Below are 72,089 nucleotides of genomic sequence, written 5' to 3' on the forward strand. Positions count from 1 at the left end.
AAACTGTTAAGGGGGTCAAAGTAATGCTGAGAAGCTCAGTGGTATCCTCTGTAGTCCAAGGCTGATATTAGGACAGGGGGCCTTTACAGGAATGGAGATTATATGATACCCAAGTAATTAAAGGTCAGGTGGTGGTGCAGAAACAACAGGATGTAAACATAATGAATGATAATGCTACAAAATTTATAACATATGATTATTCCCAAGAGTGAACATCTCTTTTGTGAGAGTGACTAAACAGCCAGATAGACAGAATGATTCAGTTAGTTGGCATCAAACATCCATAAAAGACCACCTTCATATTCTATGACACAATGGATATAAAAATGGAATAGTCACTGTGACAGCTGCTCTAACACTCACCTAGGCTGATTTAACTGCTGCTGTTGCTTCTGAATGTCCAACTCTGAACAATGCAAATCAACAATAAGATGAGCTCTCAGTATGGCACCATCTTTCTAACAAAACACACAGCCTTTTGGTAAGGGGTGGATTACCTTGGACCTCTTCCTCCCTGAAGGGGCACTGATTTATCTTGAAGGGAACTGTGTTGTTTTGCCTTTCCTGCTTGCAGGCCTTCATATAGCACTATCATCTAAAGACTTGCAGGTTTACGTCATTGACACAGGATTCTGCATAAAATTATATCAAACTAAGAGATTAACTGTAACAAAAGGATTGCAGCAGTAGGCATGTGACATAAGATACACTTGTCCTATCACATACTACACTACCCAGAAGCACCAGTCAGATAGAGTGACGGGATGGCTTTTACAGGTGTAACTGACACGCCAGCTTGGAAACTGTACCATTCCAGGATGGGCATGATGCTCCAGGACACAGTAAATCGATGAATATAATTTGGTGCTGTGTCCCTTAAAGGAAAAACACATGGTCTAGAAACCAGGGAGTGGAAGTATGCATGACCCCACTTCCCTTCTATGAGCCCAAATTTGCCAATTTGGGCTTTCGATTCCTGCAGCTCTAGGCATTTTGGGCTATAGATCCTATTGCATGAAGACAGAACGCTTCCACCAGGAAACAGCAAGAATGTATAAACTTTGTTACTGCAGCCTCCTGGTTATTTTGGGCCTCTTGAACCATGAGCCCTGTGGGCAAAGGAAGACATTGTTATTCTGGCAGAGTTGATTGATCTTGACTATCAGGAAATGGGAGGGCTGCTGTTTTTCAGTGGAGGTTGGGGAGAATGTATTTGTCAGCTAGGTGATTCACTGGAGCATTTCTTGGTACTCCCTTGCCAATTTTATTCATAAATAGAAAAATGTAGGAGCCACAGTCTGAGAATGGCGTGGTCACCAGAAGCTCATGCCACTTAGAAATGAGGGTCTAGTTTATCCCACCAAGTAATACAAGCTAAGAGTAAAGGGATTGAAGAATGAGTAATAGAGAATGGAAACAATGAGTATTTGTCTGGCCATTAGCCCAGCTGCAGGAGCGGAAGCCTGTCTTACAAGTTTTCCCAAGCAAAGAAACCAGCCAGAATCCTAGAGGAGCTTTTACCATGTGGGTGAACTGAACAAAGTAATTAGATCTGAGCAATACAAGGGGTGGACTGTAGTGAGGGCTATTCATTCAACCCAACCCAAATCTTCCTTTAAAGAAGCAAAGCACTTGTTTTTTAAGCTTCTGGGAGCTTTGCCTGATGAATTTTCAGAGCTGGATTCTTCCATAGGACTTATCCTCCATCAAAGGATGCTGCCCCAAAAGTTTGCTCTCCTTCCTGGGGGGCTGCTTCTCCATTCAGGATGTCTCTGAAGAGACTTCGCAGGTTTAAAGCTGAAACCTCTGCTGCACTTGTCACAGTTCAACTTCTCCTTTTGTCTACCTATTTCTCTTGCTTTGAAGTGCATGCCCAAATAAACCTCCTGCATGCAAATCTGTTTTCTGGGGAACCTCGTCTACAACACGATCTTAATCTAGCATTTATTTTTGTGGGGGGTGTTGTAAGGATCTGGCATTAATTTTATTTCATATAGAAAGTTTAGTGACCCAAAGCCATTTATTGAAAAATCTATCAAAAAGCGCATTGAATTGTAATGTTAATAGTATTATATATAAAATTCTATATATATGCCTTTTGCCTTTCTTTTTTGCCTTGTTTTTTAGTCTATTGATCTATTGTTTACTCCTATATTAATGTCACATTATTTTAATTACTACATATTTGTAATAAATACTGTTATTGATTAGGACAAGTCTCCTTTCTTCTTTTATTTTAGGTTTATCTCAGGTATTCTTAGGTCATTATTATGCCATATGAAATTTGAAATTCTAGTTTCAAGTTTTATAAAAACATTGGGTTTAAACTGTGAACAGAATTTATAGATTGGTACAATAAAAACTGATAGCTTTTAATACTGAGTATTCTCATCACTTAACATGTTACAAATATGTAGAGATATAGTTTCCTTTTATATTTTCCCTTTGGTTCTTCCTGTTTTTCTATTTTTGGATACTCCTACTTCTTTTAATATTATATTTCCATTAGTTAGTGATGCCATTTATTTTTCTTTCTTTCTGGATTCATTTTCTTTTTTGGGAATTCTACCCAAGATCTTCACCTTGGCTGTTTACCTCATGAAGACACACGGTGTACTTACCTTTCAGCCCAATATATTCTGGATATCCTGCTTCTTTCCCAATGGAAGATTGGCCAAATTATGGGGGATAATAAAGTCATGGCAGGCTTGTAGGATGATGGGATATAAAAGGTAACATAAGTTAGATTCACAGATCATGAAATGCCACATCACCCATCACTTTTTAGCAGCTGTATTGAATGTAAAAAGGCTATTACCTTGCATCCATCCTGGTTCCTGAATATTTTGCTGTATTCATGTATAGCAGCCCATTTTTGATTTTTCAAAAAGTATTTACTGAGCACAGAAAAATAGCATAAAACCAAATAGCTGTCACCTGCAGTAAAATAAAAGATTTCTCCAGAGATCCTAGTTTCCATGTAATTTTGGAGAAGCTAATATTGTTCGGAATTGATACGTATGGAGAAAACCATTTTCTACCTTTCTTTTTGATTTGGAAACAAAATCCTCAAAGGAGTGAACATCAGCATGTTAAACAGCTGGGCCAGGATTTGGTGGCAGGTATTGCCAGAAGCAAAACAAGATTTTTTTGTTTTTTCTTTTTTGCTACATTATCACAGAATTAACACATTTGGTGTTTTGAATCTGATTTTTAGTGTCAGATGATGAGGTAAATCTTGAGTCATTACTAAGGTGCTGAATCAGAAAATATCTTATTGCTATCTTCCTTGAGTTAAAGAAGGCTCGGTTTTGAAATATATACATGGCTAGACCACGCACAGTGGTTCACATTTGTAATCCCAGCACTTTACGAGGCCGAGGCTGGTGGATCACTTGAGGTCAGGAGTTTGAGACCAGCCTGGCCAACATGGTGAAATCCCGTCTCTACAAAAAATATAAAAATTAGCCAGGCCTGGTGGCTCACGCCTGTAATCCCAGCTACTTGGGAGGCTGAGGCAGGAGAATTGCTTGAACCCAGGAAGCAGAGGTTGTAGCGAGCCAAGATCTAACCACTGCACTCCAGCCTGGGTGGCAGAACAAGAATCTGTTACAAAAAGAAAGAAAGAAATATGTACATGGCTATGCAAATTCTGTCTTAAACGTTATTTTGAATTCCACTTGTGATTATGATGGAGCAAAAGGATTTGTACTTACATTCCCATCCAAAATCAACTAAAAAATTGGACACTATATGGTACAACTGTTTTCAGACATGTGATAGATGGCAGTTTAAGACTATGATTCCTGAAAGATGGGAAATAAAATCGGTGAGCTCTGCCATTTCTTGTCCCAAATGTATTCTTGGAATAAATTACGGGGCAGTAGCGTAAACAGGGAAACCAGTAGTCTTGCTGAATTGAAGATATGAAGATAGGAATTCAAGAACTTTGAAGTAGCCATAATTTTCAAGGAAGAGTACTCTAAAGGAGGGAGCTAAGCAGAGAAAGAGTTCCAGAAATGTGCACAGGTATCCCTTAAGTATTTGAATCCATACCATTTTACACATGCTATAGGGCATGAGGCTAGGTAAAGAATAACTCCTAAAGAAAGAACATTACTGAGGCACTGTGAGTTAACCTATTCTCAGAGTTTATGCATGGTTGGAAAGTAAATTCTTACTATGCAGGGTAGAGAGGCCTCACTAAGTGTGTAGGGAATTTAGGAAAGACTCCAGATGATCATACCTTAATCATAAGACAAAATTTGCCCTATAGAGAAAAAGCTACTCTAGGCCCATCTGAAAAAAGAGATTAAAAACAATTATCAAAGAAACAAGTAATATTTAAATAATTTAACTGCTTACTACAATAAAGCCCAAAACTCTTCAAGAAAATACAATTGTATCCAAATTTCCTTCTGTGATAAAAAAGATATAATTTCCTTCTGCCTTTAATATTTTGATATTAGATATATTATGATTGTCCTTGGTTGATTGATAAGAGTATTTAAACTACAAACAAATCTTATAAACAAGTATTTCAGTAGTCTTTGAACGTGAGTATATTTTTTAAATCTGAAAAGTGCACAATTATTAAAACATATTTTCCCTAACATATTTTATTTGTAATTAAACTAGAAAGGCTGGACTTCTCTTTCAATTTTTTAGATTTTTTTAATCCTAAATTTGATAAAAAAGCTTTCACAATAGTGTTGAGGTAACTAAAATTTGGAGAGGCTAAGCAAATCTATTCCTATAATGTTCTTTTTATAAAATGAAGAAGCAAATCTTTATGCTAATATTGGCCATTTAGGAAAACCAAAGATACTTTAAGCATTAAAAAAAATCTTAATTGTTTTTCTTAGTTTTTAGTTTTTTAGTTTGGGGTCTGAATTAGATAAAGGCAAAATCAAAGAAGAGTTTCTAAAGGAGTTAAGATATGACGGAGTCCAAGTCACGAAGATCCAAAGGCAAAAAATAGCTATAGGAAATATCTTTTAAAAAGTAATTTATAATGATTATTATGAAAGTTTGTTAAAATTATTTACAATTATGTCAAAAACATAGAGCATTACAAAATATTTGGTAATAAAAAGAACCTCTGCAATCTGGACCCAAAAAGCTTTGCAGGTTTGACAGAAAGAAAACGCTTTAATTTTCTTTAAAATTTAGAATTTTAGTTTAGATCTCAGCATATTAGCCATGTAACAATTTGCAGTAAAAAATTCACAAGCCTTTTTGCCTCATGAATAAACTCATCATATTTACTTACCTTTGCCAAAAATTTCAGCATATTTTGTTCATTTGAAAATTATCATGTGTAGGTATTCTATTCCCAGGAAAATCACGTTAACTTCTCCCTAGACCTAAAGCATTAAAATCCTAAGAGGTATGCTCTCCAATGACAATGAAATAAAATTAGAGATCATCACAGAAGAAAATCTGGAAAATTTACATACATGTGGAATTTAAACAATATGCTCCTAAATAATCACTTGGCCAAAAAAGAAATCATAAGGGAAATTAGAAAATACTTTGAGATAAATTAAAATGAAAACACAAAATACCAAAACTTATTATATGCTGCTATAACAGTGCTTAGGGTGAAATTTATAGCTGCAAATGCCTGTAAGTAAAGAAGAAAGATCTCAAATCAGTAACTCTCTACCTCAAGAATCTAGAAAAAGGAGAGATGACTAACCCCAAAGCAGGCAGAAGGAAGGTCATAATACAGATTAAAGACAAAATAAATGAAATAAAGAATTTATAAAAGAGGATTAAAAATAAATAAATGAAACCAAAAGTTAGTTCTTTGTAAAGATCAGTAAAATTGACAAACCTTTAGATGGACTGACCCCCAAAAGAGAGTGGAATGGGGAAGTCAAATCATTTAAATCAGGAATGAAAGAGAGGACATTGCTACACATCTCACAGAAATAAAAATAATTATGAGGCAATACCATGAAGATGTTTATGCCACCATTTAGATAATCTAGACAAAATGAATAAATTCCTACAAAAACATAAATTACAGGTGACCCAAGAAGAAATATTAATAGAAAATCTGAATAGACTTATAACAAATAAAGAGATTAAATCATCATAAATATCCCCCCACAGAGAAAAGCCCAGATTCAGATGACTTTGGTGAATTTTCCTAAACGCTTAAAGGACAATTAACACAATCCTTCAAAGACACTTCAAAAAAATAGAAGAGCATTTTAATTCCCCATTTTATAGGGCTGCTATAAACGTGTATTACTACATGTTGCACAGATGAAAACAACAGAAATTTGCTTTCTCACAATTCTTGAAGCCAGAAGTCCAAAATCAATGTGTCTACAGTGTGAAACGTAGCCTCAATGGGAGAAGCATTTTGCTTCTTCAGCTCCTGGTGGCTCCAGGCATTCCTTGGCTTTTGGCAACTCTGGTGTCTGCCTCTGTCTTTCCATAGCCTTCTCCCCTCTGCCTCTCTGTGTCAAATCTCCCTTTCCTTATATAAAGATACCAGTCATTGGATTTAGGGCCCACCCTAAACCTAGGGTGTCCTAGGACAATCTCATCTCAGGATCTTTAACTGATATGTGCAAAGCTCCTGTTTCCAAAAAGGGCACATTTACAGGTGCCAGGAGGTAGGACTCAGACACATCTACTGGGGAGCCACTATTCAACTCACTACAAAGAAGGAACATTTCCTGTTATTCTATGAGGCCAGTATTACCCTATATCAAAGCCAGGGAAATAGATCAGAAGAATAGATCATTACAGAACAATACGATATAGATGCAGAAATCCTCAAAAAAAATACCACCAAGTAAAATCTAGCAACATATATAAAAGATTATAGACCATGACCAAGTGGAATTTATCCAATAATTCAAGACTGGTTTAAAAATGCAAAAATCAGTATTTAGTAGGCTATATTAAAAAACACATGATCACCTCAGTATATGCAGAAAAACATTTGACAAAACAAAACATCTTTCTATCATAAAAGCACTCAACAAACTAGAAATAGGAGAGAACTTCCTCAACCTAGTAAAGCATATCTACACAGAGACTCACAGATAATATGATTCTTAACTGTGAAAAACTGAAAACTTTCAAAAGTCAGGAACAAGATGATTATTTGTATTAAACATTGTATTAAACATCACTTGTATTAAACACTGGACTAAAGGTAGTAGGCAGTATAATGGCCAGAAAAAGAAAAAAAAAAGAATCCATATTTAAAAGGAAAAAAAAGTAAAACTATCTTTATTTGCAGATGACATGCTCTTGCATATAAAAAATCCCAAGGAATCCACTAGAAAACTATTAAAACTAATAAATGAGTTAAGCAAGTTTGCAGAATATAAACCCATATATGAAAATCAATTGTATTTCTACATACTAGCAATGAACAATTTAATTTATGATAGCATTCAAAAAGAATACAATATGAAGAATGAATTTAACAAAAGTAGAATATGTCCACACTGAAAATTATAAATCATTTTGAAAACATTCCATTTATACTAAAATAAAAAAACATCCTTTTTCATGGATGAAAAAACTTAATGTTGTTAAGATGGTAATACTCTCTAAATTCACCTCCCAGTTCAATGCAATACCTATTATGCCACGTAACTTTTCTTAACAGAGGTGAACATTTGGTTCAAATGGAACCAACCCAAATGCCCATCAATCAATGAGTGGATAAAGAAACTGTGGTATATATATATGCAATGGAATACTACTTAGCCATGAAAAGGAATGGATTAATAGCATTTGCAGCAACCTGGATGAAATTAGAGACTATTGTTCTAAGAGAAGTGACTCATGAATGGCAAACCAAATGTCATATATTCTCACTCATAAGTGGGAGCTAAGCTATGAGGATGCAGAGGCATAAGAATGACACAATGGACTTTGGAGACTCGGGGGAAAGAATGGAAAGGGGGTGAGGGATAAAAGACTACAAATTAAGTGCAGTGTATACTGCTCAGGTGATGAGTGCACCAAAATCTCACAAATCGCCACTAAAAAACTTACTCATTTAATCAAACACCACCTGTTCCTCAATCACCTATGGAAATACAAAGTGTTTTTAAAAATCATACAGAAATTTAGGGGAACCAGAATAACAACACACACACAAATCCTTGAGAAAGAACAAAGCTTGAGGACTCACACTTCTCACTTCAAAACTTGTTGCACAGCTATAATAGTTAAGACCCCGTGGTACTAGCATAAGGATAGACATACAGATCAACAGAATATAATTTAGACTCCTGGAATAAACCCTTGCATTTATGACCAACTGATTTTTGACAAAGGTGTCATGGCCATTTAATGTGGACAGAACAGACTTTTATCACGTGATGCTGGGGAAAATGGATATCCACAAGCAAGAGAATGAACTTGGACCTCTCTGCCTTACACCAGACACAAAAATTACTCAAAATGCATCAAAGACCTAAATGTAAGTGCTAAAACTACAAAACTCATAGGAGAAAACATAAGTAAACTTTTGTCACTTTGAATTATGCAATGGTTTATTATATGTTACACCAAAAACACAAGAAACCAGAGAAAAAAATTGGGCTTAATTAAAATAAAACACCTTTGTGCTTCAAACAATACAATCAAGAAAGTAAAACAATAACTCACAGAATGGGAGAAAATATTTGTACGTTATTTATCTGAGAAAACTCTAGTACTAGAAAATATAGGGAACTATTATAATTCAGCAATAAAAAAGACAACCCAATTTTAAATGGGCAAAGGATTTGAATAGCCTTTTCTCCAAAGAAGAAATACAAACTCCTAGTAAGCACATGAAAAGATGCCCAGCGTCATTAGGGAAATACAGATTAAAACCATATGGAGATACCATCTCATACTTACAAGGATGGTTAAAATGACAAAGATAACAACAAGTATTAGTGGAGACACAGAGTCATTGGAATCCTTATACATGGCTAGCAGGAATGCAAAATGGTGTAGCCACTGTGGGAAAATGTCTGGCAGTTTTTCAAAAGGTTAAACACAGAGTTACCATATGGCCTAGCAAATCCATTCTTAACTCCATACCCAAAAGAAATGTAAATATTTTGTCCACACAAAAACCATTACACCAATGTTTATAGCAGCATGATTCATAATAGTCAAAAAATGGCAACAACCTAAATGTTCATCAATTAACACATGGATAAACAAAATGTGCTATATCAATACGATGAAATATTATTTGGCGTAAAGAGGAGAAATTAAATATTGACATGTGGTACAACATGAATAAACATTGAAAACGTCATGCTAAGTGAAAAAATCCAGTTACAAAGGCTACATACTGTGTTTGCTTTTTTATACAGAATAAAATACTAAAATACTAATACTGAGAATTAGACAAATCTATAGGTATAGAAAGTAAACTAGTGGTTGCCTAGGGCTGGGAGGAGGGAAATATGGGGAGTGACTGCTCGTAGGTATGGGGTTTCTTTTTAGGGTGATGAGAATATTTTGAAATTAGATTTTGGTGATGATTGCATAATTCTGTGAATAAACACCACTGCACTGTAAAATTTTAAAAGGTGAATTTTGCAATAAGTAAATGGGATCTCAATAAAGTAGTTATTTAAAAAGGCACAGGCTCTGCCCCTAGAGTTTGTGATTCAAGTTTGGGCAACACTGAGGCTAAGGTGATGTGTAAACTGTGGGGATTTTTGTGAGCTATTAATTATGCTATTGTGTCTTCAGAAGATTGATGTCAAAATGCAAATATAGTATCTCAGAAGAGGAAGATAATAAACACCATCCCACAGATATGAATTAAATTATGAGGTTCCTGTCCGTCCTGTGGGCTCTGAGGGACTGAAACCCAATCATGAGCATTTTAGTGGAGAAAGTGGGAGAAATGGCTGACAATGGGGAGGTAGGAAGTGAAGAGACCTAGAAGAGAAATTTAGCAGGAGAAAGGGACTCCAGGAATACATAAGTACCTGAAGCTCACTGTTTGTGGACTAAGCCTGGCTGTCTCTCTCAACTTAAGCATCAGGGGAAATAATGGTAGTTAACATTTATTAAGCACTTATTTTGTAGCAGGAAATGTTCTATGTGCTTTATTGTGTACTAACTTGTCTTCTCCTTAGAAAACCCATGAACCTGATCCAATTATTATTTCAATATTATGAAAGAGGAAACTGAGTCTCAGAGGGATGATCATGTATCAAATCACGTAGCTAATACAGGGATCACTGGCGATGGCAGAGGGTCGAAGGAGAGGCTGCCAGCTGTCTTAACCCTGGCTTCTAGGGGCCATGTCAAGGCTGTGTGGTACTGCAGAGAGGTGAGGAATGCAATGTGGTGGCGGACACAAGCATTAGACATGGATTTGGGCCATCTGGAATTTGAATTCTGACTCTGCTACATATTGACTGGGAGGTTGCGACATGTGACATCTCTAGATTAGAATTTCTTCATCTACACAAGGAAAAAATAGTATCTTTCCTGCCTTCCCCACTGCCTAATGATGAAATTTAAACTCAGATAATATGTCTCAAAAGCATTAGGAACAATTTTTTAAATTTAAATTAAGGTAGTAGAATGCCAACAATAACAAATTTAAACAATAGCAGGGATCCAGCTTTTAGATATAATGATTCCTGAAGGTTCCTGGATTGGTAGAGAGATCTGGCCAAGAAAATCTGACCAATCAATTCTTAGAGTGGAGAAGTGTTAATTGCAGTTAAGAACTGCAGTCTCTCAGGTTCTTCTATAGGCATCTGAGGAGTAGCTAAGCCCCATTTTAAGTAATTGATGATTAAATAAATTATATTCAGAAAATTATTAGATGTTTTATTGAAAAGATTGAGAGAAGACAAGTTAATCTGGAGTACACTCAGCCAATGGAACTCTCATCTCTACCCCACATCAACGGCTGAGCAGATCTTTTAGGAGCCTGGCTGCGGCAGCAGCTGCTGCCTGGGTGAATGGGCTCCGACAAATTCACCCATCTCAATAGCTCAGTACAAATTGGAATGTTGCTCTTGAGTCAGTTGGGGTCCATTTTTTATGTCTGTGTTATATACAGTTAAATGGCAAGAGGAAAGAGGAGAAATGATTTGATTTTGATTTCAACTTTCTCTGATTAGGGGTTGCTGAAGGACTTTTTCTGAATGCACCATTAGGATAGCTGACAGATGTCTTCTTACCATTTGTACAGAAATTTAGAGAACTTAGCAAAGTGTGCTCAATGACTTTCTGGTAGATTTCGTAGCATCTGAATGTGATAATTTAACATTTGTTTAGTTAGGGTATCCTTGTTTTGAAATGGTGGTGAAAGAAGGCGCTGAGGCTCATTTTGAAAGAGAGTTGCTTTGGAATATGGTGACAAGCTGATAAACTAAAGGTCAGAACTGTGACCAGTTGATCATTAATTTGTTCTCTGCTTCTGGGAGGACCAGATCCTGCATATTTACAGCAGACCTTAATGCTGATGATTTGAGCAATGAAAAATGTCTGTGATTTTAGTTCTGCATGCAGAGGCTGTGATGTATAAGGGAAAAAAGTGCTGAGTTGGGAGCCTGGAACCTGGGTTCTTACTACCTTTTAAAGCCCAAATGAGCCCCTATACTCCTCTGCATCTCTGTCTTCCTAGCTGGTAGAATAAAAGCTGAGAGAGAGAATTCTGGGCTTCTTAAGGAATTTTTTTCCCAAAATTTTGTTTGTTTTGTTTTTTGTTTTTTTTTAATTGAGCTTTTTATTTTCTGCCTGGGCTGAATTCATCAATCAACAGGTCAATGTAATTGAAAATAATTTTAAGAAATAATTAAGAGAACACATTATTTCCTCAAGTAATGAAATAACTGTTTTGTTCTAATCACAGTGGATCCTCATATTTGTGAATAATGAGGGCACTTAATAGCATTACTACTTTATATTAATCAAATATATCGTTACCTCAACAAACAAAGATGATGAATGGCCCCTGTCCCTGGAACCTTGCATCCTACACGTAATTTGTCACTCATGCTAGCTTTGTCACTGTTGAGAAGTGAATGTTTCTGTGCTCTTAGTCCTGCTTCTTCTCTTTTGAGGGACTCCTTACTAGGTCCTTCCCAAGGGAGGGATAATTACTGATTAGATTCTACATGTTCTGGACAGAGCTTAGAATATGCCTTGGATCTTGTTTTATTAGTTGGTTGGGTGGTTACTGTGAGTCAATGGTTGGAGCTTTTGTGAGGCCTTCTCTTCTGTTTTCCTAGGAGGGCCTGACCAGGTTGCTTTCTCTCTTTTTATTTCTTCTGAAGATAAAATTGAGCATCTAAGCTTGTTACCACAAAGCGGCCCCAATCTAGATCCCAAGAGAGGGTTCCTGGACCTCATGCAAGAAAGAATTCCAGGTGAGGCTATAGAGTAAAGTGAAAGCAAGTTTATTAGGAAGTAAAGGAATAAAAAATGGCTACTCCATAAGCATAGCAGCAGCCTGAACTGCTCGACTGAATATACTTATAGTTATTTCTTGATTGTATGCTAAACAAACGGTGGATTATTCATGAGTTTTCCAAGAAAGGAGTGGGGGCTTTCTGGAACTGAGGGTCCCTCCCCTTTTAGACTATATAGGGTAACTTCTTGACATTGCCTTGGCATTTGTAAACTGTCATGGTGCTGGTGGGTGTGTCTTTTAGTATGTTAATATATTATAATGAACAGTGAGAACGACTAGAGGTCACTTTCATTGCCATCTTGGTTTTGGTAGGTTTTGGCAGGCTTCTTTACTGCGTCCTGTTTTATCAGCAAGGTCTTTGTGATCTCTATCTTGTGCTGATCTCCTACCTCATCCTTTGAGTAAGAATGCCTAACGTCCTGGGAATGCAGCCTGGTAGGGGTAGGTCTCAGCCTTATTTTACCCAGCCCCTATTCAAGATGGACTTACATCGTTTCAAATACGTCTAACAAACAGATTCATACTCCTTTGGTTTCTGGCTTTTTATCCTTCATAGGCCGAGCCCTTCCAGGCATACTCAAGATTCAATTTCAGAATATAAGAGTCCAACTTAGACTCAAGTACGTGACAGATACTCCAACTTGGCTTTCGCCAAAAGGCTCTACTTTGGTTTGGCAGTATCAAATATTATCTCACTTCTTAATAAATACTTGCTTTCCCATATGACTAGTCCTCCTTTCCTAGAGTCCCCTTGTGAGTTCCCAGGGACGGAGATGTGAGTAATAGCTCAGGACTTGGATATTCTCGCGTCTCTAACATCCTTAGAATAAAATGAAACCTTTTTTTAGAACTCTTAACAGCAAGTGCTGCACACCTTGCTTGACAGACATACTTTTGCCTAAATTAAAATGGAAATCACTTTGACCTGGCACTCTCTTGATTCTCTTCTCTTCCAAACCATGCCTCTTACTGTTTTTGTGACCTTGGCCTTTAATGTCCTCATTTACAAAATAAAGAGGTTGTACTAAATCCTTTCCAAGTCACCTTCAATCCTCAACGTTCTTTGATACATACTGAAAATGTCCCTCTGTGAGTTCAGAGCCTGCTTAGATACAGCATTCATTTTTATTTTTAATCTTTCCTCTAAATTCCCTTTTGAATCCAAACCTCTCTTCCTCCTTCTCTCTCTGCCTCTGTCTCTCTGTCTGTGTCTGTCTGTCTTTCTCAGCACATACACTTAAATATCAGTGAATTAAATACATTTTCTGTGAATGGAAAACTGGAAGAAAAAAACAGGGTAAAACAGGCCTCATCATATTTAGGAGGCCTTTTAAAAAGCAACTTCAAGCCAAATCTCCTGGTGTTAGAGGAAGCACATCAAGCAGCCTCCAATCTGCCTCATTTATAGCCTTTTCACATAACCCAGGGTATCACATTTTTTAAAGAATGAGCCGTGCTGCATTCTGAAAAGAGCTTAATGTTTCTGTGAATAACATAATTAAAAAGAAGATTCACATCAATGGCTTAATCTGGGCCATTGCTTTATGAAGAAGTTCAGAAAGAAGTATTTATTAAGGAGGCCTGTGGGGAGGATAGCTTGATAGTAAAATATAAAAATACAGCTTGTCTTTGGAACCAGAGGTTACACAATTGCAGAGGGCAGCTGCTGAGTCCAGCTGGAGGAAACAGCAGGCCAAATGGACAGAAGAAACATTGCATGGAGAAAAAAAAGAGTGAAATACACAATTCAGTATCTCAGAATGAGTACATTAGCTGCAACCTGCATACCTATATAGATGAAGAGGAGAGTTTGTTAGAGCCGTCAGCATCTGTAAAATAATAGAGCAACCAAGGGAATGGAAATTTAGCACCTGTTCCTATGTAGGTCTCTGGTATAAAGTTTCTTAGCTCTTCTGCAGCTTTCAGCTAGGTAGTACAAATCTCATCTTACAGACAAGGAAATGGAAGCTTGAAGAGGTTATAGAAAGTTACCAATGTTACAAAATACATAAGATTTAACTTTTACGTGTCTGACCTCAAAGACTGATCTCTTGACATTATTCTACTTCCTCTACATTAGAGAGACAGCCTGGGTAGGAAGAGGTACTGCACTTTCTACTAGGCTAAGAGGAGTTAGAGAGCTTGACTATTCCAGGTCTACCTTTGTAATACAACACCTTCATAGAAGCTAAAAATAGAGCTGCCAAATAACAGGATTCTTCTTTCTGCTTAGCCATGGAGCTTTCAGAGATTAGAACTCATTGTATTGTTTGTGCAGATACTCAATACCACCCTCATATCCTTGAGGAAACAGCCTTTGCTCTGACAAATCCTTCTATGGTTTCATTCTATAATCTCCGTTAAGTACCTAGTGCTTGGTGTATTTTTGCTGTATCACCTCAGGTGAGAGAGTTGGGGGAAGGGCAGTGAGAAGTGGTGGAAAGCAAGCCAAACTGTTCACCAACTCTTATCATCATCCCAGAGAAGCATCTGTTTCATGCACACATTGTTTGGTATACATTATTCATGGAATCACCCATGTAAAACAATGAGCTCTGAAACCCGAAATAATCATTTCTATTCACACATCAAATTTGTCTTCCAATTCTAATTATTATTTGGAGAACCTAAGGGAAGTAGAATGTTGGTGTTTCCCTAATTTTTCTTTGTACTACTGGGAGACCGTTCTCTATGGGTCATTCATATTTCTCCACGCCTTATGACAGAGGCACTAACTGCTCTCTTATTCTGAACTACCGTTTGGTGTTTGTATAGCAAAGAGCCTTGGAAAACTTGTGTCTTTCTCCAAAGCAGAGGGCAGGCGTGCTTGCTCTCTAGCAAAAGATATAGTCTCTTTCTAGTGCAAAGAAGAAATATGCATATGCCAATTGTAGAAGATTAAGTTTCCTTTCCTTTACTGCAAACCACTTTGTGTACAGGAATCTATCTAGGCCCATTCATGTCATCCCTGTGGGACATGAGAGTAGGGGAAAAGTGCAAATATGCTGATGTTCATGCTGCTTGCTATACTATGAGTAAGAAAGTCCTTTGTCTCTGACTCAGGAATCTCGTGTCTTCTGCCAGCATCCATGAACTGCTAACGCTCTGTGGCAGGCTAACATGTTAACTTGCAAATAGGGTAAAATTTCAGACAGTTAACAATTATTGATGAGGTGCTATGAGGATGAGATGTTGACAGAGATACATAACTGAAAATAATCTTAACACTCTTCTCCCTTCACTTCAAAAAGGTAGGAGACTGGACAAGAAAATATTGTGATACGATAATTCCTATGACCTTTTAAAAATATGTCTCCCAGGGCCAGGTGCGGTGGCTCACGCCTGTAATCCCAGAACTTTGGGAGGCCGAGGTGGGCAGATCATGAGGTCAGGAGATAGAGACCAGCCTGGCTAACATGGTTAAACCCCGTCTCTACTGAAACTACAAAAAAAAATTAGCCAGATGTGGTGGCAGGTGCCTGTAGTCCCAGCTACTCGGGAGGCTGAGGCAGGAGAATGGTGTGAACCCAGGAGGCGGAGCTTGCAGTGATCCGAGATCCCGCCACTGCGCTCCAGCCAGGGCGACAGAGCAATACTCCATCTCAAAAAAAAAAAAAAAAAAAAAAAAAAAAAAAAAAAGTCTCCCAGAAACAAAAGTTTTAAAGATTTAGATTGCCTTCTGTTATGATTGTTGCATTTGAAATGGGCTCTGTGTAGACTTAAAAAATCAGTTTGGCAATGTAAGTAAATTAAAGAAATTCTCTTGGGCTAAACTCTTACTTACCTAAAGCCAAATTTTATCTATTATATAGTAGGTGTATATTGGTGTTTGTTTAACTGAATTAAACAAAGCACATTTTGCTTAATTCAATACACACATGGTGCCTATGGCCAGTACATAATTAAATATTTACAAAATTTATCACTTTGATTGGGAGGGAAGCAACTAGTTTTTAGATAGAAAAAAAGAGGAAAAAACCAGTGGGCTATGAAAGGCTAGGAAAATATAAGTCTGAGAAAGGGCTTCAAGCACAAATGTGGTTTAACCATAAAATAATGAAGTTTCCCAAAGAACACAAAATTTCTCTGAACCATTCTTATCAATTAACAACAGGAAGAAGGGGGTGATGCTACAAATACACCATATCTACAAATGTGATATACATATGTATTCTTCATAATTGCAGAGTTGGACCTGGAAGTGTTATCTAGGCCTGTGGTTGTGATTGATAAGCTAGTGCCAAGCCAGCTGGCATTGCAAACCTTTAGTTTAGAACTGCAACTCTTCTTTGCACAGCCTTTGTATTCTATTTGTAAATCTGCACCTTTGCTTGGAGTCTGACTGCTTGCACTTAGAGAGCATTTTTGCTAGTTTCATCCCCAGCAGGCAGCTAATACAATCCCAAATGGCCTCACTCTTCATAATCCTTCTAAGGCCTTCTGTATAGGTTAGGACTTATCACAAGAGCTTTACTTGATTTTAGCTGCTGTTTATTATTATTTTCATTGTCATTTATGCTAATGGATTCATTATTCTTCTCATTAATTTTTATGCTCAGGAACTGAGAATATCCCATCTGTCCAGATTGCTTTTTAAAACTTTATATATCACAAGTTATATATATATATATATATATATGTATATATATATATACACACACACACACACACAAACATATATACATATATGTATACACACACATAAAATTTTCATGTCACAAATTATATATATTTGTACAATAAAAATGCCTGGCTACGCATCAAACAGAGCAAGAAGTAAAATCTTGGAAGCCTTCCTCGTGCTTTCTTCCAATAAGTACTCCTCCCTTCTCCCAAAGACAGTCAATATCTTGACTTCTCACACCAGAGATAAATTTTGTCATTTTTTGAACTTGAACTTGACATAAATGAAAGCAGACATTATACATTATTTTGTGTCTGGCCTCTTTGAATCATAATTATACTTATGAGATTTACCTTTGTTATTGCGTATAGTCATTGTTGGGTTACACATGCACACAGATACCCTCCACCATGCGTTATATATTCTACTGTTGATAGACTATTGGCTTGTTTATAATATTTGGCTATTCTGAATAATATTGCTATGAATAATTTTTTTACATGTATTTTGGGGCAAATGTGCATATAACTTTTTGGATCTAACTAAGTGAAGAGCTGGGTACCGTACATATGTGTGCTCACTTTAGTAGATACAAATGAATAGTTTTCTACAGAAGTTAATTGCCAACACCATATGGTAGTAGCACCTCCCGGCTGACACTCAATATTGTCAGTCTTTCAAATTTTCTTATGTCTAGGTAATACCACATTGTGATATTAATTTGCATTTATTTGGTGGTTAATAAGGCCTAGCATCTTTCTATTTATTTGGAGGACATTTGTAAATTCTTCTTTGTGAAGGGCCTGTTTAAAAAATGAATTGTTACTTTCATGTTAATTTTTAAGAGTTTATTATAATTCTGGATTTGAGTCCTTTGACATAGGAAATGGGAATAGCTTTTCCCACTCTAAGTCTTGCCTTTTTATTCTTGGGATGGTGACTTGATGAGCAGAAGTTTCTAGTTTTAATGTGAAACAATCTATTAATTTATTCCTATAGTTAGTACTTGTTAGAGTCTTGTTGTTTCGAGACTTTCCCCATTCCGAGGTCATGAAAGTATTCTTTATGTTATCTTCTGGAAGATTTCTGATTTAACTTTTCACATTTAATCTACATTTCACTTAATTTTTTTATTGAAGTAGAGTCAAGATTAATTTTTTCCCCATATAAAATTCCCCTTGGCAGAATCTCCTTTTTTAGAAACACTATTCTTCCCCCACTTGTCATAAATAAAGTGGCCATATGTGTGTTGATCCATTGGCCTGTTTTCCCATCCCTGTGTCAGTACTATTTAATTAATATAAACATACAGGTTTTAATATTCAGTAACGAAAATACCTCTTTGTTCTTTAAAAAAGTTTTATTATTTTTGTCTGGGAGTGGTGGCTTATGTCTGTAATCCCAACACTTTCAGAGGCTAAGGCAGGCGGATCACTTGAGGTCAGGAGTTTGAGACCAGCCTGACCAACATGGGGAAACCTTGTCTCTACTAAAAATACAAAAATTAGCTGGGCTTGGTGGTGCGTGCCTGTAGTTCCAGCTACTCGGGAGGCTGAGGTGGGAGAATCACTTGAACTCGGGAGTCGGAGGCTGCAGTGAGCCGAGATTTTGCCACTGCACTCCAGCCTGGGCGACAGAGTGAGATTCCATCTCCAAAAAAAAAAAAAAAGTTTATTATTTTTGGCCTGTTGCACTTCTTTATGAATTTTGGGATCAATTTGTTGGTCTCCACAAACAAACAAGCAACAACCCCGAACTGATTTTTATAATATTAAGTTTTCTATATCCATATATGGCATATCCTTCCATTTACTTAGTCCTTCTTTAACTTCTCTCAACAATATTTTTGTACATGAATACAGTGGTCATGTTTATTTAGGAAAAAATTATTGCCAGATATTTGGTGTTTCTTGATGCTAAGTTGTATCATCATTTTATAACTTTGTTTTTCAAAATTTTTGTTATTGTATAGATATATCAGTGAGCTGTTAACACGATAGTGCTCCATAGTGAAACAAAACAAAACTTAGTGGCTTAAAAAATAATTTATTCTCATAGATCTGTGGTTCAGTTGGGGAAGCTCATCGAGGCTTAGCTGGGCAGCTTTGCTTCAAGCTACAGGTACAGCTAAGCCTGGTTGTTGTGACTATGTGACACATGCTTTTTCTGAGTCCTAGGGTAAAGTAATGTATTTTCATTGACATGGCAGACCCAAAAGATGGCAAGCTCAATTGTATCAGTGCATCTCAAACTTTTGGTTGCATCATTTCTCTAGTATTCCATTGACTATGTAAAATGGTCCAGCTCAAAGTCAAGGTGAAGGAAAGGTACTTCATCCATGAAACAGCTATAAATAGTTATGAATGTAGGAGAGGGTGAAGGATGAAGACGAGTAATTCATTTTACTATAATAGTGACACAATATGTCTTTCTATGTTGACCTCATGTCTAGCAACTTTGGTAAATTCATTTTAATAATTATAATAGTTTGTGTGTGGGTGTATTTGGAATTATTGTGTATACAGTTGTGTTATTTACAAATAATGACAGCTTCAATTCTTCTTTCCCAATTCTTATATCTTTCATATTTGTCCTTGCTGTATTATACTGGCTAGGACCTCATACATAATGTTAAAAAAAAGCAGTTATAGTAGGTATCCTTGCTCATTCTCCTTCTTACGGGCAAGTTTACACTATTACAAAATAACTATGATGTTTCACATTGGGTTTTGGTTGATGTTATTTATCAGATTAAGAAAGCCTATTTATTTATACTTTGATAAGATTTTTAAAAACATTATTCATGGTTATTGAATTATGTCAACTGCCTATGCATCGATTGAAGTGACTATGATTTTCTCCCCTTTATTCCTTACAGGGGTCATTATTGACTTGTGAATATTATATCAAAATCCTTTTCCTAAAATAAACACATTTGGTCATATAATACATTGTCTGTCTTATATAACAATCGATTGTCTCCTAATATTTGTTTACTATGTTTGCCTCTAAGTTCATAAGAGATTTTACCATGTTATGCCAAGGTATATGTTTTTCCTTGTGTTTTTCCTGCTTGGTGTTTGTAGATTTTCCTGAATTTGCGGCTTGATATCTTTTATCAGTTTTAAAACATTTTTCGTTATTAGCTCTTAAAATGTTGGTGTCGTGCCATTCTCTCTTTCCTCTCTTTCTGGAACTCCAATTACAAGATAGATCCTTTTTTCCTATGTTCTCTTGGTTCCTTACACTCTTTTCTGAATTTCCCATCCTTATAGCTATCTATTCTTCTGTCTGTCCATTTTTATAATCGCTTATATTCTCATTTATTACTTTTTTCTTTATATCTAATTTGCTATTAGTGCTCTTTATTGAGTTAATTTCAGTTATAATAACTTCATTTTTAGCATTTAATTGGATTTCTTTTAAAGTTACCAGTTCACCTCTGAAACTTCCCATCTTTCATCTAATTTATTGAAGGTATAAATCACAGTTGCTTTGAAGAGTATCTCTCTGATAATCTCTTATGGTATGTTTCTACTTTTTCTTTCACTTCTCTTTTTGTATTTGTCTTTGTTTGGTCAAGTTATCTAGTCTCCTGATAATGCTGATAATTTTTAATGAAATCCTAAAATAATTGTAGAGATAATTTGATGCTCTGGAAGATGTTGTCTTCCTCCAGCAAGAATTTATTTTTCCATCTAGAGGGCAGGTATGTATTGTTTTAATTCATCTAGGAACTGAATTGATTTAAAGCTCTTTATGAGATCTGCCCTATTTTTGCTCCATTACTACTTTTAGAGTATAAATATTCTGGCCTCTCAGCTGAAAACTTTGGTTGTTTACCAGAGACTAGTCTACTGGAATTGCCAAATTTCACAGAAACAAACAAGAGTGAACAAAAGCCCAAACGATACAAAAAGAAAGTTCAATTAATTTTGAACTTTGAATTGCAAATATTTATTAGGACATACTTATCCTGAAAAAGTATTTTTTTTTTTCTGAAATTCAAAGCTAACAGGCATCTGGTATTTTATCTGGCAACTGTATGTCAATTTCCCATCAGTCAATCCCGTAAAACTCTTGAAACTTCTTCCCAGGTTAAGACTCTTGAAACTTCTTCCCAGGTTCTTCTCATCTACCAGTTTCTATTTAGTTTATAGTCATGCTTTGGAAATGGCAAAAACCTCAAGGGGAAATACGGTGCTGAATACTGGGCTCACCCTTTAAGCTTCTTTTCTTTCTTGATCTTGATCCCTTAAGCCTTTACACAATAGCAGCTCTCTGATGACTTCCAGACAAGTTATTTTGTTCTAGAAATCAGCAATTAAAATAGACATCCTATGTTGTCCAGGATTCAAATTTTAGGTCTACTTATTAAAAATACAATTTTTGATTTGTATTAATAATGGTAGTTACAATAAGAGAAGATAATATATTGCACAAAATGTATGCCTGGTGATATTTCAATTATTTTACGTGAATTGACCAATTGTCACAAAAACTCTTTGAGGCAGATACTATTATGTCCATTTTTCAGACCGAGTTTCTTAAGAACCTGTATGGGATGTCTGTTAAAAGCTAAGGAGCACAGGCACAAAATATGTAGAAAACACCTACTGCTCTGAGTTAACATCTAACTTGGTGCCTAGTACAAAATAATCACGCTATAGGTAATAATGATCACTGGACAGTTTGCCACTAAGGTGGCACAAATCACATTGGTTATTTACATTTGATTGGCATTGGTAAAGTCTACCTCATTCAGAATTCCAGTCCTTAAATGTTATTATACTTTTGTTGTTTCCCCAGACGATTTTGGAACTATGCTTTTCAAATCTTGTTTTAGTAGCAGTAGCCCAATACCCGAAGCACACAACAAATTTACAAGAAAAAAACAAACAACCCCATCAAAAAGTGGGCAAAGGATACGAACAGACACTTCTCAAAAGAAGACATTTATGCAGCCAACAGACACATGAAAAAATGCTCATCATCACTGGCCGTCAGAGAAATGCAAATCAAAACCACAGTGAGATACTATCTCACACCAGTTAGAATGGTGATCATTAAAAAGTCAGAAAACAACAGGTGCTGGAGAGGATGTGGAGAAATAGAAACATTTAACACTGTTGGTGGGACTGTAAACTAGTTCAACCATTGTGGAAGACAGTGTGGTGATTCCTCAGGGATCCAGAACTAGAAATACCATTTGACCCAGCTATCCCATTACTGGGGATATACCCAAAGGATTATAAATCATGCTGCTATAAAGACACATGCACATGTATGTTTATTGCGGCACTATTCACAATAGCAAAGACTTGGAACCAACCCAAATGTCCAACAATGATAGACTGGATTAAGAAAATGTGGCACATATACACCATGGAATACTATGCAGCCATAAAAAAGGATGAGTTCATGTCCTTTGTAGGGACATGGATGAAGCTGGAAACCATCATTCTCAGCAAACTATCGCAAGGACCAAAAACCAAACACCACATGTTCTCACTCACAGGTGGGAATTGAACAATGAGAACACATGGATACAGGAAGTGGAACATCACACACCGGGGCCTGTCGTAGGGTGGAGAGAGGAGGGAGGGATAGCATTAGGAGATATACCTAATGTAAATGAGGAGTTAATGGGTGCAGCACACCAGCATGGCACATGTTTATATATGTAACAAACCTGTACGTTGTGCACATGTACCCTAGAACTTAAAAGTACAATAAAAAAAAATAAATTTTAGAATAGGAAATAAAAAGAACAAAATGTAGATACAATCTACTAATTTTTGAGCAATGGCTTAGTAGTTTCCATGGTGACATGAATCTACAAATATAAATTCAAGTGAGGCAACTTTTACTTCATTTATCAGAAGAAAAAGCAAAAGAGAATTTTATTTTAAATTACCTGAATAATTATCTCGGTTATTTCCTTCATGTTGCATACATATCACTGATCGACTTATCTCCTACTATTCATCTTTGTATTTTAAAAAAATCTAAAAATTTGCTGCGTGCATTTTAGAAGACTAAGTTTCTTTAATTTAACACGAGATTATTATTATTTCTTGATGTTAAAAAAGCTTTCTTGATAACTAAATAGTGACTTGATTACGAAACTTGAAGAGAATTAAGCTCCCAGAAGTAAGATATTTTTCTACCAAAATTTTTGAAAGAGGAATATGAGTGCATTCGAGATTTTACATCTGCCCTATGGGAAAATCGATGATAATAGATTGTTTCTATATATTACATGTCAAGACTTGCCTATTGAGGCATATACAATAGGTATGCACTGGAGTATAATTTACAAAGTACGTTTACAACGTATTTCCATAGTGCCCTAACCTATTACAGCTTCTGTCCTCTAATTTTCATGAGGCTTCGTTGTGCATCTTATTTTCTATTTCGTGAAGAAATTGAGTGATTGATTATAGATGATAAGTGAAAAATAAGTCAAATGTGGACAAGGCTGGCCTGATAAGACCGAAATGAAGTATGCTTTTGGTTGTGTAATAATTTCCAGCTGTGTTCTAGTTTAAGAAAATGTCCAACATGACACTCCTAGCTTAACTCAGTCACACATTTCATACAGGTAGTATTTTTCAGATGACACCAACTTAGAAGGGATTGCTAACACCTCAGAAGAAAAGATCAGAATTCAAAGGGACCTCGATAAATTGAAGAAACAGCATGAACCTGGCTAGCCACAGGCCCTACAGGGAAAAAAATCTAAGCTAGTATTCATCTTTCATTTATTTTTTCATTCATTCATAAAATATTAATTGAATGCCTACTGTGTGCCAGCTACAAGCTGAATATTGTTTAACACAAATGCATTTTTAGTTTAGCAATCTACCCCCTCCTTCAATGCATGGCTGGACCCTTTCAGGAAATCAGTTCCTTCCAAAATTGTGTGCTCCTACATTGTGCAAAATCAATAGATTTAAGAGAAAAAATACAAATAGGTCAAAAAATATGACATCATACCATACATAGATATATATACTTCATATATACATATATACACATTTATAGATAGATACACACACATATACACATAGATCTCCTCACTCATTCTTTTTTAAAGAAGAGTCACTTTGGGGGGACAATATAAGTCATATTTAGTGTTTAATTGTGGGTCTCTATAGGGTTATAATAAAAGTAATTCAAAATATTTTAAAAAGTTATCTGCTAGTTGAATAAGATTAGGGTGACACTCAACCCACTCAGTCATTTTTCCCCATCTTCATTGTGCACTTGAAAGCATCTAGGGTCCTGAAGTTACCCATATTTTTTGAAAGAATTTCCACTCTCACTCCAACTTGATTATTCCAGAAATTTCAGCATTTTGGGGAAATGAGTTGAGGAACAGCTAAGCTTTTTTTTTTTTTTTTTTTTTTTTGGTGAGACAGAGTCTTGCTCTTGTTGTCCAGGCTAGAGTGTAGTGGCACAATCTTGGCTCACTGTAACCTCCGCCTCTCGGGTTCAAGCAATTCTCCTACCTCAGCCTCCTGAGTAGCTGTTATTACAGGCCGGCCCCCTCCCCCCGCCACCACGCCCGGCTAATTTTTATACTTTTAGTAGAGACAGGCTTCTGCCATGTTAGCCAGGCTGGTCTCGAACTCCTGACCTCAGGTGATCTGCTTGCCTTGGCCTCCCAAAGGGCTGGGATTATAGGAGTGAGCCACTGCAGCAGACCACAGCTAAGCTTTAAGATATAAAGGAACTTATTATTGGTCCCATAACAGATAACTTCGATTTTTCTCCTAAACTTGAGAGTTTCCAGCTTTGGAACATTGAATCTGTACTTAGTTCTAGTGAGGGAAGTAGCCAAAAATCTATTACGAAGTCTTCAAATGAACTGCAATCCTCTTGAGGGCCCAGGCCATGTGCTTTTATTACTTGGCAGCATTGCCCTGCAGTGATGGCCATAGTGGCACTCATTTTTGTCAAGAACAGAGGAAGAGCTTGGGAGAGGATGAATTTACATGGCTCAATTATAGGAGCAATAAGTATGAATTCAGGAATTCTTACCAATGTATTATGTCACTGGTTCTCCAGTTAATCTCTAAGGGGGTCGTGCAATCCCTGGACAGAAAACAAAATTTCTTTTATATTTATTTAAAATGTAGAAAACAGATGATACAAAAATCAAACAGAAAATAATACAGGTTTATAACCACAAAATGATGAATAGTTTCAACAAAACAGACAAAGAGACAGCATAGGTGAGAGTTTTTATAGGAACCGTGAAAAATGTTTGCATAGAAATCTACTTCTGAGGGGAATAGAGGCTGTATTTTTCAGAAAAAGAAAATATTGTACTGTCTAATAATGCTTTACTTCTCTAAAAACATCTGTTGGCTCAATAGGAAGGAAAGAAAGTAGAGAAAGAGGAAGGCACATAAAGGAAGAAAAGAGTCAGGGAAAATATTTAGAATCTGCAATGAGTCTCACAAAGGCAGCAAGCTGATAATGAGAAATCATCAAAGCAGAGGTGACTTGAAGTAACAGATGATTCAAGCAGGCTGGTTTCAGCTGAACATTGATATAATCAAAGTAAGGGCGATATCGTGAACATCAGTAAGAGAAAAGCAATTGTGCTTTTTATCTAAAAAGTTGTCTGTGCATATAGGGCCTAAAATGCTGAGGGCAGAGCCATGTGTTTTAGGCAGTGTTTTCCAGAGAGACAGAACTGACAGGAGATACAGAAAGATATATGAGAGGGGATTTATTAGGAGAATTGGCTTATTCAATTATGGAGGCTGAGGATCCCACATGATAGGTCATCTGCAATCTGGAGAACTACGGAAGCCAGTAGCGGGGTTCAGTCCAAGTCCAGAAGCCTCAGAGCTAAGGAAGCCAATGATGTAACTCCCGGTTTAAGGTCAAAAGCCCAAGAGCCAGGTGGACCACTGGAGTCCAAAGGCCAGAGAACCTGGAGTTCTGACATCCAAAGGCAGGAGAAGGGCATCCTGGCTCTGGAAGAGAGGGCAAGAATTCACCCTTTCTCCACCTTTTTGTTTCATCTGGGCTCCCAGTTGATTGCATGATGCCTGTCCCCACTTAGGGCAGATATCCACTCATTCCACAACTTAGAAACCAATCTCTGGAAACATTTGCACAGACACACCTGGGGCAGCCCAATCGTTCAAAGCAAAAGCAAAAGCGACTGGGCTTTTCTTTTAGCAGACGAGTAACAGGCTCAGCGCCTACTGAAATGTTAAGAATAAATAATGCTTCGACCAACTATCTGGGTATCCTTTAATCCAGTCAAGTTGACACCCCAAATCAACTATCATACTGTGGAACATTGAACGTATATCAAATATGATTGTGTCAGTTAGCCAGTTACAATTTGTTGGTGATGAACATGGATTTGGAGCTAGAGAGACCTGGATATAAGACCCAGATTCCTGCATATGTCTTCTCATCTCTAAAATGGAAATAATATAAAGTTCATCTTATGGCTTTTTATTTATTTTTTAAGTATTGTAATTACAAACCAGAGTAACCAAAGCCACAACCTTGTTTTTGAAAACAACATCCTGGGAAGCAAAGGCTGGATCTTTAACACCATATAGAGTGGGGTCCCTTTCTTTCTGCTGGTAATGGGGATATCAAAGTCAATATACCATCGTCCTTAAAAGACTTCTAGCAATAATACAAGAGGTTATGATTGTACAAAACTTTTCATATTTAAAGTACATATGTTCTGAGGCATGCAAAAGCTAGATACAAATAAAAATGACACATGTGTCAAAATAAAACAGTGGAGTAAAATCTGTGCTGAATTCTCCTTGTTTTTTTTTCATACTTTTCGATTTCTTACTCAACAGAGCATTTTAAAGTGAACTGCATCCAAACAGTACAATTTTAGTTCATAGAAGCCAAGAAAAATAACTCTAAAGAGCAAAGAGTGCCACCTCAAAAAGTAAAAAGCCACTTAGGGGAAAGAATAATTCTACTTGAAAAGCAGATTAAAATAAAAAATCAGAAACAAGGCCAAAACGTAAATTTATTTCCTCAGGCAAACTCTGTGGGTACGTTTCATTTAACTTTCTCTTTCAGTAAAAAATGAAATTGGCCAAAGAGATTTGCTCTTACTCTTAACTGTAAGGACTATGATTTTACATGGATATTCTGCCATCATCTTTGAGGAATTCTGGCATGACTATTATTTATAAATGTTTCATTTAACAAATAAGGCATAGACAATTTCTTTTGTCTGCAATTGCTCCCTTTGCACCTACCTATAAGTTATAAGGGAAATGTTGATATTGTGTTTGCATCATTGGAGTCCTCCTCTCACTAAATAAGAGCATGGAAAGTCAGGAGTATTATTTTAAAAGGTTACAGTTCAAGAGCCCCTTCATTTCTCAAATTTGTTATTGGCATGAGCCAAGAACAATTCCTCCAGTTTCTCAGTATGAGACGGAAGGAATTGCTATTTAGCTTGTCTCTGTAGCCCAAGGTCATTTCCCAGACTGTGGTATCCAATTTGGATTGTTCTGTAAACAGCACAAATGTTAACCAAATAATAATTTATACAATGGCATGCATTAGGACAGATAAAAGAGAGAAAGCTGGTGCCAAAGAAATAGCTACATAGCTGGTCATTGTATTTTCTTCTCTAACTCATTCTGGGAATATTAAAAAGTGGTTGGGAGTAATGTCCCAATGAAAAAAGAAGTCTTTTGAGCAACATGATTAGCTATCTTGTAATACAATATTGGAGTACACAAGGATAAATGTAGTTGGGTAAAATACATCTCACTGTCTTTTCCAAATGTTTTTTTCCCTAAGTGTGCTTTATCTTTGATATATTTCTACTACCTCCTGTTGCTTTCAAGTCACGATTTTTAAAGATTTCTGTTTACAAGTATCTATTAGTTAAAGTAATGCTAACTGTAGTAACATGCGAACCCTCAAATTTTATCCTTAATACAAATTGATTGCTCCTTACATTCAGTTTAAAGTAGCTGTTCCTGATCTAGGCACCTTCCATTTTGTGGCTCTCTGATCTTTATGTGGCTTCCAAAGTCCCTGCAGAGGGGAAAGACCATGGAGAATCACATTTGGAAAGTTTCACTGGCCAGGCCTGAAAGAGGCACATATCATTTCAGCGCACATTCCATGGCTACAACTCAGTGGCACAGCACACACCCCTGTAAGGGAGATCAGGAAATTTAGCCAAACTATTTGCCTAGGAGTTTAGGGGAAATGGACTGGTTTAACAGATATCTCAACACTGCCACCAAGCATTTCTAACTTGAGATGAGCTAGGAAAATTACATTTTAATTATTTGGGGAGGGTTTAAAAATTCCTGGCTGAATTAAAATGACAGATGAATTATTGTATTTTACCAATGCTCTCATTGGTTTCTAAGAGCACATGTATTCCTAATCAAAGGAATTTACCAACAAGTAATGTCATGATTATTATGAGAGCTTAAGCTCACTTAGATAGGAAGCTGAATAATGTAGAAAAGTCAAATATTTCTGAAACATACACAATTTCTTGAAAAAATCTTCTTGAATCAAAGCCCAATGCACAGATATTTCAGTAAAATATTAATAGTTATGACTTTTAAAACCTTATAATTTTTATTACAAAACCTGTGTATCTAACTTCTAAGCCAGGCCCCTGACAGAAACAAATTTCATAACTTTCTCAAATTTCATAGCTTTCTCAAAGCAAAGATTCCATTTGCTTTGCAAACCATATTGCATTCTTAGGAGATAGTGTTGTAATGAGCCACATTTAATAGTCTTATTCAGTGGAAAACATTTTCAAAATCACCACCTTTTTGAGTATCCAAAATGTTCTCTAGATTCAGAGAAATAAAAGAAAAAACATGCTATAAATATCTTCATTAAGCAAACACTATGCAGAATAAATGTGCTCTTTTCTTACCTCAGTGTAATTTTCAGTATTAAGAACAGTGATTATGTGGGAAAATTAAGGTTTTAGTTTCAAAGAAAATACATTTTCTTAACTCAAGGATGCGATTGATTTTTTCATATAGTAAGAATGTATTAGAAATAGATATTCATGCTAGTAAATATTAATGGCTATGATCACAGTTAATTGTTGTATGGTGTTTTATGTTATGGGACTGAATTATATTTTACTTAATTATTCCTCTTGTTAGGCATTATTTTATTTTACTTTATTTAATTTTATTTTTCAAATAAGGACATTTAAAAAAATCCAATAGTTTTTGGTAACAGGTGGTTTTTTGGTTACACAGTTAAGTTCTTTAGTGGTGATTTCTGAGATTTTGGTGCACCTGTCACCTGAGCAGTGTACACTGTACCCAATATGTAATCTTTTATTTCTCACCCCCACCCACCCTTCCCCCAAGTCCTCAAAGTCCGTTATATCATTCTTATGCCTTTGCATCCTCATAGCTTAGCTTCCACTTATGAGTGAGAGCATACAATATTTAGTTTTCCATTCCTGAGTTACTTCACTTAGAACAATGGCCTCCAACTCCATCCAAGTTGCTGTGAAGGCTATTATTTCATTCAGTTTTATGGCTGAGTAGTATGTCATGGTATTTATACACCACATTTTCTTTATCCACTTGTTGGTTGGTGGACATTTAGGTTGGTTCCATATTTTTGCAATTGCAAATTGTGCTGCTATAAACATGTGTATGCCTGTGTTTTTTTTCATGTAATGACTTATTTTCCTCTGGGTAGATATCGAGTAGTAGAATTTCTGGATCAAATGGTAGTTTTTAGTTCTGTAATTTTTATAACTGCTTATATAGTTGCCTTTAGCACAAGTTTACGGTTCAAGTATGCAAATTACTTTTAAAAAAACTAATGGTGCTTACAAAATTTTCATTTGACATTTTTTTGGCTAGTTCTTCTCGTCTCTTCTCTTCATTCCAAATTTCTACTTCTTCTGTTTCCAGATCTCTTGGCTAAAAGACAGTACATTTTCCTTCAGCAAATATACTGTAATCTAAAACATAGGAGTTAAAAAAAAAAAAGATTAGAAGAAAGGCAGAGCATATGTGATTCCTTTAGTTTCCTGCTTGGACGTGTATGTACTCCCAAAATTCATATGTTGAAATCCTCACTCCTAAAGTGATGGTGTTAGGAGAGGGGCCTTTGGGAGATGATGAGGTCATGCATGGGATTGGTGCCCTTTTAAAAGAGGCCTGAGAGAAACACCTCAATGCTTCCTCCCTGTGAGGTTAAAATGAGAAGAAGGCTGTCTATAAGGAAGCAGGCCCTCACCATACAACAAATCTGCTGGCATCCTGATCTTGGACTTTCCAGCACCCAGAACTGTGAACAACAAATCTCTGTTGTTTATAAGCCACATAGTCTATGGTCAATTGCTATAGCAGCCTGACTAAGATACAGCCTAGATTTGATTTGGGTTATTTTGTTTTTTCTCTGTCTGTCCATCCATTGGCCATACAAAATCAAAGCATTTTATTTGCAGATCTGTTAGAATCATTGGGACTATGCTTTGTCCACTTGGATAGATAGTGTTGGTGATGTTTCAGCTGTCTTATTGTTCTATTGAGAAGTTGGCCCCATCCCCACTCCCACTAGCTACTCTGTAGCTTATGTGCATGTGATATTAGTATTACCAATACACGGTTAATTAACCAGTACTACCTCCAAGAAACTTACTCTGAGACCTGACATTTCACTATCAGGAATTAATTTTTGATGAATTAATTTTTATTAATTCCTCTTTGTGGTTTGTGTTAAAAAATTAAATTCCCTTGGAAAGGATAAACTTTCAAAGAGATGGGAAAAGAAGTCAGATTCACCTTATTCTTTATCTTACTTTGAGTAGAATATGTCTGTTCTGTGTATCTATTTTATGTCATCTGTTTCTTTGCGCTAGATAAGCATTTCACAATGGGACTTCTATTTTGATATTTTTTAATTAGTGAATTTTTAATACAAGTATAATGCTAATAATTATTTATATAATGCTAATTCTCTAAATAGACATATCTTAATTAGGAATTCAATTTTCAGATTATGTTTGGCCTGTCAGAAGAATATGGATATTGTTATTCTTAATAACCTTATCCTTTAAGACACCAAAGGAAATGCAGATCACTGACTCAAAATTGAGGAATGATTAGTGGGTATATGTGGAAAATTTTAGGTGAAGTGAATGTTAAAAAAAGATTATAAGGATAAAGTGTCAAAACATAGCAGTAATACATGAGAGAAAATGATTAAAAGCACTTTGTGATCAAATTATTTTAGAAAATGTGTAATTCTTGTTAAGAACAAGAAAATAAATATTCATAGTACAATGCTCATTTTTGTAATCAGCAAATCTATAAAAGTGTTGCAAAATGATCAGACATGTTGATTACCTAATTAAATATAAAATTGACTAAGATGAAATAAAGTATGTTAAACTAAGTTTGATTTAGACCAATTTGCATGTAATTATTTTAGGTTTAAGGAAACTTTCACCAAATACAGATTTTACAATTCATTTATTCACTCATCCATTTATTACACAGACATTTTTGTATGAGATCAATATTTTCTCTTCCATTCATCTATGAGCACCCATCATGGGCCAGACACTGTGTTAGAGCAGCTGTTACAGAGCAGATCAGACATCTAAGGAAGTGACTAGCTCATTCTAGACCTTTAGGTCTCTGTCCACATAGCCCTTCTCAGGCCTGCCCTGACTACTCAATCAAAATGTTTTTCCACAGCAATTGTTATGTCAGCCCTTGTAAACTTCCTTTTCAGGATGTATCACGACTTGTTTGTGTTTCTACTTACACATTAGATCTCTGTCCTCACAGCGTAAGCTTAATGAAGACAGGCTGTTCATACATCTTGTTCATATTAGTATCTTCAGTACCTAAAACATAGTAAATGCTCAATAAATAAAATAAATAAAAAAGGCATGTATTATTTTAGGGAGCATGATCTTTGGTAACAGATAAATTCTGAAATCTTGGTGGCTTAAAATAAATAGACACTTTTTCTTCCAATGGCATAAAGCACAATCAGAGTGAAACAATCAGCAAATCTGTAAGAAATGAATCGTGTAGACCCATCTAGATGCAATAGTACATGCTAACACATGTGATAGAGGTATATATTAAGAACTGAGGAGGCAGGGATGGACCAGCTACCTCTACTTAGCAGAGAACAGCTAACATTTGACGTGGGTATTAAATAACAAATTAGAGTTTTCTAGGAAAACAGCATTCAACATAGAGCACAAAGCTGAAAATTATCTAAAGGGCTTAAAAGTGTGACTAAAAACTACAAAATAAAGGACTTGTATATGTAACATTTTTATTAACTATAGTCAGACATCACATTGTACCACACATAATAAATACCACATATTTAATTATTATTAGTCCATTAAAATTTTAAAAAAGAATAAAAATACAAACTCTCTTCAACACCAAAAGATATTTTAGAAAAAAAGAAAACAGACAGCATAGTAAATCATGTAATAAAAAAAGAGAAGGATTTATAGTCCTAGCATCTCAAGCCTGAAATAGAGCCATGCATGGGATTAGTGCCCTTTTAAAAGAGGCCTGAGAGAAACACCTCGATGCTTCCTCCATGTGAGGTTAAAATGAGAAGAAGCGTGTCTGAGGAAGCAGGCTCTCACCAGACAAGAAATCTGCTGGCATCTTGATCTTGGACTTTCCAGCCTCCAGAACTGTGAACAACAAATCTCTGTTGTTTATAAGCCACATAGTCTATGGTCACGAGGCCTGCTTGTGGTTTGAATCGCTCCCAAATTACTGCTATTGAGCTTGCCAGAATCTATTTCACATTTTGTTTTCCTTTAAAATAACAGTAATAAATCTCTCCTTGTAATTATTGCAATCCCATCTTTTTTGTCTATATGTGACATAGAACTGCAAATCTGCATTATGGTGGGAAGATCCATTGGAGAGTCGCAGGAAGCATTTCTGGCTAGATTTTGGTTCTCGGGGTTTGTTTGAAAGCTGCTGGCTGCCTGAGAGAGAAGAAGGGGAAAGGAGGGTCGTGAAGGTCGTGGCATGAAGAAAGCAGCAGTAGTAGTAATGAAGAAAGGACAGGGGGCACTTCTGCTAGGACCCCCGGTATTTTAGGGGTAAGTGGTGAAATCCTACCCACAAGCAGAGAATGAGCAGATAATTTTCAGAGAGCAGCTCTGCAGAGGGTGTAATCACATGTCTGAAAAAAAGAGGCCAACCTGCCCTTGTCCACTTCTGGCTATGAGTTGATAAAATGGATTGCCAATACTTTGAATGATAACTGGGATTCTGCAGAATCTATAGCTTGTCATATCTGCAGATTAAATACATGCATTTTTTTCTGTTGAGTAAACCTCAGTCTGTATCAATATCTTGAGCAAGCGTTTAATTGAGGAACATTAGTCTTCCCATGGTAGTATGTTTTGTCCTAGTTGAGATGAGATACACTCAAACTGTGACCATGTGTTAGAAGTGATCCATCGTGTTATACATATATCAAACAAAATCCCAATGACTGAAGTACCGTTAGCATAAAATAAGCAGCCCATCTGTAGGTATTTTGGAATGCATACTTTTCACTCATTTGCTTATTCATTTATTCATTTAATTATTTTTTTCAGATTCTAGTCGTGTGTCATTTTTTTTTTTCTGTTGAGAACTTTGCCAGGTTAAAAAAAAAAAAAAAAGAAGAAGTGGCCCTTGTAGAAGATTCAGTCTAATGGCTTTGAGACACTTATTGACCCTTAGAGTCAATCATTAAAAAGTATTGTAGCCAGAATATATTTGTGAGCATGTGAAGTACTAGTGCAGAAGGAATTTCAGTGTCTCTCTCACAGCAAATAGTGTGCTGTGCTCCTCTAGCACCAAAAACTTCCACAAGGGAGGGTATGTTAGCTTGGATATCTGACCTTCCAAACCTCAAGTTGAAATCTGATCCCCAGGTTTGGAGGTGGGGCCTAATGGGGGGTGTTGGGATCATAGGGGCAAATCCCTCATGAATGCCTTGGTAATGAGTTGAGCTCTTGTTCTGTTAGTTCCCATGAGGGATGATTGTTAAACAGAGCTTGGCACCTCCCTCCACACCCATCTTTCTATTCTCTTACTATGTGATTTCTGCCCACACTGACTTCCCTTTGCCTTCTGCTATAAGTGGAAGCAGCCTGAGGCCCCCACTGGAAGCAGATGCCAGCACCCATGCTTCTTGTACAGCCTGCAGAGTCATGAGCTACATAAACCTCCTTTCCTTATAAATTGCCCAACCCCACGTATACCTTTATAGCAATGCAAAACAAAGGGTATACCATGAGTGTTGTCAGGTCTCAGTGACTCATGTGATCTAGTCAATTTTGGATTTCCAGAGAGACCTTTTATTTTTAAAAAAGAAAAGTACCATTGAAAATAGATGGTAATGCTATATATTACTGTAATGTAAAACTAAGCAAGTATTTTTACAATTGCAAAGTGTGCTTAAATTCAATAAATTTACAATTAATGTAGTGAGTGTGTTTATTGAGGCAAACACTCATAATGCTATTTTCAAAATAACATGAAAGGAGAGTCACAGCTGATTCAGCAAAATATGTCAGTTACCAAAGGACTTGTTTCCCATTCTAAATAGGTTCATTAGAAAGTCCTGAAATTTTAATGGATTTTGGTATTTGATAGCCTTTGACCAAATAGAACCCCCTTGTACAGTGTATAGTGACATTTCTTTCATACAGAAAGAGAGATTTTTTAAAATAATAAGAAAACGGCTCTGTGACTTAAAGTAAATATTAGAGCAACTCACTTTTCATTCTTGTCTGATCATTGACAGTATTAGCAAGCCATCCCTCCTGCTCCATGTGATACATCCAACAACACAGGGAAGTGTTCTGCAATAGCCACTCAGTCCACACGATTTTAATTCAACATTGAGTGTCATAGACCTTGTTGCTCTCAGTTAATGTCTCTCCTTTTAATTTTGCTTTCATGATTGGTCTGAAACTCAGTACTACTTAATTGCCATGATCTTGGTTTCCCTTCAAGATTTTGATTTTAGATTTCCCTGTAAATTTGCCTCCTTTGGCCACCTCAGTTTAAGGTCAGTTCCATCTGAACTTCTCTATCTCAGAAAGAACCTCTCTTTACTACCTTCTCATATTTCTCATTCTGTCGGCAGATTCTGGGCAAAATTATTCCTTTTACAGGATAATTTCACATAGCTAGTGTGTGGAACATTACCTGTTTCATTTGCCTTAGGAATTTTAGGTTTTTCTAATTATGGAAATAAAAAAATGAGTTAATTAAGTGATATTTAAAATACAATTATTTTAAAAAAGGAGAAAACATTAGGACTTGTAACTTTAGGACAGAAGCTTGATGAACATGGAAGACCACCATGATTTTTCAGGATACAATGGCCCTGAAGTATATGTCTCTTGAAGTTCTTAGATAACTCCAATGTAAACCAACACACTGTGTCTGATTATTTCCCAGGTACATTAGGGCTCTGAGTAAATTACCTTCCACACAAGAAGTAAAATTATTGCAAAATTGTGACCTCTGGTTGCTCATGCTGGGCTATTTCTTGTTGCTATCAAGGAAGTTATATCAAATATATGTCAAAGTTACTGGATTGAGAGGAATTGGTATGAAATACGATCTGAAGACCATGAGGGATTGATCAATGTCTTCACATTACCTCAATCTTTTGTGAGCTCTTGCAGGTCAAGAGATGGAGGCAGGGGAAATTATAGCTGCATGGTCACAGGTATCATTACTCCTCCTTCCTCTGCACACAATGGGTCTCCTTGGCAACACATTTTCTCTCTTGCCTTTGAAAACTGTTATAAAGTAGAAAGAATTTGGGTTGTTTTAGCAATGAAGCTGACTGAAACCAAGGCCAGGAAATAATTGTTTTTCTCCCCAGTAGAAAAAGAGCTCTCCCATGAATATAAGTTAGTCATGAGTTAGGCATTTTACTCATACTTGATGCATCCTGTGTTTTCACAGGACCTTTATGCTGGCATCCCATAAACTGGGTTTGAATATACTTTGGAAACCCAAGTGACAGTTGCCAGGAAACCCAAGTGACTGTTGCCAGGAAAAGAACAATTCAAGATTCATTATAAGAACCAATTCTAGGGGAGAGAAAAATCAAAAATTGGGCATGGTCCATTTTCTGCCTTGTTTCCTGTTAAATGGAAGGGACCACAGTCTTGTTGATTACTGATCAGAAAATGGTACAGAGCAGCGATGCAATTATTTAACACAAATTTACTGAGACTATGTAAATATTAAACTTGAAATTACTGATAAAAAATGTAGTGTGTCAACTAAAGATTTTTTCTGCAATCTTGAAAGTAAAAAGAGGCAATGTATTTCAATAGATGAGGACCATGCACCTCATTCCTTCCAGCTCTGAGTACAAATGAGGTAACATTAGTATCTCCCTGGCCTCTGGATCCCCCTAGTAATATCGTATCTTTCACATAATTTAAAATAACATAAAGTTACCGCTGAGAGTCTCTGGGGATGTCACATATGAGAGCATGAAAGTGTTGTAATCCATGTTCTGCTTTAACCCTTTGGAGATGCCCATTTCTCTCCACAACCCATGAGGGCATCCCACAACAATTAACACTCTATCTGGCAGTTCTTGCCCTGAGAATGCTGATGTCTATAACAAGGATTTTATTTCTTGATGCTCCAAATAGCCCTGTATATATTGAGGTCCTCCATGCACTGAACGATGAGAAGGCCCCCATATCTCACAGAATCCCTATGTGTACAGTTCCTTCAGATACTGCCTATAGGCTTGCTTGCATAGACTCAGGCATAAATCCATAAGGCTTGGCAAGACTGGTAAAACTTTAAGCATGACATCATGCTTCAACTTCCTAATCTCTTCCCTCCAGTCACTTATATGAAACAGCTCATCCTTCATTTCCAGTTCTAGCCCTTTGACGCCATTAGAAATTCTTTTATTCTTAAAATAAACCCTTAGGAAAATTTGAATAATGCAAACCAGCAGTTCCAAAGGTGTAGTCCATGTACCTCTGTTGCGGGGTGGAGGGGGTCCCTGAAACCCTTTTAGGTGGTCCATGAGGCCAAAAATAATTTTATAGACAGAAGACCTTTCATTTACAGTGTTCCTAGATTGCCAGAAATCTAGGAATGTATTATCGACACGAAGTGAGCACTCTTGAGGTCTCCACCCATATTAATCCCTCTGAAAACTGAAAAATAGCAGGATTTGCCGGAGCTAAAAGAGCTCCATGACTCCATAAGAAGTCCGGTGCTGAAGCTTAAGAGACTTTGGTTTCATGCAGGGCAGGGTGACTGCCCTGTATTGCAGGGCAGAAAAAAATCCTCTGTGATAAGAGATAGAGCCGGTACTCTGTGAGACATCTGCCTGTGCTGCCCATGAAGTGAGACCTCATGGTCCCTGCCAAGTGGGTCCTCACTACACTGCCCAGCCCCTTTAGCCAGAGCTGGCTGGCCCAAACTGAACCAGCTAGAAATTGTCCTTCAGTAACTTGGAAGGGGGACAAAGAGGATCTAGCAAGTGTGCACACATGACTACATTGACTATATTTGTCATGTATAACAGCAGTAAAGAATGTTGGTTTTTAGAAAGAGAGAGAAGCCTGAGACAGGCACAGAGTAAAGCAGAGACAAGTGACCATGCAGCCCCAGAAAGTGAGCAGCAAGAGAGTACCTAGGCACCTTCAGTGTGGGGTACTCTCCGGGTGCTTGTTTCAGGCTGTCATGAGGACAGTTTCATTCCCAGTTCTTTCATTCCATAAAGCTTCCCTTTCTACAAAAATAAATTTCCTGTTTTAATTTAAACCAACCTGAGTAAGTTATGTTCCTTAAAAAGCAAACAATTCCTGATGAAGTTAGAAATTGATCAGAAAGGGCTGCTACCAGCCCACATGACACCACTGAGTTTTTAAAAAGCATTTTTTGTTCCTCGAATAAAATATATTTCAAGTCACTATATCATTTATATAACAATTGTATAAAGTATATATTATAACGTACATAATTTATATAACTGTTATATAAATTATATATAATAATTAACTATGTAATAATAATAAATAGTCATGTATCTGCATTAGTAGAAAGCACCTGTGTGTAACAGGTCATTTTTTTTTTCTTCCAGTTTTTCTTCAAATTCATGAAATGTGGTTGATATGGAGGTAGAGGATAAATTTATATCTTGTCCTGTTGGTGACATACCTGTACTTGTAGTTTGCTGAAAGTAATAGCTCTGATTACTCTTCTCTTTTTTTCTGGTATTCCATCAAAATTTTCAATATTCCATTTAATGATACAGAATAGTGTTATTATAGTTTCTCTACTAACAGCTCTGGTTTTCTTTAATCCTGACATCTGTGATGAAATAATACAGTGTGAAGCAGGTCACTGCGCACTGAATACCAACTTCTCTGAGTCTAGTGAGACAGAAGACCCACAAACACAAGTTACATGAAGCGAATTTATCGCTTGCAGATAGGCAGCAACGGACAAAAGAAGCCTTGGATTCATTTCAAACAGGTTCCTCAAAGTTCAAGAAAGCTGCCTGGGGCAGATGGAATATCAACTCTGCATGCCTCTCTTGAACAGCAGCTGAGGGCCTGGAAAGCAGTCACCCTAGGTTTCACATCCTGGGGCCACTTGGTTCAATGCACTAAGACGTTAAAGCATAGTAAGGCAGGGCGGTGAGGACCCTCTGCTTCTGGGGCTGGGGACCTGCAACAGAGTCTGGGCTGTTCTAGCCAGTTCTCCACTTGTCTTGGCTATTACATTCCAAGCACATTCTACTATTATTCTTGAGAACGACACATGAGAACCTAGGGGGTGGGACGGTGGAGGACAGAACGTGAGTCTGTCCAAGGCCACAAAGGGAACTGTCCTGCATATAGCAGTTAGTACGTTATCTTAAACTGTGTAACATTTCAATACAATATGCATCTAGAAGTTTTTTAAATCTGAATGAAGTTATATTTTAAACAATGAATCCTGGAAGCAAATAATGTTGCACTTTAGATGCCAAATCATTACAGAGTAATTCTTAATATGAATACATAGAACACTTTAATAATGATAATAAATTTTATTGAATAGTGGCTTACGTCATAAAATTACTTATATATTTAATTTTAAAATTCAGCAATGTAATTATAGTACAATTAAATAAAGGAGTATATGAGCCACAATATGAAATATCAAACATAGCCACTGTGCTAAAAATAATAGGGGCTTAAAATTTTTTTAGAATATGGTGGTTGATGATAAGTACATTAATTTGAAATACAATCTCCTTGTTTAGAAGATTATTTTAGATGTTGTTAAATCAACAATGTCTTGATTATTAAACAGATATAGATGTGTATATATATCATGTTAGAACAATGCACTGTATTTCCATCTGCCTAAAACTTGGTATAACACACTGACTTCATTAGAAAGAAGCACTTTATTGGCATGATAATTTTTGAATTAAAAACATATAAAATTTTTTATGTAAAACCTGAGAATATTATCAATGTGTAGTTTGTAAATTGCAATTCCCAACATAATTCTTTGACTTCATACTTAAATGGGTGATTTAAAAAACAAGGAAATAAACAGGCCAAAAAGTATCAGAAATGTTAGTAATTCACAAATACCATGAAAAAATATTGAGTGTATAATAGAGTTCTGGGAACAACTTTACATTCTCTATTCAAGGAAGAACTCTCCAAGGTGGTGATGATGTTTAAGCTGAGCTAATGCAAAAGTCTTTAGGTGAGAATTACTCCGAATGTTTCAGAAACAGAAATAAGGTCAATGAAGCAGGAACATAGTGAAAGAACGGGAGAAGGAAGAAACAGAGAAGAGGACAAGGTGATGTCCTTGGCCAGGGAGGGCCTTAAATGCCAAAGTGGGGAGACTGGATTCTATTTCAGGGTTTATGGGACATCACTAGAGAATTATAAGCAACAGTGTCCAGGCCTGATACATATTTTGAAAAGACACTTTGGCTGCTCTGGTGGTGGATAGATGGGGATGGAAGAACAGTGGAAGCTAAGGAGATCAGTCATCACTATAGTAATTCAGATGAGCAAAGATGGCGTCTTGGATTAAGGTAGTAATATGGAGAAATATCAAAGAAAGGGGAGTTGGGAATTATTTGAAGGTAGAGTGAAAAGACTTGTGTATATATTGATTTGGAAAGAGGGAAAAAGTGATTACTAGGTTTGAGGCATGGACAACTGGGCAGTTCATGTTCTTATTGACTGAGACTGGGAAACTGAGAAGGAGTTGCTTAGGAATATAGAGAATCAGGAATTCTGTTTGGGGCACTTCATGTTTGAAGTATCTGGGAAACAAATATGTATAGATATATTAAGTAGGCAGTTGAATACATACATATGAAATCCAGGGCTAATGCTAGACACAGATAAATTTTGAAGTCATTGGCATACAAGAGATATGGCCTGCATGAGAGTGTTCAGATGTGCAAGGAAGGCGTAGGGACATTGAACTGAGATGTGTTAAATTAGAGGGTGAAGAGAGGATGATAAATCAGTAAGGAACAGGCAGCTTGGTGGCTCAACTGGGAAGGTGGAGCCAGGGAAGATATGAGAAAAGAAAGTCTCTTAAGTAGTAGTTTGTGATCAACTTTACTGAATGCCGTTGAGTGAGTAAGTACAATGCAGGTTGGGATGGGACCCTTGGATTTGGCAACGTGATGGTTTCTCAGTTTCCTTGATAGAAGCAGTATCAGTGGAGTGGTAAGGACAGAAATCCAGCTCCGGTGCTCTGTAGCTAGTGCAGGATTCTATGCTATGGCCCCATTCATGCATCAGGTTGCTGTGAAAGTAATTGCAAGTTTTGCCATTAAAAATAATTAAAAGTAATGGTAAAAACTGCAATGACTTTTGCACCAGGTAATGTTCTGGTTGGGAGAGAATAGCATTATGATGACTGGAAAGAGACTGTCTGGAGAAACCAATTCTCCTAGGATGCTGCAAAAGGTTTTTTTCTGCATCCCAGCTAGGAAAAGTGATGATATAATTACTCCATAATGAATTTCATAACACAGAGGCTCATTGGTTGAGCCCACGTCATGATTTTTTTTGGTTGGCACAATCCAAAACTTTATTTCTGGACCCTAAGATTTGAATTTTGTTCAACTTTCACGTGCCATGAAATATTACCATTATTTTGAAAATGTTTTCAGCTATTTAAATATGCAAAAATCACTCTTAGCACATGGGCCATACAAAACAGGGGGCAGGCTAGGGTTTTGGCTTATGGGTCAGAATATACATCAAGACATTAAAACTGGGGTTAGGTTTAGGAATATGAAGGAGAACAAAAGATAAGGTTTTTTCCCTTTCCCTTTTAAATTAAGACATATTAGGCAATAGAAACTTTACAGGTCTGACCAAGTTGTCTATTAGCACAGGCTTAGGGCTTTCTGGGACAAGAATAGACGTTGGATTAAAGCATTTCCCAGATGAAACTAATTACAAATCTCCTGGTATTGTTCTTTTAAAATTATATCAAATCTAAAACCGCATGCCCATGTTTCCTCATGTCCGTCATTACCTACTAACTCTTGGCATTCTTTAGCTGTATTGCTCTACTTCTTCTGCAATTTGGGGGCCAAGAGCATGCAAATTATATTACTTAGTTTCCCTTGTACAGTTTTCTTCTACAAATAAAAGGCCCCAGTGGAAGATCAAAGGTAGGAAGAGAGAAGGGTTTATCTCTTTTGTTCTGTCTCTGCTCTGGGAATGTTTCTGGAAGAGGTTATATCTCTTCAGAAAATCCGTGTTGGCCATGGGGACCTCTCCTCCATGGTTCTGGTGCCAAGTTATGTAGTCCCTCTTTCATACTTCTGTGCTCAGAAAACATCCAATCCTCAATTTTGTTTCCACAGCCCTAAGAGTCATAAACCATTTCCTACATTACTAATATTTAGGTCATCTCTCCATTACCTTTTTGCTCTCTCAGCTTTTTCAACTCCTGTGAAGGAAAGTTCCTATATCACATTCCCTCTATTTGAAATATTAAAATGTTTTCTGCTATTATTATTTTTTTACTGGACCCTAACTAATCCACCTCATAAACAGAGCCTTCTTCAGCACTCCAGGCACAAGAACAAAGGAGAGCCACAGACTGCTAAGTCACTCCTCAGAGTTGCTATTAAAGACATGGGTTGAGGACAGCCACTCACTGGGCAGAATGTAGAGAACACAGTTCATTGCCAAGGAAATGAGTCAGCAGAACGATGTTTATAAAATTCTGATATAAGTCACTGACCAGGTGGTGTTGCTGTACAAATCCATGGATTTGTCCAAGGTCTTTAAGTTTTGGACAGCTATCTTTCCCAGACAACTGTAAAAAGTTGCCATCTACGTCCAGACCACTATTGCCTCTGGCAAGGATGCTTTCCTCCCGGCCCTATAAGAAGGGAGAGTGACCGGGGAGAGTATTATCCCCTGGACTGCAGACCTACAGGCAGTCTAACCGACAAAGGATGGGGCATGATTCTCTGTGGGATGATGACAGCTGGGAAACCCACACCTACTCTTACCTTCTTGCTAGACGTGGCCTTGTGAATTTCCACTTTTTCCCTCAAAGAAAGCCTATTCCTCAATCTGTTCCATTTGCTGTTTTGTAATCAATCATGAACCTTGATGTACAACAAGTAAGGACCCAGATAAAGCCCAACTTGCCTCGCTGGCATGTTTGAAGTCATAAATAATTACAGTATGAAATTAATAACAATAAGGTATTACAGTTGACCCTTGAACAACACAGGTTTGAACTGCATGGGTCCACTTATAAGCACATTTTTCTCAACCAAATAAAATAAAAAAATACAGTATTCACAGGATGTGAATCCCTTGCATAAGGCGGCCTTGACTTTTGGTATATAGCTGGTTTCTGCAGGGCTTGAGTATGCATGGATGTGAGTATGTACAAGGGTCCTGGAACTAATGCCCCATGTATATGGAGGGGCAATTGCACTTTAAACCTATAGAACTGGCAAAACATTAGAAAGCTTGATAATCCTAAGTGCTGGTGGGATATGGGAATGTAGCAATTATTGTGCCTTGATAGCAGGGGTAGTGTGGATGTAGTTAGTCAAATTAAGCACACATAAACATTATAGCCTACCTCTTTCTGAGCATTTCTCGCTGAGAAATCTTCATGCAGGCCCTTCATGAAGGACACATGTTAAGTATACTTATTGCAGTGCCATTTGGGAAGGCAGGGAATAGAAGAACCTAGATTGTCCATCAGAGGAAAGTAGATAGGTGAAAAGCAGTGGAAGCACACTATGGATTATTATGCAGCAATTAAATGAAACAGATTAGGTGTACACAGAGCAATATGGAAGGATCTTAAAAAATTGAGCTCAGTGCAAAATGTGACCTATATAACATGACATTATTTAAATTAAAATATGTATGCACACAATATAATATAAATTTTATATAATATCTAATGTAATATGCAAAGAAAAATGTACTAAATAAACACATTTGAGTGGATGTCAAAGTGGATAACGTAGGTATTTAGACAAAAAAGTAAAAGAGAATATATAAAGGAGCAAAACAGAGAGATCTTACATGGCCATAAAATGATGTCGTACCTTGAACCTCAAACATGATTAACTCAATCCCTGGCAATTATGTAAACACACAGCTACAAATGCAAACATATTACATGCTAATTAATTTAACAATCTAGATGAAAAACATACATTTTCAGAAACAAATTTTAAGACGGAGAATAAATATAAAATTGAAATGGCCAATAAACCTTAAATAAATTAATATATTCACCCAACACTATCTCCTCCCTAAATTCTAGGTTAAGAAAATTTTAGATAAATTTTACCAGCTTCTAAGAAATAATTTCTCTCTACTACAAGCATTTGCAGAAAAAAATACAGGAAGCAAAATTTCCCAGTTAATTTCATGAGGCTTATATAACCTCAATTCCTAAAGTAGACAAAAGTAGTAATTGAAAATAAAGAAAATACTGGATTTTAAAATCATTTTGTTATTCATTTCTAATTTTTCTACGTTATGGTTTGTACCAGTTCATCATAGTGTATAAGATATTGAATTGGGGAATTACTGAAGTTTTCTCTATGGCCTCATGCCTCATGCACTTTCTAAAATAGTTCACGTGTGTTTGAAAACAATGAACATTTTCCGTTAAGTGCATACGTCAAACAAAGCCTAGCAATAACAAATAGTTCAAGCTTATTGATTTGATCTCTGCTAATTTTTTTGTTTGCCTCATCTTCAGCTTTGGAATGGAATGGAATAGACTAAAATCTTCAAGTATAATTATTGTTTTATTTATTTTTCTGCAGTTTTGCAGTTGTTGATTTATATATATTCAGAAGTACATCATTAGGTACATATATGTGTATGACCATTATATCTTTTTTCTCTGATGTTTTTTACGGGAGTGTAAAACTCTTTGTATTAAGATAACATAACTGCTACTAGAAAATCCTAGATATTTCACAAATCATCAATGATTTAGTAAAATATAAAATACTTTCTATCTCACACAAAGAGTGATTAACTCCAGACAGGTAGGTGTGTTCCTCAAGGCCATTCAGAGACCAGGACTGACAGTCAATGCTACCTCCAATACATAGCTCCCAAATTTGCCTTGAGCATCAATATTGGCCAACATACATGGGACATGAACATCACACATGACTTTTAAGGTCCAGGCCTGAAAGTGGCATACTTCTGCCCATTTTTTCTTGGCTGAAATATAACTACAGGGCAACACCTAACCTCAAAGAAAGCTGGAGAGGTAGTCTTGCTGTGTGTATGCTTCAGATTTAAATTAAAATCTGACTGATTTAAAAATTATAGGTTGATTTGATTTCTTTAAATACTTCAAAAATATTACTTCATTGCTTTCTTGCCACTAAAGTTACTGTTAAGAATTTTCATATGGATCTGGTTCTGTCTTCTTTGTAGAAAACTTTTAGAACTTTCTAATGTCCTTATATTTCATTATAAGTTCTACTTTTACTTCATATGATCTTTTTCTAATACCTCTATTTTTCATATGTTGGTAGTTCTGTTTCTATCATCCATATCTCTTAGCTTTTTAATGTATTACTTCTCATTTCCCTTTCATGCTACCTTTGGGAAGAGTTCTTCAATATAACTAAGTGCATTAATTTATTTCTTAACTATTTTCATCCTACAATTTATTCTAAACTATTGCAGCTATTTTACTTGGCAGAACTAACATTTTCATTTCCTATTTATGATTTCTTCCTACTTCACGCTACTAATATTCATCTTTTTGTTTTTGAGAATATTTATCAAGCTTGTCTAAAATTATTTATTTTTGTAACTGTGTTTTGTGATATTCATTGTAATTTTTGCTTTCTTTGTTGGAAGGATTGTTCTCCTGAGTCTATTCATATTGCCTTGCAATTCTGTATACTCAGAATGTCTTCCTGTTCTGACATGTAATGTGTATTGGGGAAAAGCTAAAGGCTTGGTAGTACCTGTCATCTCTGTAAGTTTAAGGAAAGGGCAGGAGAGGAGACCAGTGCACACAGCCCCAGGCACTACAGACCCACTCTATAGACCATTAGACACAGAAGGATTCACCCTTAAAGTCATCTTAGACAGAAGCAGATTTAGAAAAGGTCATTTCCTTGGTTTGATGTAAAACCTGTTGTTTGGAACAGAGAGGAGGCAAAGAATGAATACCTGAGGGAAGCTCATCTTTCCATAACTGTTTACATCAGCTCCTTGCTCCAGCAGTACTTTTGTGTTACCCTTGAGTTATTTTCAGTATTCATTTGTTTTTCCAAGACCAAGCAACCTAGGCTTGAGGGAATTCTTATGGTGATGGGACCAGCAATGATTGGAGGGAAGAATAAAACTTAGTACCTCTCTTCCAAAATATTTCCTCCAAGATGAGATGAGGCACGCTTAGCCAGGTGCTAATGCCACTTGTACCAGGGTCCTTCTCCACACTTTCCCAGATACTTTTAGTCAGTCTGGGGCTCTCAGGTGTGCATTGGTTTTTCAAATCCTTGATTCATCCTATCTTCTGTAATTTATGCAGGGCTGAGTCAAAGGAGGGAGAAAGAATAATTCTAAATCAGATTATTTGTTTTTAATTGTGATTATGTTACTTTTGGGTGAACAGAAATGTCAAATTTTACTGTAATCAAATATTTTCTTCATATAACTTTATTCCATGTGGTTTTCCCTTCAATTCAACTTATTTGGGAGATATAACAAAGGCACATTAGAAACCTTTTCAGACATTGGTTTTCTAGTTTGTGACTAGGAGGCACATAGCAGTATGTGTGTGTACGTGTGTGTGTCTTCTGTTAAAGTGTCAAGAGTAAAGAATTTAAGCAACAAGCTATGTGAGAAGTCAAGCAGAAGTGTTTGGCATTGTTTTTCTAGAAGACATATCTATTTTACTCCATTTATCCATTTATTTTCTGGATAGTAGAGGGCTACCGAAGTTTTGTGAGTAAAGAATAAACATGAGAATAGTAGTGTTTTCATCAGATTGCACTGTGCAGCATAAACTGGAAGAAAAGATGGTAGAGAAGAGGAAGGCCATATAAGAAGCTATGTTGATACTTCAAATATGAGGTAATGATTTAGATATGGGTTGTATTCCCCTCTTTGTGTTGCTATAAAGGAATATCTGAGGCTGGGTAATTTATAAAGAAAAAACATTTATTTGGCTCATGGTTCTGCTCTGCAAGAAGCATGGTGCCAGCATCTGCTTTTGGTGAGGGCTTCAAGGGGCTTTCAATCATGGCAGAAGGGAAAGGGGAACAGGTATCATATAGTAAGAGAGAAGAAAAAGAGAGAGAGTGGAGGAGAGGCCAAGTTCCTTTTAACAATCAGATCTCAAGAGAACTAATACAGTGAGAACTCACTTATTACCAGGAAGATGGCACCAAGCCATTCATGAAGGATCCACTCCCATGTTCTAAATATCTCCTACCAGGCCATGACTCCAACATTGGGAATCAAATTTCAACATGAGATTAGGAAGGTTCAAACATCCAAACTAAATCATGGTTCACTCTAACACAGTAAAAAAGAAAGAACAGAATGAAATTTGAGCACATTGAAGTTAGAATAACATGATTTAATGATTATATATGAAGAGAAATTAAGAGGCAATAATCATTTTACTAAAATAATAAAGAACGGACAGAAAAGAGTTTTTGATAAGGAATAATGACTGTAGTATAGAAATAGAAGAATGGGTTTAAAGCTGTGTTTTAGGAATTATTATGGGTCCTTCGATGTATTTCAGGCCTTATGAAAGTCACTGCACTTAATTTAAAAAGAAATTATTATAAATGTTGATATAAAATAATACCCTCATTTAAATGCATAATATTTAAATTTTATCTCATTGACAGCAACGAATGGCTTTAAATCTGAGTCTCCACACTAACCCATTTTTAATGTGTGAAGACTAAGAATAAAGCTGCATATTTCCTCTATATCTACCCATCTAGAATTCTTATAAAATATTGATCAGAGACTGTTGCTCCTCAATGTTATTTTGTGAATTTAGGCCTGCTAACATGGACACACTATATATCTGCATTCCATGCTATGATTTGAATATTTGCCTTCCAAAATTCAGGTGTTGCCAATGTAATGGCCCTAAGAGAAGGGGCCTTTAAGAGGTAGCTACATCATGAAGTCTCCTATCCTAATGAATAGATTGGATGCCCTTATAAAAAGGCTTGATGGAGAAATTTTAGAGGGAGTTGTTCCCTTCTTGCCCTTCTTCCTTCCACCATTTGAGGACAAAGTATTCTTCCCCTCCAGAGGATGCAGCAATAAGAGGCTATTTTGGAAGCTGAAAGCAGCCTTCATCATACCACCAACCTGCTAACATTGTGTTCTTGGATTTTCCAGCATCCAGAACTGTGAGAAATAAATGTCTGCTCTTTATAAATTACCCAGTCTCAGGGGTTCTGTTATAGCAGCCACATGGACTAAAACAATCTACATGCAAAACAAGTTACAGAAATCTAGCTGAGCTATCATCCACAACTGTATGTATGTATGTAACAAACAGTCTAGTTATCTCATTTAAAGACTTTATAATAAGTACATGGTATTTTGTTAGTTTTAATCTGATTAAATATTGGGTTTCTCTTTAAGACTTGGGCTACACAATGGAATCTAGATATAGAAAGATTTGAAAGCTACTGGTTTAGAACACACTATGTTTGAAAGTTTGGAGAAACATAGATGAAAATAACAGAACATCGGGAATGCAGGATTAAAAATTCTGTTGATGATTTTAAGGCTGGTGATTGATTTGAAACTAACCCAGGTAATTAAAACTATGAGAAGGAATGAGTGTATTAGATGCATCCAAGGTATGAAGGGTGAGAAAGAGAAGAATCTAGGGCTAAAATAGAAGGGAAATCAGAGGCTTAATCAGGGTTTAAGGACCTTAGATTATTGGTCTTACTCTGAGAAACCAGCTAAAAAAATGTCGATCTCCACTGAAGTAATCTCTTAGCTTTATGTCGGTTGACTCTAAGACAAATGTCTGGACAATAAAAACTAAACTCCAGAGAGTTTAAGAAGTTGTTAAAGAGGATTTTAAAATGTCTGGTGGAAGGAAAAGCCTGCCCAAAAGAAAGTAAATGGCTAAATTGATTCTGTGATAAAGTGATGGTCGAAGAGAAAGTGTAGCTAATACACCTTTTGGTTTTTTTTTTTTTTTTTTTTTTTTTTTTTTGAGATGGAGTCTTGCTCTGTCGCCCAGGCTGGAGTGCAGTGGCGAGATCTCGGCTCACTGCAGCCTTCGCCTCCCGGGTTCAGGTGATTCTTCTGCCTCAGCTTTCCGAGTAGCTGGGACTACAGGCACCGGCCACCATGCCCGGCTAATTTTTGTATTTTTAGTGGAGATGGGGTTTCGCCATTTTGGCCAGGATGGTCTTGATCTCCTGACCTCGTGATCTGCCCTCCTTGGTCTCCCAAAATGCTGGGAGTACAGGAGTGAGCCACTGCGCCTGGCCACAACATCTTTTCTAATTGACGAGAACGACAGGGAGGGAAAGGGAGAGAGGAGAGCAAAGGAAGAGTGTAAGGGAAATGGAGAGGAATAAGGAGAGAAAGACTTCATTTAATATCTGAGGTTAAAATAAATCCTCATTATGTATTTCAAGTATATGCAGTGTCAAATCTGTAGATAGATGGAAAAAGAATAATAAAATGGCATTCTGTCATACAACAAGTTAAAAACAGTAAAATTGAGAGATGGAAAACTGGCAAATAAGACTGGATAAAACCAAAGAGAGAATAAATGCAAAAGAAGTCAAAGGATAATTGAGCACATAAGAAATGTATAAGAACTGGAGTTCCATCAAATTTCTCTGGAGCATGAGGAAATGCAAAACTAAACTAGGAGAGAAAAAGAGTGGTTTCACAACAAGGCATGTAGGAAAGGAGGGAGGATTTCAATGAAGTGAGTCTGCTTCCATTTTCCATGCTCTGGAAATACTTTTATTTCTTAGACTCCATTAAGGATCCCAGACAGCTCTTGTCAGAGTTTATATTTTTTCACTCTCAATTTTTCTTTCTGATTGGAGGAAGTATTTTATCTTCTGCCTTAATAAACTGTGTAGAAAACTTGCTGTTGAATTCTAGCCTCTTTTCTAAAAGTCTAAGAAGTGATTCAACTGGGCTTTGGGCAAAGTAAACGCTTGTCTTTCTGTTTATTTGACTTTCAAAACTTGTTGCTTTTCTCTGTATTGCATAAAGAGTAAGCTTGTGCAGTATATTTATGTATATATAATCTATTTAAACATGCATACATATTTATATACAAAGAGAGAAAGACTGCGAGTACAATTTCATGTAGTGTGTCTCTGTGTGTTTATGTATGTATAATATACAATTTAGGAGGCTCTAGTGATGATAAGAATAGATTCAGTAAAGCTTAATGTGACACTTTCTAGGGATGGCACATTTCACAGTAGCATAATTATACCATAAACTGCTTCCAATTAAGCCTCGTCTAAACCAAGTTTTGCCTTTGAGACTTTCTAATCTAGAAAATAAATGCAAAGTACTCTTGGGCCATAATCACATTAAATTATCTCAACTTTCCTATAAGGAATGTACACAAAAATAATCTTCTCTTGAAGCTGGAAAAATTGAGTCAGAATGATGAATAGTTCTTTCAAGAATCTATCATAAATCTAAAAGCATGCATAAAAATTCATGGAAGTTCCTGCTCTCTGTCTCTGTTTTCTTAACAACAAAGTCTACTTGAACCCACCTGCAGGTTCAAGGCAGCCCCAAATGCTAGAACCATTTCTGGCTGTGATCTAGTGCTGTGATCTGGAGGACTAAACACAGTTGGAGCAAATCTGGTCTTTACACTGTGTGTTAGTTCTGATAACATTTTCAGGACTGAACCTCTGTTCTGGAAACCTGCTTTGCCATTGTCAGGCCCCTTTGAAGTCCAGTCCCAATTTCCAGGTGTCCTGCTTCTCACAGCCAGACCTCCTGTCGGCAGGTTCCACATCAGCCCATGGGGCTCCACTCTTCCCACTTGGGAAGGCACGATGCCATGTCCTCATGGCCTCTGGTGAGTACCTGCCTAGCCTCTGGTCTTCTTTCTATCACCAAGCCCACCACAACAACAGTGTCAGAGCTTTAGGCCCAGTTCCCAGGCCCTGCCGTCCATCCATTTGTGCTATAGGTTTCTCCCATCTCCTAGCCAGCTCTGCATCTATCAGACTCCTTCAATTAATCCAGTATCTCGTGATGTTCGTGGAAATTATAACAGAAACATAACAGCATTCATTTTGTGATTATACATTCAATTTACAGATATATAATTTGGGAAAATGTGAATAAAGGCCAGCCTGAAGGTTGATATAAATTAATTAAGGACAACGATCTGCTAAACAAAATAATAAGGCATCAAGTAGAATATTTACATTTTGTGAGAGAATAAATTTTCCAAACACAATTCCACCTATTTACATAAAATGCTAATGGGAATCTCATATACTCAGCAAAGCACTTCCTTTAAGGAATACGTTTCAGATAAATTCCACTGACTTTGTAAGTTAATAAGATTGCATGTCATTAACAATTTTTCATTGATTGCCTTCAAATAGGCTGCTATTTCTCTTTACTTAGTTAAAATTGACCAGAGATTATTACAATAGTTTAAGTTGTTTAGATTTTCTATTATAGGTACTTCTGTGAACTGACAAATATATAAATGCTAGCAGAAGTACTTATAATAGAAAATCTATAGGAATCAAAGCCTCAATTTGATATAACTGGCAAAAATAATTTTTTGTCTATGTTCCATTGAAAACTTGTACTATCTGAGCAGTATTAAAACATGATCAACCTAATCATGTGAGGGTGAGAATATGGCCAATGTAAAATTCAGTTCTCTTTTCTTTATAGTCATTCTTGGTGTTATTTCCCTGCAATTGAGTTTTCCCATTAAGAGTGAACATAAGGATCTCAGAGAGCTGGAAAGTGTGTGAATGGAGAAATATTTGAAGCCTGGATCTCCTTTAGAGCTCATGGTGACTCCCTGTGAAATGTCACAGAGAAGGACACTTTAGTGTCCTGGGGACCTGTGAAGGGTAGTAAGTAATTAGTTAGTAATAAGAAGAAATGGGGAAGGGAAGGAACTAGCATGTTTTGAACTCATACTGTGTGCCAGGTACTTTACAGATATAACTTGTTTATTGGGTTGGCTACACTTAGTGTTAGATAATGAGCAAATAGTTTTATTTCTGTTCTCACCAGTGCCCTTCAAACTAACGCTGTTGTTTTTCTCATCTCTGAAAGGTAATCTTGCATAAGATTCACACAGTGTTATTCACACAGATCTCATAAGATTCACACCGTGTTATTCACACAGATCTCATGTTCAGGTATTACAAATCTGATGGATGTTGAAGTTTCATCTGATTTAAATTACAATTTAAACTATGGGAATAATCTCTGGTCAATATTAACTAAGTGAAGAGGAATAGCAGCCTATTTGAAGGCAGTCAATAAAAAAAATTTTAAGACATACAATCTTTCATTTATCATCTGATTTAAATCTTCTCTCCCACCCCTGCACCTACCACCAGCTTAGCACTCTAGGGTAGGATAAGGGGGAAAGGGTCTGCTTTTAAAGAATTCTCCCAGGTTCTTCATCCTCAATTTTTATCATCCATGTGAGGAAGAGAGGAAAGTAGAAAGGGACAAGAATGTCTTTTATTTAGCTAGAGATATTTGCAGGTTTTTAAAAAGATATCAAATGCATTTTCATGCTCGAGACTGAGCCGTTCTCTCATCAGACAATGATGTAGATCACTTGGCAAACTGCCGAGGGTCTTCCAAAGCTGCACTAGTTGCCGATTTGGGAGCTGCTCTTTCTTTAGCCCCTGCTCTAGTGGTGCAGCCTACCTAGACTTTCACTGCATGGCTTTCTTCACTCTAGAGGACAGTCTTTTGGGGCAGAGTACTTTAAATAGAATGCAAACCTAACTACCTTCCATAATGTCCATTTTGGCCTATATACTTGCATATCCTTTGCATGTCCTTATCCCATCGATATTCTGGGAGCTGGGTGGAGAAGACCCACATGATCTGCATCTAACAAGCATCCAGCCAGGGGTCATGGCAAACTCACCACTTGGAGACTACTGTCTTGGAAATGGTATATTCTGCCTCAATCATTCTATAAAATGTTCTGTATTAGTAGGATTTCTTCTTAGAAATTTTATCAATAAGAGGAAAATGTCTCACATTGAATTGTTTTGGGTCATATTCTACTTTTCTTTCAAATAATTTAATAGCAAACAGGAAGCTGTCTATCATAAAGTTCAGATCATAGGTGAATCTGGCACCCCTCTTCTCCCTTCCTTGCTTCCACTCTCTTTCTGTGTGATCTCTGCACACACTAGCTCCTCCTCTTCTCCTTTTTTTTTTTTTTTTTTTTTTCAGACTGATTCTCGCTGTGTCACCCAGGCTGGAGTTCAGCGGTGCAATCTCAGCTCACTGCAGCCTCTGCCTCCTGGGCTCAAGCGATTCTCCTGCCTCAGCCTCCCAAGCACCTGGGATTACAGGTGTGCATCGTCCGGCTCATTTTTTTTGGTATTTTTAATAGAGACAGGGTTTCACCATGTTGGCCAGGCTGGTCTTGAACTCCCGACCTCAAATGATCAGCCTGCCTCGGCCTCCCAAAGTGTTAGGATTACAGGCATGAGCCACTGCGCCTGGTGCTAGCTCCCCTTCTCTTTCTATCATGAGTGGAAGCAGACTGAACCCCTCATTAGAAGCAGAGGCTGATCCCATGCTTCCTGTACAGCCTGCAGAACCGTGAGCCAGATTAACCATTTTTCTTTATGAGTTACCCAGATTCAGATATTCCCTTATAGCGATATAAAAGAATTAAGACTGTAGGCAACATGTTCTTCTCGAGGAAGGGTAATTGGAATCCGGTATCATGGGGATAATAATAATAATAACAACAGCCAGCATGTAGTGGGAATTTACTGCATGCAAAGCACTCTCCTAAGCACTTTAAGTCATTTGATTCTATAAGCATCCCTGTGAGTTAGGTGACCTTATTATCCTCATTGTACAAAGGATAAATTAAGGTAATGATCATTCCATTAATTGCCCAAGTGGTGTTCCTGGGTTTCAAAACCATGTAGTTGCAATCCAGAGTCCAAGCTCTTCTCTCTATCTTATACTGATTTTCCATGAGCATGAACATAAATACATAAACTAATTAATTAATTTTATAACTTTTTATTTGGCTTTTTCTCTGACCCGAGGTTGAATTATTAGAGCAGCACTAATACCACTAAAGAATTAACAGTGAAAAGATGATTTATTGATGACTTTATTTTGTCTGTTAAAAAATCTAATACATATAAATATTACAGATCACGTCAATAGATATTTATGAGTTTTTTAATTAAGAGGTAATATTTTAAAAATAAAAACTCTAGCTTGCTAGAAAGGATCAGAATATGGATTGAAGGTTTGTAAAGATTTACGTGTTCGGACATGTTGGAGGCAACCTTGTAATTCCCAAACAAAAATAAATACCTCTGATAATTCCTGGAAAAAGGAATAAGTACTGAGGTGTTTTTACAGCTATTCAGAGCTGTTAAAGCCCTGCATGCATGTGGCACAGGTTTGAAGAATATGAAGAAGTGTGATTGGGTGGTAGGAAGAAAGGAGTGGGAGTCAAGGTGCCTTAGAGGTTTGGCTACTGCCGATTCATAACCTTTACATAAAACCTCTGGGATTTTATTTCAGTTCTCTGCATGGCATAAAATGAGGCCCTTCATTACTAGTGAGTGAATTGTTATAAGCAAAAGTGAAGGGTAAATCTGTGCTTCTCACACTAAGGAATCTCAGTGTATGGAAAGTTCTAAGAGGGCAGGAAGGGCCTCTGCTATAGGCCTTGATACATCCCCAGAAACCAGCAAAAATCCAGCAGTGAGCATGATTTCAACACATATACATTGAATGAATGAATGAATGAATGTATTACATGAATGCTGTCTTATGAGAGTATTGACAGAAGAACTATGTTGCTGATCTAGCTTGGACATAAGAATCTGAGTTTAACTAAACAATGACTCGACCAATTTGCACTTGGTATAATCCCTGAGAATGGATCAGTCAGGCTGCTTTAAAGCAGAGCCTAAAAAGGGGAATCGAATCGTGTACAAGTAATTTATTAAGTGGGAACTCTTAGGAGATGGAGAGAGATGATAGCAAGGGGAAGGAAGACCAGCCAGGACGCAATTTCAGGTGAAGTCTAGTCTTAACCTGCTCCTCTTTGAAGGATTCACCTGTAAATTGCACTTCACTTTGTCTTGCCTTAAGACAAGGGAACTGGGCTTTTCCAACCTTGGTATTAATTGTCTGCTTGAGAATTGTAAACCCAGAGGCAGAGGTAACAGCACCCCTGGTGAATTCCTCTGGAAAAGCTATCAGGTCTGAGTCCTGCAGGAACACAGAAGGCAGCTGTGGGTCTGGATAGGGCACCAATCGCATCTTCTATTTCTTCACTTTGAAATTCCCAAACCATTTCCTTTGGGTTGTTTGAAATCAAATAAAAGGTTTTGGAAAACTTAGGGAAACAGAAGAAATGCTGATAAAAATGCCATGAAGTTTCTAGTTCAGAAGATAGCTATCCTTAAGGCTGTGTGGGTTAAATAGTTGCTTTCTAACCCTCCCTCACTCCTCCACTGAAGTCATCACAGTCTGACTCTTTTTAGTCCAATATTGAAAACTGTTTTGGAGACAAATAATGAAACAGTGAGGGTGAGGGTGGGAGTGACTACTATGCTATCACAAGCTATTTGAAGCTTTGGGTGAACATAATGTCCCCAAATATATGTGTTCCTGTGTATTTAGCCAGAAAACCAGTGCTTCTAGAGAGCCTGGTTGTATCATCTATATCTATATCTATCTATCTGTATCATTTTTTTTTGCAGAGACACAGACTGTTCTATTTGACTTGCAGTATTTATACAGGTATAATATTTATGTTAGAATTGTTTGCCGTAGCATACATTTTTCCTTGGCTAGTTAAAAGGAATTCAACAGCTGTGGGATTGTTCATGACAATACTAGATCATAAATTTAACTTATTTTGTGAAACTTTCTGATCAGAAGATATAAGAAGTACCTTAAAGGGGTACAGATCCTACTGGCAATATACATAGTGTTTCCTCAAGAGTGATCCAATTGTTGTTCCTTTAAAGGAGGTAGGTCACCATTATTACTGTTGTTATTATTGCCTGGGGGATCTCTGAATAGAATAGACTGATGATTTTAGCAATGCAGCTCCAATATTAGTTTTCATTTCTGGTATGTTAGGTTTTGTGATGGCCTGAGAAGCATTTTGTTGCTATGGAGTCAAGGTCCTTTTTTTTTTATTTTACAAAGATGAAGTTTGGAATTCATAATGTGATAGGAATACAAGGATCAGAACAATCTTATAAGATAATATCTTCCTTTTGATGTGTTGAAAGGAATGGCTATTACATTATTTTTTTGGTCAGCAGAGTCAGTTGCAGGATGACAGATCCAGTCGTGAATTAAATTCAGAATAGTATCTAAAAGAAAAATGAGCAAGAGTTTGTTTTTCCTTATGTGACAGGAGATCTTAGGGGATAAAAGGTAGCAGAATGATGATAATGAAGTATTGTTGAAAAACATTTATTTAGTTAGTAGAGGGTATCAAAGTATAATAATACATAAGATTAGAAGTGAACAAAGAAAAATAATACTGGGAATCAAAAAATTAATCTTGCTCTGTTGTCTTCGATGGATGCAGTTTATGTTTGCAGTGATCAGCTCTATCAGAGAGTCTTGGGAGGACACAGTTCATCCTCTGCAGAAGCCTTTTTCTGAATGATGCCTGGGAATCTTCAGTTTTTGTATAACTAATGAAATGGACATCCAATGGTCTAGAGAAAATGGTATAATTCTTGTTAATTGAGAAACATGAATCTAACGATCAATATCTTGGCGTTTTACTGCCATGCTAATTGTTAACAGCACATTATAATGTTCTGTCCATCATGCTTCAAGGACAGAGATCTCCAATGCTTTGGCCAGAGGATCAACTTTTCAGGCTTCAGATCATGCCAGGAATGCTTGGGTGGTTGTTCTAAAAATGGAGCTTGAAGCAGTTAGTGATAAAGCTGGAGGTAACAGATAAACCCCGTGTAGTATTTACTCACATCACTTTGTAAAAGGTAGACTCTGAGGTTGGAAATGAAATTCCCAAACACGTAGATGGCTTGTTATTAAGTGACAAGGAGATAGCCCTTGGATCCTAGATGGAGTTGGTCTCGTTGCTATCCAGTCTGAATGGTAATACTTTAGTCTTTGAAGTTTCAAGAATTTCTTAGAGCTTTGCTTATAATTCCATTGGTTCTCTCCACATTTCCTGATCATTTTGGATAAAAAGGACAGTAGAGTTTCAGAATAAAAGGTTAACTTTCAGCAATAACTAATCACAATACCAATGAAATATGTGCTGTCGCTGGAGAGATAACTGAAGCCCATCATCACCACTCCACCTCAAACTGAGAAAAGAAAATTGAACAATAATAATTATATTATAATTAATTTATTACACATATGATATATATCACATAAATATATAGAACTATATTATAATATATAATGTAATACACATTACACATTATTTTAATTAGTTATGTAATATATTATATTGTTATTATTATTATTGCTACCTTTGGGACTATAGCTCTTTGGCCAGGAAAACTTCAATTCACCCTAAGAATAAGTAAACAATAGCCAGAACACAGTCATAGCCATTGGGGCTATACAAATGCTTGGGGCATTTGTATAAAATCTATTTGGAGGTGTTCAAAGGGGCTACCATTCCTTTTTGTGTCCTTCCTTTAGTCCTGCCAGGATCATGAACACTAGATGCATTGATTGTTCTGGGATAGGACCTGGGAGTCACTTGAAGTTTTTAAACTCCACAGATGAGTCCTGCATGAAGCCAGCACTGAAGGCCAAGATCTAGAAGCAGGCCTGGTACTGCTGCTTTGATACTGGAGTCCAGGTAGCACTGGGGAAATAGAGAGTCTGAGGAGCTTGTCCTCTTCTAGCTGCTGAAGCCTCTGCCAGGGCTGGTGCACAAGCTCATTGCTGCCTGTCATCCAAGATATTTAGGAAATTATAATCAATAAGTAAAATTTTTATGGAATGGAATTTTGACTAGGTAAATGTGTGTTTTAGAAAAGAAAAGATTGAAAGGAAATGTACTGCAATATTTTTATTATTTTTATTTTTATTTTTTTTGAGATGGAGTCTCGCTCTGCTGCCAGGCTGGAGTGCAGTGGCACCATCTCAGCTCACTGCTAGCTCCACCTCCCAGGTTCAAGCAATTGTCTTGCCTCAGCCTCCCAAGTAGCTGGGATTACAGGCGTGCACCACCACACCCAGCTAATTTTTGTATTTTTAGTAGAGACAGGGTTTCACCATGTTAGCCAGGATGTTCTTGATCTCCTGACTTCGTGATCCGCCAGCCTCGGCCTCCCTAAGTGCTGGGATTACAGGTGTAAGCCGCTGCGCCTGGCCTATACTGCAATGGTTAGTAGTAGTGATAAAGTTACCTCTTGATACTGGGATTGTAAGTACATTTTTCTGCTTCTTTGTATGTTTGTATTTTTCAATAATAAAAATCATTTTTTCTCTAATCAGAAAAATGAGTGTAATAAGTACCACTTGTGAGTATAAGCCTATATATTTTTCAACTCATTGCTCTTCACTATGATTATTTCAAGATAATTTTTTTATTTTGTATTTTCCTATCAATAATCTTATTTTTCTTTTGCCTAATTCCAAAAGACTGCTTCTTCACAAAATGAGTTTGTTACTCTTGCTGCTCACGAAGGCATTTTCTCTATGGAGACCCATGCATGTTACCTGAAGGTTATGAAGGCAACGCTGTTTTTCTTGGAGGTGACCTATTCTCCACAGGAATGGTACTCTAAAGCTGTATTAGATTTTGTTTCTTCAAACAGAATATTAATTAGTCTCTTTGAAAATCAAACTCTCTGAAAATAAATTAAAATGCCCATTTAGTGCCCTGAACTCAGATCAATCTAGGTAAATTTCAGATTTTTCTTGACAATAGATAAAATTATATAACATGGTGCACACACACACTCACATACATATAAGATGACACTGAAACTGAAAGCTGGCAGCACTGCCACAGGGATTTTGTGCATACTCGCTTTTTTTTGGCCACAATCCAAGGGGTTAGAAAGTTCCTTTGCAAGGGCTGCTACTTGAAATTATAGTCCATGTCATTAATGCACTTCATTTTCCAGTGCCTCCAATCCCTGCTTTTACGTGACCCTATGTCTTTGTATACATTACCATCTCTAGCTAGAGAGAGAGGGTAACTGGTGTAAGTGTGCACTTCGGGGTTATACAGATGTGGGTTCAAATCTATTCTTTTACAACTTGTTCCTTATGTGGCCCTAAGAAAGTATTTTATGCTCCCTGAGCTTCCATCTTTCCATCCTTAACATATACATAAGAACAGTGACTATCTCACAGAATCCTGAGACAATACTTGTGAAGGACTTGGTAACTGTTGAAAAACCGTTTGGTCTTTCTCTTCCTCACCCTTCTCTAACTCTTGTCTTTTCATAAAAACACTCTTGAGATAATAAAAAGTAAGAGCATTGGCTGACGCCCTCCTAGTGGCAGAGGTGGTATGGAAGAGCAGAACCCATTCTCAGCCAATGGTAATGGATAGGTCAGGGGACAGCCAGAAGTGCAGGGGCTTTCACATTTCACTTGCCTGTTTTCTTTACTTCACAAATGGAAACACTCACAGACTGGATCAGTTTTTTGCCTGAGGCTAAGGTCAAATACAGAGACAATCCCAGTTTGGTCAATTAATCCACCAAACTTCGGTGGGTATCTGCTATGGTTTGTATATTTGTGTCCCTTTAAAATTCATGTAAAACTTAATCCCCAGTGGATTAATTGACTTAACAATTAATTAATTATTAAGAAGTGAGGCCTTTAGGGGGTGATTATGCCATGAGGGCTCCACCTTCAGGGGTGGGATTAGAAAATGGCAGAAGGGAACTAGGCAAGCCCTTTCCACCTTCTACCATGTGAGGATGCAGCAAGAGGTGCCATCTTGGAAGCAGAGAGCAGTCCTCATCAGACATCTAATCTGCCAGCACCTTCATGTTGGACTCCCAGCCTCCAGAACTGTGAGAAAATAAATAGCGATTTTTATAAATTACCCTGACTCAGATATTTTGTTAGCAACAGTAATGGACTAAAACAGCCCCTTTTCTCTTTCTCTCTCTTTTTTTTTTTTTGAGATAGAATCTCACTCTGTCACCCAGGCTGGAGTGCAGTGGCACAATCTCAGCTCACTGCAACCTCTACTTCCCAGGTTCAAGCAATCCTCCCACCTCAGCCTCCTGAATAGCTGGAATTATAGGTGTGCACCACCACACCTGGCTAATTTTTGTATTTTTAGTAGAGATGGGGTTTCGCCATGTTGGGCAGACTGGTCTTGAACTCCTGACCTCAAGTCATCCACCCACCTCAGCCTCCCAAAGTGCTGGGATTAGAGGTGTGAGCCACCGTGCCCAGCCTCAATCTCCTTTTTTGCAATTTAACCAATCCCTTCCTTTATGCTTGCCCAGCCTCACCTATTAAATTTCCTTCTTCTGCTTTCATACATGGTTACTGTCATAGAATAATGTAATTCTGAAGAAAACTTACAAGAAAAGACATTTTAGATAAGCAAGAGCCAGGATCTTTTTAATGTTTGCTGCATCTACACACTGATATTAATAAAAACTAGAAACATCTCAACCTGAGGATGATAAAAGTTCATACATACGATACCCAGGATGAAAGTTGCAAGTGTGAGCTCCTTTACTCTTCAGAGCTTAGCTTTCCTTAATGTTACTCCAAATAATTAGTGACAGGTGATGGAAGTATCAACAAGAAAACCTAAATTATTTAAACTACCTGCTGAAGAACCTGAGTAGAGATACTGTGAAAACCCTGTTTCTTCATGAGAAGTGGCTACATTAATCATGAAGTATATTATCATGAAGATGACTATCCAAGGGGGAAGTTACCAATATTAGTATTGCAGTGACAGATCCATAAGTATTCTTTTTCTAGGCCGCAATATACAATATGTGCCCATGGGGACCTTTAGCTCATCTGAAGAAAAACAATGCTAATAAAGACTGTGCTTCTCATACTGCCCTGATTATCTAAATGCCAAATGTTCAATTATAGCTATTTCAGTGATCTAAACTTTAGGACCTGGAAGCAGCCTCAAAATTTAATTAAATCCTCATTATTTACTCTACTAATTACCTAAATTAAATATTTTCTTTACAAATGAAGCCCCTAATTAGGGAAAAATGAATGTTAACAATTTTGTTTTGACTTAGTCATATTTTTACATGGAGATAGGTTTGTTGGTTTTAAACAGTGTGAAAACTGAGCAAAGGAAAAGTTCACTTTTTTAAAAACATAAGACTACAAAATTTGTTACATTTATAAAATGTTCTAAAGTAAGCATGGATACATATGTGTTATTTGAATACATTTTATTTCCAATTCCATCCTTAGATGTAGCTTGTATGGAGGGTAAATGGTTTCCTTGTTTTTTAGCCTGGGTTACTTGTTGCTTCTTCATTTCATTGTTCATGATACTGGAAGGCAAAAAAGGAAAGAGACAAAAATGCTAATGTTCTTCGCACCTCTGGGTCAAAACGAATGCTGGGATACCTTGAAAGTACAATTAACATAAGCGTAAGTATGGAAAGATGGTGGATGAAGCAGAGTGAAGCGGGTACTGGACCACAGTTGCCAGTGGGCCACCTGTGAATGGCCAGCACTGTGTCAGGAGTGGAGGTCTCAGAAGAACAGAATCCAGGCACGGAGTGGGGAGAGAAGAAAATGGAAAAAGACCAGTTAGGTTGGTGAATTGTTACAGAGTCTACAATATTATTTCCTTCTGTAACCCTCACCTTAACCCTAAATATTGGAAAATATACAAAAATCATGGAATATTTGGAAGCTGGCAAAGCAGGGGAATAAACTTGAACACAGCATGAGAAATGAAGCCACGTGTGCTACTGCAAAGAGTCATAAGAAGCTGCAGAATACTTGCGGTGGGCATTTTGGAGTTTAGGGAGATACAGCAAGACTGTAGGTCCTAATCAGAAGATCAGATGGGAAGGCTGGGGAACTCCTTGTAAAATCACAGGCTTCACCCTGAAGAATTGCGCTGTTCTGCAGGAAGATGCCATTATCCTGAAAAGAGTTACAACTTTTGGAGAAGTGTTAGAAAAGGGAACCAACATCTAGCAGCCACATCAAGGAAGTGAACCTTCAATATCAAAGGAAATTGAGAGTTTCCACACCCTGGTGTTCTCCACCTGATTTGGAAGTGGAGCTTTTGGGCTTGATATTTGCAAGTAAGGTGTCTGTATAAAGCATTATTTTAAAAACTTTAGGAAAAGATTGCATTCATTTGTATTAAGTTTAGTTATGGACTTGAAATAATGTTTTTCTTGACTGTCATTCCTTTTTCAATAAAAGTAGGACATGAGAAGACTCAGTCTCCCACCTTCTGCTAGAGAATGAACAAAATGAATCTCAAGCACCAAACTGTCCATCTTGGAGCCATAACACAGCTGCATCTTCATGACACTGAAAAGCAATTGTCTTAAACTACACTTGTGGATTGACTGGTTGTAGCAAGCACAATCACCACACTGAAACAGGTTTGACCTGACAAGAAGCATAAGGGAAGCATTCTGTTTCAGTTGGGCTGCTTAGCTGCAACAGAATTTCTGATATGCCAGATGAATCTGTCTGCCCTCCTCTCCTCTACATGACACACACTACAAAGCCCCATATAGGACTCCTTGTTAAACCCAATAAATTGTCGTAGACATTGGCTCCTTTTAGAGAGTCAGACTGACTAATCTTGCATATGGGGAATTGTGTGAATATGTTATTATACTGAAGTTAGGAAAGTCGAAGTCTCTGATCTTTCAGGAATTGAGAGAAAGCTAGTAGAAGCAGAGCAGTCATCACTTTAAATCTTCAGGGTCTAACAAACAAGGATTTGATTTTTACCTTGAGCTTCTGTTAGCTTTAACTAGAGGCCTTTGTCTCTAGAGAAGAATCAGAAAGTTGACAGATCCTTCTCGATTCTTCCTTTCATTTTATTGCACTCTCTGTGCAGCTGGTTACCTATAAACATCCTGTATTTTTCTAAATAAATAAAGGCTTGCGACCTCTGAAAGGCAGCAAAGCACAATGGAAAAGGCAAAACAGGCTATGAGTTAGAAACATCATTGCTATCCCAACTCTGCCTACTAGTAGAGGTGAATTTGAATGTGTGTTTAATCTATCTATATATTTTTGCCTCATTTGTAAAATGAGAGTAACAGTCATTTAATTCTTTAGGTTTTGATGAAAAACATTCAATGACATTACATTTGGAAGCACTCAGTACCATGTTGGCCATGTATTAAATATCTAATAATTAGTCATAGTTATTATGAACAATTTGTTTGATTCATTTCAGTATGACAGGATATTTGGTCTTGGGTTCTCTTTTTTCAATATGATATGATCAGTTTTTTCCTAAAATTATAATGATTTTATGTTGTAGATAAAACAGGTATTAAAGTTATTTCTTAGTTTACATCATAGCACAGAAATAGTGACATCTTTATTCTGCAACTGTTTATTCAATGCTGTTGAAGGCACTTGTATTGCACACAGTCTCTACATGACTGGCGCTGATGAAATTGTGCCTGTCCCCTAGGTTAGGTTACATGAATTTTGTTTCTGCCCGCCTGCTGTGTGTCCATACACATAGCACTTTGATAGATGTTACACCTTCCTGTCTTTGGACAGGGAATCTTGGACAAGGAATCTTGTCCAGAAGAGAAAAGAGAAACACTTAAAATGGCTTGGAAACAATGGCAAAGTCAACAAAAGCAAATCATTGTGTTAGAAGATAAATATAATTGGTGAGAGAAGACAGTTGAGTGTGAGAAATTCTCAGAGAAGGTGGGTTTGAGTTGAACATGGAAAAGGTGATGACCATGGACTTTTGAAAATTAGCTGTTTGTTTGTGTGCCCTAAACAATTCAAAAGTTGTCAATAAAAAATTTCTATTATAGCCGTAAAATGGAAATAAAGTAATTCTTAGAGTGAAAAAATATAAACCTGTATTGTGACCCTTTATGAGCTGAGAATTTTCATGTGCATCCATGTGAAGAGACCACCAAACAGGCTTTGTGTGAGCAACATGGCTGTTTATTTCACCTGGGTGCAGGAGGGCTGAGTCCGAAAAGAGAGTCAGCGAAGGGAGATAGGGGTGGGGCTGTTTTATAAGATTTGGGTAGGTAAAGGAAAATTACAGTCAAAGGGGGTTTGTTCTCTGGAGGGCAGGAGTGGGGGTCACAAGGTGCTCAGTGGGGGAGGTTTTTGGCCAGGATGAGCCAGGAAAAGGACTTTCACAAGGTAATGTCATCATTTAAGGTAAGGACCGGCCATTTTCACTTCTTTTGTGGTGGAATATCATCAGTTAAGGCGGGGCAGGGCATATTCACTTCTTTTGTGATTCTTCAGTTACTTCAGGCCATCTGGGCCTATACGTGCACGTCACAGGGGATGCGATGGCTTGGCTTGGGCTCAGAGGCCTGACAAGAATAATGTTAAGCATGTTTACTCATTCATTTTATTCAATAGATATGTTTCATTTACATGTACTAGTTGTTATTCTAAAATTGGTTTGTCCAGTTTTACTTTTTTATCTTTTATATTACTTGTGCTATCCTTTTATTTTTATTTTTGTACAAATGGTAAAACTGAAGCTCTGAAAAATAAGTACCTTACTCAAAGTTACACATGGTATGGAAGATCTAGAATTGAAACTAATCTGTTTGACCATAAACTTATTTGTATACCATGTAGACTCATTAAAAATAAGTTAATTTATAGACCTTAGGGAAATGCTAAAAAGAAAATTTTCTTCTTCTTAGCAAATTTTTCAGTCCTCCAGTAATAGGTGAATCTCTGTGTGTTTTTAACTAACTGTATGTATTAGATGTGTGAGATCAAAATCAGTGGGTTACTTAGAACAGTTTGGTGAGAAAAATAAACTTCCTACAATAAACATGGTTTACAAAAAGGAAATGTAAACGAGAAAGTGTCTGAGATAGGTCTCAAATCAATTTTGAAGTTTATTTTGCTAAGGTTAAGGATGTACCTGGGAGAGAGGTCTGTGCCTTTCTCCAAAGATGTTTTTGAGGGCTTAAATATTTAAAGGGGAAAAGTGGGCTGGAGGGGAAAAATGGAGGGTATGGCAATCCACATGTTGCAGGAGAAAATGAGCAGGTAGGGGAACAGTCAATTATCTATTCATCTGGAGCTGAGTAAATCAGCACTTTACATAAGATAAAGTGAGCACAGAGTAGCTGCTTGTGGAGATATTTAACCTTTTATATCTAGCTCTCTGCTTAGGAACAAAAGGAAAGGCAGTTTCTTGCATGACTCAGCTTTCAGCTTAATTTTATTCTTTGGGCATAGATAATTGGGGTCCTGAGTTTTTATTTTCCTTTCACATTTCTCCCACAATTTAAAAAATTTTTAAGAGAAAGCATTTTAGAAGAAATTGCGTCTCTGGTCTCAGGTTTTGTCTGATGACTCATGGTTGGGATTGTTTATTCCTAGACAGATAGGTCCCACATCGTTAGGAAAGCTCATTTTTAGCAGGTTGTGGAGTCTCATGTCCCATGAGGAAAATATAGTGGGAACAAGAGAGAAATAAAACAACACACAAACAAAACAAAACAAAACAAAAAAAGAGGGAAGAACAAGCCTGGAAAACTGAAATAGGTCATATTACCCTGAAGTCTACACATCAGTAGGTAGGTATGAAAGTGGTTTGTGTATATAAATAGGATGCTGTTATTGTCTTCTGAAGTTTAAGTTGTTAGCTTCAGTTCACAGGGCTTTAAGAATAGCAGAACTTAATTTTTCATGTTTTCAAATCAGGAAAAGTGGGGAGAAAAGGAAAAGAAAAAAAGGAAAAACATTGAAAACATTATTTTGGACTGAATTCGTCCAAATGGTAGACAATAGTAAAAATTGAAAAGAATTAGGCAAGGCTAGAATCTAATTGTAGAGAATAATAATAATTGAAAAGAAGTAGACAAAGCTGGAATCTAATAACAGCTGTACTATAGTTTATTTTGAAACCTGATTTCTCTCTCTCCAATTGCCCATTTTTATTAAAGACAAAATCATGGAAGGATCAATTTATTTGTAAAATAAGTTTTAGTACTATCATTCTTGGCTTGATTCTTTGCATAAAGTGCAGCAAGAACAATCATTTGTCATATAAGCTCACTGTTTTTTTTTTAATTGGCTTTACTGGAACATATTTCATAAGGTGTCTAAAACTACATCTTTTTAAAAGCCTCAAGCCCAGACAAGGATTTCTCTGTGCCTGAAGTGAATTTCTCTGTGCCTTTCTGTGTGAACTGGGTTAATTTCTCTCTTTTTAAGGTCTCAAGAAAACCTGGGGTTCCTGGGTGTGTCAGAAAGTGACATTCTTTACTTACCACAGGTCAGAACCCTGTAAAGGACAAGGTATGGGGCCAGGTTTTCCAAGGAGCTTTCATCAGCTCTATAGGTCAGCCCCATTTTCTCAAGGACATGTGAAAATATGTTATTCCAGTCAAAGCCTTGGTAAAATAACCAGTGTCTACAACTATGCTCTGTTATAAAAGAAAACAGATTCTTACTGAACTTTTGCAAATCACTATATTGTCATAAATTAATAATACTCACAAAATAGCTTCCAAATTTTAGAGAAATTAGGTTGAGAGAAAGGAATTATGTTTTAAATTTTGCTCCTAAGAATATATTTTACTAAATTGTTAAGAGCTATAAATAGCTTAAAAGAACATAAAGTTTTTTGTGTGTCTGAAAAATAAAACAAAAAGAATCATCAAATGTTTTAAGTAAAAAGTCGTAAAACATTATTTCAACCTTCTATTAGTTCAGTTCATGCAATTAACTCCTGTTCTGCTTGATAATTAATTAATAATCCTTATGGATACTTCAGCTGTCTATGAAAGTCCTGGAAGTTTTTCTCTTCATTCCAATGGTACAATCCCTAAAGTTATCAGAAACTTGTATTTACAAGTATGCCTCAGAGTTCCATAGCTGATTATAAACTGCCCTATTAAAGTATCAGTGTCGGTCCAGCGTGGTGGCTTATGCCTGTAATCCCAGCACTTTGGGAGGCCGAGGTGAGTGGATCACGAGGTCAGGAGTTCAAGAGCAGCTTGACCAAGATGGTGAAACCTCGTCTCTACCAAAACTACAAAAATTAGCCAGGTGCGGTGGCAGGCACCTATAATCCCAGCAACTCAGGAGGCTGAGGCAGGAGAATCACTTGAACCCGGGTGGCAGAAGTTGCAGTGAGCCAAGATCGTGCCACTGCACTCCAGCCTGGGCGACAGAGTAAGACTCCATCTCAAAAAAAAAAAAAAAAAAGTATCAAAGTTAAACAACAATTATGGATGACAAAAGTCTTAGAAAAGCCACGAATGAAGAAACAGTTCACAAGGAAATTTGGTTACTTCTATGAAATACAACAATTTTATGTAATATCGTAATTATTACTGATGACATATGCAAATACATATCAGAATCACAGAACTCTCATATAATTTTGGATCATATACTAGTCACACGTTTATATAAATGTTATAATCCAAAGAAGGTTAAACACCATTTCATATTTTGCAATCCTTCCTGCATGATTTTATTATAGCAAATAAGCTGAATATGTGTCTTCTGAACTTCTGGAGACTTAATATAAAAAAAATGAGATAAAAAATTTTGAATATGATTTTAAAGTGTCAAATATCAAAAGTTACTTGATATCACAAAATAGAACCACAGGTCCTTGTAAAATAAGCAAATAATTTAGCCAAAGTGATAACGATTTCTTTAAAAAAGGAAAAAAAAACATTTATTCTATGAGACAGGAGACTTAATCTCTCAAACAAGTCTTAATAAAGACAGCAGGAGGCCAATTAAATCTGTCTCTCAAATCTTTGTTTATAACAAATCTATTAAATTTTAATCATCTTGACCATTAGACATAGTTTTGATAAGCCTTTTTTATAGCCTTTTATTTTTTTCTTAAATTAAAAAGTAGGTTAATGCTCCAAGGAAACCTTGTTAATCAGACACAGGGGCCAAGATGCTGGGGTTGCATCAATGTGCCTTTGATATTAATGTTTTCTTTAGAGAAAGACTCTGAATTAATATTCTCTCTCAAATTCAGCACTTACAATCTCACATGCCCACCTCTTCATGGTAGTTCCTGGGCTTAGAGTGGTTGAATAGTTTTAATTTCTGACCCTGTGTCTCAAGAACTTGTTTATTTTGTTTGTCATCTTCTCCTGGGCCTGAAAATGAGGCTTTAACTGTGGTCAGTGTTTAAGATTTAGCAGTATTTGCTGTTCTTTATAGACCCAGGAATCAAAGCCCTGTAACTTAATAGCACAAAGACTTTAGAAGCAATACGTAAAAAGTTACATGGATGTACTTAACTTTTCTTTCTTTTTTTTTTTTTTTTTTTTTTTTTAGACAGAGTCTCACTCTTTTGCCCTGGCTGGCATGCAGTGGTGCAATCTTGCTTCACTGCAGCTTCCAGCCTTCTTGGATCAAGCAATCCTCTCACCACAGCTTCCCAAGTAGCTGGCATGACAGTCACATGCCACCCATCAAACCGATTTTTGTATTTTTTCTAAAGACAGGCATCTCACCATGTTTTCCAGGGTGGTCTCAAATTCCTGGGTTGAAGTGATCAACCTGTCTTGACCTCCAAAAGTGCTGGGATTGTAGGCATGAGCCACTGTGCCCAGCCAAATTTCAGTTCCTCCTAAGCAAATCAAGATGTTAGTAACAATGACATAGGAATTATTTCAATAAATAAAATGTAAAATCTGTTAGGCCAGTTACCAAAAGGAAAAAAAAAAAAAAGACCTTCCACAGTGTGATTGCTTTTCCCTATGTGGACTCCATTTAGAAAACCTGTAAGTCAAACTAATGAAAATGGTAGCTGAATTAGTTAGACATAGGAAGAGTGTGTCCTGGGTTATAAGTGAAAATTTTCAGATTTATAGAACAATTTAGACATATTAAGAAAAGCCAAGAGCACAGAATGTTATGTTGGATGAAAACACGTCCTCTATACATTTAAGAAACTCATTTTAGCATCAGGCCACAACAGCATTTAGAAACTGAAGGGAAAACAATTATGGGAGCTAATGAGAAAGTTGCAGGAGAGAGTTATCTAAGGCCTTCTCAAAGAAGAGAGAAAGTTAAAAATAGTAAGATGCAATAAAAGTTGAATTTGGCAGTAAAAAAAAATTAAAATATCTTGTAATTATATTAAGAAGAAATCAACGCTTAAGAAAATTATGTTGTTCTAACCAAGTTTTTAGTGTATTAGTGTTTTTCCATATCAAAGCCCGGTCTCTAAAAAAGAGTATTGTTATTTCCTTGTAATTACAACCAACTTGATCATATCAAGTTTTGCTAATCATGAATTCTCTTTTTATAAAGCGTTTACAACTTACACAAACCATTTACAGCATGCTTGAACTTCCTGTTTTATCCTAAATATCCCTCCTTCTTAAATACCTGGTCATTATATTTTAGGACAGAAAATTTACCATACAAGACTCTTTCTCATATTAAATTATTTTCCTTTGACTCTTTCTTACCAAAAAATACCTTTATATACCTATAACTTTCTTTACATCTCTCATATTTACTGTTTCAGAAATAAGCTTTGAGTTAGACAAAAACTATTTTGCTTTAAATAAAAATTTTTTTAGAAAACTATTTTCCTACGATTTTTTTTTAAAAACTGGAAATGACCGAGACATTTAATAAATATCCATTAATTAATTCAACATAACTTTAGATTCTAAATTATATGACAAGTTAATTTATAAGCATTTATTTCATTAAATTTACCCAATTAATTTATTTTTAACAGATTATTTAAGACAACTGTGGTAGTCATCACTTAACATTATTTTCCTCTTAACCAATTTTACAACCTGTGAATTTCAGGTGTTTATTGAAGTAAAAATATTAAGGTTTAATAAATATTGGGCTTTTTGGCCAATAATTCAGGATTTAGGTGTTTTCATTAAACAAAACTATTAAATGCCTTATTTCTAAGAAAAAAATACACAAATTAATTATCTTTCGGGCTGCAAGCTTTATAATTCTCATGCCAAATTTTGACACTTTATAATATCTGTCAGAGATAAGTATTGAGCTGCTTGACCAATAAATCTAAACAATAATGTATGTTGACAATACTGAAGACATTTCTCATTTTATTTTACCAATAATTTTAAAACCAGCTTACTTATTAAGCATTTATTTGAGTCATGTGAACTTGAAAAAGCATTTGGGCTTAAATGTTTATTTTTCTAATGAAGCTCTTTTATGTATATTTGGAAGTGAAACATTATACACACAATACATAAATACATAGACATATTAGATATGCAGACAGAGTAGATCTTATACATTCATAAAACCTCTTTTCCTTCCTATTTTTGACTTCCAATTTCTTGATAACCGTTACTCAAGGCAACTCGTCAGCCAGTTAGCCCTAAATTTGCATACTAAAGGAACAACTCAGGTGAAAATCAGACAGTAAAATTTGCATTTCCAAGTGGGGAGAGAGAGAGACAGATATATATATATATATATATATATATAGAGAGAGAGAGAGAGAGAGAGAGAGAGAGAGAGAGAGAGGAAGAAAGCCCACTGTGCTAGAGGGAAATTAAAAATGGATGCCAAGTCAAACATAAAATTATATAAATCAACCATAGGATTTTATAAGGAAACCAATTTTATTTAGATAGGTAGTTTAAAATTTAGTCTTTATCTTTTAACTGCACCTCTGAGCTCTAGGTAGAGCCCACACTGAATCCTGGGTCTCCAAAAAGAGAGATATCATGAAACTAGGTCATGAAATGATTTTACAGTGCATTTTGTCACAAAGACATTTCTGTAAAACACACAAAAGAAAATTCTAAGCCTCCCCAAACAACTAAATGGACTCCTCTCAGCCAAGCACATTATAAAGTAAACACTACTTCAGGTCATGATGGGAATGGGTGGTTGGATATGCTTCCTTATTACCTTCCTCCTTTTGGAATTCAGGCACAGCTGACCAGCATTAATGTTAAAACAGAAACCTTAAGACTGACAAAACAGAATCTTTGTACCAACATGACAGACAGCAGACCCTGAAATAAATTAAACTATTTTACCCCAAAATATATTTCTTTGGCATATTTTGAAATGGCCTTACAAGGCTGTCTCTTATAGAGAAAATCTACATTCTGTAGAGAATTCCTTTCCATTTCCAGGTCTTTTTCCTGATCCAGGAGAGAATTAATTAAGAGTCTGGCACTTTATAAGTCTGATAAGAAATACGTATAATATACTCTCTCTAAAGTCTGCTACCTGGGGGCTTCATTTACTTATAAGAGCCTTGGTCTCCACAGCCCCTTATCTTAACACAGACATTTCCTTGTATTGGTCCGAGGTCTTTAGGTAAATTGTGTCAATCAATTGCCAATAAGAAAATCTTTGAATCCACCTATGACCTGGAAGCCCCCACTTTGAGTTGTTCCAACTTTCCAGACTGAATCAATGTACATCTTACATGTATTGATTGATGTCTTGTGTCTCCCTAAAATGTATAAAACCAAGCTGTAGCCTGACTACCATGGGCACATGTTCTCAGAATCTCCTGAGGATGTTTCACAGGCAATTGGTCATTCATGTTTGGCTCAGAATAAATCTCTTCAAATATTTTAGAGTTTGACTCTTTATCAACATTTCTTTAAGTGTTTAAACCATATCCTTTATCATCTTAAACATGCAAGAGTAGCCCCCCTAGCAATAACTATTTCAGTCAAAAAAGAAAAACAAAAAAAACAGGTAACACAATACAAAAGCAAGTGGTTTAAGATCTGAGAGGAATTTGTTTGTTTATACTCTTCGGGAGTCCATAAGGAAAAACAGAGGTTTCTCCCAGAAAGGAGTCTGATGGCTTCTCTGATTTCTTTAAGGAATCCCAGGCTGTTAGAAATTATGTTAGGTCCTTTATGTAGCGGAGTGTGGCAAGAGGAGGGAGAGACAGTCAGAAGCAAATGGAAAAAGACAGAATTCAGACAACTGAGAAGAAAGAGGAAAAAAAAACTTTTTCTCAAAAAACAAGATCCTAGGAGAAAAAAAAGGGGACAAAGGTCTTTTAAATATATATACAT

The 72,089-nt window shown here is 36.6% G+C and overlaps 1 long non-coding RNA gene across 1 annotated transcript; it reads right to left on the reverse strand.

Annotated features, from left to right (window-relative positions):
• Positions 1-29,805: 29,805 nt before the first annotated feature.
• Positions 29,806-35,880, reverse strand: LOC129532797 (uncharacterized). Its single transcript, XR_008678731.2, has 3 exons — positions 35,748-35,880; positions 31,857-31,938; positions 29,806-30,042 (listed from the first exon to the last, which is right to left on the reverse strand). It is a non-coding gene; the product is annotated as an uncharacterized lncRNA (long non-coding RNA).
• Between the last annotated feature and the right edge of the window lie 36,209 nt (positions 35,881-72,089).

This window comes from Gorilla gorilla, chromosome 3 (genome assembly GCF_029281585.2).
Source record: "Gorilla gorilla gorilla isolate KB3781 chromosome 3, NHGRI_mGorGor1-v2.1_pri, whole genome shotgun sequence".
Lineage (NCBI taxonomy): Eukaryota > Metazoa > Chordata > Mammalia > Primates > Hominidae > Gorilla > Gorilla gorilla.